The sequence below is a fragment of the Mytilus californianus genome, unplaced genomic scaffold (genome assembly GCF_021869535.1).
Source record: "Mytilus californianus isolate M0D057914Y unplaced genomic scaffold, xbMytCali1.0.p SCAF_18, whole genome shotgun sequence".
NCBI classification, from domain to species: Eukaryota; Metazoa; Mollusca; class Bivalvia; order Mytilida; family Mytilidae; genus Mytilus; species Mytilus californianus.
Window position 1 is genome coordinate 4,236,332 of NW_026262666.1, and position 72,089 is coordinate 4,308,420.

Genomic DNA, 72,089 nt, shown 5'->3' on the forward strand with positions numbered 1-72,089 from the left:
GATTTTTAGTATTCGTATTGTCATTTTAAAAAGTCATGCTGATTAAAATACTTCAATAGGAAACAATGTGACAATGATTGAATTTAGTAGTGTCAACCCTGTGATTATGACCCGTGTATATAGCAAATCCCAAATACACCGTTTGGTGGTGCACCTGACAGATGCGGAACGTACAGATAAGGTAATAGGTAACATGTGACATATAATGACATGACTTAAAGGAAATCGCATCGGATAGTTCCAGAACTTTTTAATTTGTCTAATTGTTTATTGTTTGAAACAGTAATCGATGTAAAAGGGTAAAATTTTCAGTATACCCTATCAAGTATATATACCCTTATATGAAGTTTGACTTGTTCTTATATAAATTTTCATAAAAAGATTTCACTTCTTTCAAAATATCTTTTTGTTTTGAAATTACATCTCCATTTTCTTTTTCTACTTTTGGTATTATCTTATTTGTAAAACTTTTTTATTCTAGCCCACAAAAATAGCTAGTAGGTTTTTCACCCTCTTCTACCCATTGTATTCTTGATCGAATTATTTTACCTTTAATTTTTTCTTTTCTTATATTTTCCAATTCATATTTTCTATTTTTTTAAATCTTTATTGAACCTTCGTCTACCTTATCTTCCAAAATTAGGATTTCATTTCTAAGATCTTTCTCTTGTTTTTCTTTTACTTTTTTCTTATAACTTGAATAAGATATAGTTTTGCCTTTAATTTCCATCAACATTGTCTCAAGAAATAAGTGACTGTTAATATTAAAATGGAGATCTTCATTATTTATGTCTTCAATTATTGGTAATATTAATTATTTAGAAAACAAAAGGGCCTGGAATGGAGTAATTTTTAATCAACAGCATTGTACTATATAAGTTATAAATAAAGTTGAATTCTTTGATTTGCCGTTTTTACGTCATGTCGGCTAACAAATTGGAAACAGTACCTACGCCTTATTCTAAGTCTAGATTTTTAGTATTCGTATTGTCATTTTAAAAAGTCATGCTGATTAAAATACTTCAATAGGAAACAATGTGACAATGATTGAATTTAGTAGTGTCAACCCTGTGATTATGACCCGTGTATATAGCAAATCCCAAATACACCGTTTGGTGGTGCACCTGACAGATGCGGAACGTACAGATAAGGTAATAGGTAACATGTGACATATAATGACATGACTTAAAGGAAATCGCATCGGATAGTTCCAGAACTTTTTAATTTGTCTAATTGTTTATTGTTTGAAACAGTAATCGATGTAAAAGGGTAAAATTTTCAGTATACCCTATCAAGTATATATACCCTTATATGAAGTTTGACTTGTAGCTTTCTTCAGTTATACGTTTATTAGGTGAACAAAAACGCTCTTTAGATTTAGTAGTATAGATACTTATAAAAATAGAACTTATTTAGGTGTGCGCAGCTTAACAATTAACATGAACATATAAATTTATACGGGTTCTAATTCTCTCCATTTAACGCCGACTTAAAATTATTCAAAGTCTTTGCCGTCACTGTTAAACTGTGTGTGAACTGGCCAATTGTTTTAGGCATCAACATTATTTTCAAAAACGCTCAAACTTTTGTCTTTTGACATCATGTTTACGGAAATAGAGCAAAATATAAAATAATTTCTTTTACAAAACAAGTTTTCATCAAATTATATAACCGGCTCTGCTGGGCTATCTGCTTTTACGAGATCGGCGCCCATTAAAATTTATTCATCAATGTTGTATCAAAATTTGAATTTGCTCTCTCCCGAGGTCTGCTTTGACACCCATTTTGACAAAAAGCATGTTTTTTTATCAACCTGCTGGGCGATCTGCTTTTACGAGATCAAATACTCCCATAACATTTTAATCAATTGAATCCGGCTGCTAAAATTGTTAACCACATGTTGACATAATTAAACCGTTGTTAATAAAATACGATCGTAGTCAGCATTCTTATCCAAATTTTAAAACATTTTGACGATGGGTACACAACAACTCGTACCTTCGGCAACTCGTACTCAACCAAATCGTACCCTATTTTTACCAACTCGTACCCAATATTTTTTAGCATGATTGTTTTTCATTTATTAGGTTATATTGAAAATCTAATTGTTATTTTTATTTTGTAATTTGATCCACTGATAAGTTTTTCTTAATGTTTTTTAAACATGTTTCTTAAATGCAGCATAAGTCTTTAATTGTGAAGTAATGAATTCCTTAGTTTTAAACATTGTTGGTAAATAAGAATATATAGAACATCATCCTGATCATCTCAACCAGAGACATATATAGACGTATATATGTCTCTGTTTCAAACTTGAACGATCCATAAAATATTGGAAAAGGATATTTTTTTACTGATTTTTGCGTTGGTCAAGTGAGTTTTTTCTTGTTTGTGTATATATAATGAATACCTTTCTAAACCTTTTGAAACCATAAAGCCACTGGCAGCACACGAATTAAACAAAGTCCAAATGTTTTACATATATATTTATTAGGAACTATTTATTTTTTTCTGTGAATAGAAATTAAAAAAAAAGATCGACGAAGTCAAATGTAATATTTACCTGCAATCCAAGAAACTGGACATGTCTAAACACAGACTGTTTGAAGTGAAAAAGACAACCATGCCTGGAATCACCTCCTTTAGGGCCTGCCACAAACCACCCTCAAAGTCGGCTACGAACCCACAGACTTTTCGGTGAGGATTGTACAAGTATAACTGAACTAACTTTGATGTTCAAAACGCCGAATTTATATGGATTTTTTTGTTTTTATATACTTCTCTATGTTTATTTATTGTATGATTATAATTATTTAATATGCATATCAAATAAATTGCCGCATGATATATGAGAGAAAATAACAACTATAATTTATATAAATGATAAGAACATATTGGGTAAGAGTTGGTAAAAGTACGAGTTGGTTGAGTACGAGTTGCCGAAGGTACGAGTTGACATGTATCCTTGACGACAAACTATGAAAAATTATAGTTGCCAAAATTGGTGACGGAAACTTTTCTGGAAATATCGATTTTTAGTTTATTTTCCTGAATGGGGAATTTATATTCACAAACATTTTTTTGGGTCCGCTGGCCGATTTTAGGGCCACTTAGCGGCCCTAAACTATATAGTGGAATCATCCCTGAATGGTGACCATACTTCTATTCCCCAGTCACCCTGGGGGGGGGGGGGTTAATTCTATTTTTTTTTTCTATATGCATGTACTCAAGAGTAAAGATAATTAATCACCTAATTCATTTATATGATTTCTAGTTTAAAGCAACTATATGCACAGGATTTATTTGTTTTTACATAGTTTGATTTAGAAAAAATAACCGACATGGTTAGAAAATACAATTAATTACACCATTACTAACACAATTCTATATTGATATTCTTGTAATTGTTAGAAAATACATCAAATAACACCTTTTTTACAAACTTAATCCTGAATTTATATTCAATTTCTAGAAATTTACCAGTGACATCACTTTTTGTGGCATTGATACATTGGTGTGACGCACAGTTCATAATTCTATTTGTGTACTGTCGTAAATTCATTTTTGGTATTTGTTATTATTCTGTGGTTTACATGTTGAAATGTACTATTATAATATTTATAATAATCTGACTAGCGGTTTTGGAGAACCGCTGCGGACAAGTTCATCTTTAAAGCGGCGGAAAAAGAAAAAGAAGAAGAATAATAAAAATAATAAGAACTGAACAAAAACAATTAATAATATATGAACCACAGGACCAATCATAAATGCTGTTCATTCATGCCAAAAGATGGCCTTCATTTCTGCAATTCTATGCAAATAAAACGCTTCGCTGAGCGCAGCCTGATACGACCGCAGAGGTCGAACCCTGAACAATTGGGGCAAATTTGGACACAATATTCAAGCTTGATACTGTCTGAATTTTGGTTGTGATCAAATTTTGACAATAGGGTTCTGACACAAATCAAATGTGGTCAAAGATCTTAAAAATCTATTGCGCAATACTGTGCAATTGAAGATTTCTTCTTGAAACTTTTCAAAAAATTTGAAATTTGAAAAATTTTGAAAAAAAAAATTATGAACACCTTAAAAAAAATTGGAAAAAAAATCCCCCCAAACTTTTTGAACCCCCTTGTAATTACCCACAAACTCAATTCCAGCCTTCCCTTTGTAGTATGGAAACTTGTAATACAATTTTAGAGAGATCCATACATTAAACAAGTTATTGTCTGGAAAGTAGCAAAAATGCTCGTTTTTGGCCCCTTTTTTGCCCTAATTCTTGCATGTTGAGGGCAATCCAGGCCTTCCCTTTGTGATATGGAACCTTGTGGTACAATGTCAGAGTGATCAATACACTTACACACAAGTTATTGTCCGGAAACTACAAAAATGCTTGTTTTTGGCCCCTGTATGGCCCCTAATTCCTAACCTGTTAGTACCATAACCCCTAAAATCAATCCCAACCTTCCTTTTGTGGTATTGAACCTTCTTGTAATATTTCAACGAGATCCATTCACTAAAACTCAAGTTATTGTCCGGAAACCAAATGTGTCTTCAGACGAGGACGACGACGACACAGACAACGATGCAGACGACAACGACGACGATGCAGACGATGACGACATTATACCAGACATCATACCATTAAACGTACCCCAAAATTTTTTTGTGGTCGTATAAAAATGACAACAAAACTCAAACATTGTGACATATTTCACAGATTTTTAACATGTCATGAAAGATGAATAAACTGTCAAGTTAAAAAAATGGGCAGAATACTGCAACCTTTAATGTCAGTTAGTTTTTGTACTTCTACGTTGTCACAATAACCATTATGTGTTTTATATTTTGACAAGGAAAATGACATGAATCAAATAGATGACCAATAATTGAATGCATGGGATGAACTGACTTCTTAATTCTCAAGATTAAATACCGTAGGTATTTCCTATACCGTGTATACCTCCCCAGATGGCAACATAGAATTGTAATCTGGGTTGTTCAGGACAATTTTTGATGGCTTTAAACATATCAACTAAAACAATATGACATTTTAGCTACAGTTTATATAAAACATTCTATTTTAACTCATTTGATAAACAAGTTAAAGATACTTACTAACACAGTTGGTACCATCATGGAAATGTGTGACTGGACATTTACATGACTTTGTGCCATCACCAGTACATTCAGCATTGTTAGCAATACATTGTGCAACATTTGTACAACTTTCTCCTATGGCTCTTCCTGACAAAAATGAAAAGAGAAAAATTAAATGACGACTACAAAACAGTGCAGATGATTAAAAATATAGATAAAAAATTCTTCAGCTGAAAAAATAATTAAAAACAACATTTGAGTAACAGACAAATATTTCGAATCTATATAAAGTATTTCTCCTATTGGTTCTGAACATCTTTATTATGTTTACTGCACAAAACTGAGTCTTCCTGTGCTATTTAATTGTTGATTGTTGAGTTCCAATGTACCGTTGTTGCACATTTTTTATCTATCCAAAGGCAATAACTTAAAAAACCTTTTTTTTTCGTTCTTTAAAACTATTAACAAATATCTTGGCTTGAGAAAAAATACAATGCAATTTTCAATATAATTAATATTTCCAAGGGATAAAACCCTTTTAAAAAAAATATTTGAACATCACTCAAAAATTGTACACATGAGAGTGCTTACAATGCAATTTTCAATATAATTAATATTTCCAAGGGGCGTAACTCTTTTTATAAACTACTTCGCTGAGTGCAGCTGGATACGCCCACAGAGGTCCAACCCTGAACAGTTGGGGCAAAAATGGACACAATATTCAAGCTTGATACAGGTCTGAATTTGGATTGTAATTGAATATTTGACATACTATAGGTTTCTGAATAAATGTAGTCAAAGAACTTGAAATTGGTTATATGAATTGAATTTATATTCAATTAAAGATTTCTTGCTGTTGTGCAATGCACTGTGCTGTTGCGCAATGCTTAGTAAATCTGTTGTCAGACTATAAACAAACTTGGAAACCTAAATTCAAAAATTTATAAAAATCAAAAGGGACCTTACAAAAATAGATATAAACAATTTACCAAAGTTTTCGTAAAAAATGGTGAAAGCATTTTTGAGTTATTGTCCGAAAACTGGAAAATCCCCCTTTTTATAATGAATAAAACCCCATAAATCGGAAATGTATAGTCTAAAATTTATAAAAATCAAAAGGGAGCTCATGTCGATAGAAATAAACAATTCATCAAAGTTTCTTGCAATTTGGTGAAATTGTTAATAAGTTATTGTCCGAAAACTGGAAAATGCCCCCTTTTTTAATGAATAAAACCCCAAAACTTGGAAACAGTAAAACCGAAATTTATAAAAAAACGAAAAGGAGCTCACGACAATAGATATAAACAATTCATAAAAGTTTCAAGCAAATTGATGAAATTTTTTTTGAATTATTGTCCGAAAACTGGAAAATCCCCCCTTTTTTAATGAATAAAACACAAAAACTCGGAAACGGTAAATCAGAAATTTATAAAAAACGAATGGGAGCTCACGTCAATAGATATAAACAATTCACAAAAGTTTCATGCAAATTATTGAAATTCTTTTTGAGTTATAGTCTGAAAACTGGAAAATCCCCCCTTTTTTAATGAATAAAACCCCAAAACTCGGAAACGGTATATCCGAAATTTATAAAAAACGAAAGGGAGCTCACGTCAATATATATAAACAATTCACTAAAGTTTCATGCATATTGGTTAAAGCCTAACCATAATACGTCCTGTAAACAGGTGTGTAAAAATGATTGATTGACACTGATTTTCTAACTTGTCAGAGACATTGCTAATATAAGATATGATATAATTTTCATAAAAATCTGGCAAGAATTGTACACATAAGAGCGCTAACAATGAAATTTCCAATATAATTGATATTTCCAAGAAGCATTACTCTTTTAATCAAAGCTTTGTTGGTGCTGTGTCCCAACCATCTTTTCATAGCTATAGGTAGTCTGTTATTTTTCTAATCTCATTTTTAAAATATTTTTCTTCATAAAAGATCCTGTAAGACCTTAAGACATAACCATCACAACTTTGGATAAGTGATCTTGGTCCATAATGTTAATAAGCTTGTCTCCCTAAATTTATTTGTATATGTTTGCCTTCTGGAGTAACACAGAACCTTGTGTCTCACCTGCCATTGCTGCTGTCAGTATAAAAGTGTAATATGACTTAACTAGAGGCTCTCAAGAGCCTGTGTTGCTCACCTAGGACTGTATCTACTGTGGTTTTGGAAATCATGTAAAATAAGATTAAAATCAACAAATAGTATTAGAAACCCTAATAATGATTGAGGCCAAGTTTGGTTTAATTTGGCACAGTAGTTAAATTAAAAGCCAGTCATCCCACTAGTAACTAGACTTACAATAGTTACTGAAGACCCCTTATCATTATTTAAATTAGTTTTCAAGTTGTGATCATTTGAAATTGTTTTTTGGCAATTTTCCAATAGACATCTATAGTAAACCCCTATGTTCTATTTTTGGCCATGGTGGCCATGTTTGTTGATTGGCAGAGTCATCGGATACATTATTCAATCAAGATACCCTATTGAAAATTGTGGCTAAGTTAAATTCTATTTGGCCCAGTAGATTAAGTGGAGAAGATTTTTGTAAAAGATTAATTACAAAAACTTAGGAAAAATTGTTAGAAATTGACTATAAAGGGCAATAACTCATTAAGGGGTCAATTGACAATTATGGTCATATTGTCTTATTTGAAAATCGTAATTTGCTGAACATAATTGCTGTTTACAGTTTATCTCTATCTATAATAATATTTAAGGTAATAAACACTAAACAGCTGCGCCATGAGTCGCTTTTTCAAAGAATAACATTCCATAACTCCTAAATGTCATATCAGAAAATCGAAATTTATAAAAGAACTAAAGGGAGCTCACGCTAATAGAAATATAGCAGTCACCAAAGTTTCATGAGAACTGCTCAAAGCACTTTCGAGTTATTGTCCGAAAACAGGAAATTCCCCATTTTTTAAAGAATAAAACCCCACAACACGGAAATGTCAAATGTAAAATTTATATAAATTGAAAGGTAGCTCATTTCAATAGATATAAATAATTCATCAAAGTTTCATGAAAACAGCATAAAGCATTTTTGAGTTAATGTCTGAAAACTGGAAAATCCCCCCTTTTTTAATGAATAAAACCCCATAACTCGGAAACGTTAAATCTAAAATTTATAAAAAAATTAAAGGGAGCTCAAGTCAATAGATATTAACAATCCACCAAAGTTTCTTGCAAATTGGTTAAAGCGTTTTTGATTTTTTGTACGACATGTGGACTGATGGACGGACAGACAGTACGACGAACGAATATGTCCCGTAAACTGCAAAATTTTCTTAAAAGAAGTTGCAGGCTCAACAAAAATGGTAAAAAAATTATTAAAAAATTTCCTCTTAGCCTAGATAACTATCTTTTGATTGTAAGAAGCTTCAGTCTAAGTTTGGTAAAAATCCAGGATGGTTTATGAATCTAATAAATGTTTTAAAAACTTTAACTGCAGACTGTATGTAATGTTAACTGGAAGAAAAACTAAGTCCATTTATAAGTAATATACAGAAAAACAGGAATTAAATTTTTACAAAATTTCCTTCTAGATACTAGCTTTTGATCATAAACAAGCATCTGTCCAAGTTTGGTACAAATCCAGGATATTTTAAGAAGGTTATTAAAATTTTTAAAACTTTAACCACAGAGTGAATGTAATGTTAACTGGCAGAAAAACTAAGTCCATTTATAAGTAAAATACGGTCCAACAGGATTTTTTTTTTACAAAATTTACTTCTGGATACTATCTTATGATCATAAAACAAGCTTCTGTCCAAGTTTGGTAGAAATCAAGGATAGTTTAAGAAAGTTATTAAAATTTCAAAAACTTTAACCACAGAGTGAATATTTGTGGACGCCGCAGACGAAGTCGGAATGTAGGATCGCTATGTCTCGCTTTTGCAACAAAAGTCGCAGGCTCGACAAAAATGATGCAGAGGAAGCCGTGTCTGTTGCTTCTTTAATTTTTAGTACTGGAGGATATATCAATGGAACCCAATCAGAAAAGTTTGGAGAACATCATCAATATATCTGAATGTGAAATTAAATGTTCTGACTTCTTTGATTTTCTTGCTTTTGATAAGTGTCTGAAGGAACTCTGACTCATATGAAAATAAGAAGAGGTCGGCAAAGAGAGGCGCACAGAGTGAGTTCATTCCCATATATAAAAATGCCGTCATTTGGTTGAAAATGTCTACCTCCAAATTCAACAAATATGTTGTCAATAAGAAACTCCAGCACACTGATCATTTGTTCCTCAGTGTAGCATGTTTTACTTTTTGTTCACTATTAACAAAATATGCCGTATGGTATCCCAAAGCAATAAATTTATAGCATATGCTACAATTTTTATATTGAAAAGCATTGTGGATTATTTTTTTTAAATGATTTTTCAATTTCACAATACAGTTTTTAAAAAGAATTTAAACTTTTTCATCAGATTCTATTTCTTCGTCTTGAAGTTAAGCTTCTATCCAAGTTTAATAACAGTCCATGAAGGTTTACAAATTTATCATTGTCAAAATGAATGAAGAATGTTTTCTTGGGAAACAGATTATGTCCCCACTTGCAAGTTACGCTATAACAGGACGATCTGATTCACAGATAGATCTTAACCTGATGAACATTTTTACCCCATATCAGATTTGCTCTAAATGCTTTAGTTTCAGAGCTATCGGACACATTTTTTTAAAGTAGATACACTCACAATGACTGTGGCGAAGTTTGGTTAAATTTGGCCTTGTAGTTTCAGAGAAGATTTTTTAAAAAGTTAACGCACGACCGACAACAGATGCCAAGTGATAAGAAAAGCTAGGTGAGCTAAAATTGAAAGGGAGCTCATGTCAATAGATATAAACAATTCACCAGAGTTTCATGAAAATTGGGTAAATTGTTTTGAGTTATTGTTGACGACAGACGGATGGCCAATGGACAGACAGACAGACGGACAGGCAGAGGGACCGACAGATGGAAAGGCGAAGGGACAGAAGAACAACAGTATACCATTATACGTCCCATTAACGAGCGTATAAAAATAAAAGAAGAATGTGTCTCCGCTCAAGCTTTGCAATTTTCAAAAGTTAAAAAGAGGTGTCAGTCTAGAACGGTAAATGTCTCACAACACAAATTTGAATTCTGTCTGTGTGTTGTAGTTTCTCAGCATTGTGTGAGTTTCATCAAATTTGCATGAGGTAAACTAAAGTTAAAAGAGTGCAGAAACAAAAATTGGACAGACAGAACAAATAAGTCCTTTCATCAATAAAATACAGAAAAATGAAAATAACATTTTTATTCATGAAGTATTTGATTCACAGGACTTTTATCTCTTCAAAGGGAAGACCGGAGGAAACAACTGAAAACAGGGTTATCTTACTCCTGACAGGATGTTCACATGTATAAATATAAGAGTTTATGTAATTGATTTCATATTAGAAATTAATGTTCTTTGAGCTTGCTTTCTGTACTGGCAAGTATTTTTTTTTATTTTTTCTTGTACTTCTGCATATTTGACATCAATTACCTTTAAACCAACATATTTTCCTGGAAACTTTATTTCACTTTTAGCTATTCTTGCAGCACTATTTCATAAGTGACACATGCAACATTCAAAATTTCATTTATCTAAGATACTTACTAACACAGTTGTTACCATCATAAAAATGTGTGGTTGGACACTGACATGTCTGTGTTTCAGTAAGAGCACATATAGAATCTGTAGTGATACACTGTGCAGTATTTGAACAAGTTTCTCCAAAAGCCCCAGAGGGCAACATAGAATTTTAATCTTGGTGGTACAGTACTATTTTCGATGGCTTTAAACATATCAAATAGTGAAAAATGAAAACAATAAATATGACATTTGATCTACAGTTTATATAAAACATTCTATTTTAACTCATTTGATAAACAAGTTAAAGATACTTACTAACACAGTTGGTACCATCATGGAAATGTGTGACTGGACATTTACATGACTTTGTACCATCACCAGTACATTCAGCATTGGTTGCAATACATTGTGAAACATTGGTACAACTTTCTCCTATGGCTCTTCCTGACAATAATGAAAAAAAGAAAAATTTAGTGAGAAGTACAAAACAGTGCAGATTATTAAAGATAAAGATAAACAATTCTTCAGCTGACAAAATAATAAAAAACAAAATTTGAGTAACAGTTTAATACTTTGAATCTATAAAAATTATTTCTCCCATTTTTTCTGAACATCTTTATTATTGTTACTGTACAAAACTGAGTCTTCCTGTGCTGTTTCATTGTTGATTGTTGGTAAATAAAGTACTAGTATGATTAAACCTTTCCTTTGAGTACAAAGAGAAAATAAAGAAAGGTTTTTTATTCATGCCTCCATCTTTTTTATTTGTATTCATTGTAATTGACGTAGATCATGGCATCAAAAACGGTCATATATTCCGGACATTTATACATTTACCAGACATTATCCGTCTGGGAAAAGCATGAAAAGGACATCTACTTTTAGTTCTCAAGACTTTCTTAAGAGATGGTCATTTTAATATAAATTAAAGTTTATGCGATCTTTTTGACCCGACCTTTTGCCTTAAACAGCCACACATTTCTGGTCATAAAAGTGACATGATGATTAATTACTATCAAAACAAACCCTACTTTAATACCTTCTCATTTTAATAAAGGTTAATTAGTTGTGGGACAGCTGAAATTTACCTGTTCATGTGACAAGTAAACTGTTTTGTACCGGACATTAATCAGTCTATTCCAAAGTTATTTTCTTACATTACAGCCGTTTGCATCTTATTAATTTAGTCAAAAAGATTGAAATTATCAGAAATACGTTTATAAATATGATTTGATGAAAAATTTAAAAGGTTTTTAAACGCAAAATCGTCAGAACCATTTTCTTTGAACTAGGTGGGAAATTTAATTATACATCCTAATTCTTCAAAAATGCTAAAATTATCATTGATACCTTTATCTTACTTCATTTCGAGTATTTTCTTGAAGAAATCATGTGGAAAGAGCTACTTAAACTCAATCATGCTTTGTAAACGTACACGGGTTTTACGTATCCGTCTCTGGTCCACGTTTTGTCAAGTCAACATCCGGTATTAGGAAAATGTGCTTTTTAAAAACAAAAGTAAAGTTTTTGACAAAGTTATTTTGCACAAATAAAGAGTCAAAGGCAGATATTAGTATGCTGATGTTGCACACTTCCAATGATGGACTGTAAATTTAACAGTTCACGTCAGAACATCGAATTTATATCAAAGTAAAGTTTAAAGTAAATCGAATTTATATCCAAGTAAAGTTTAAAGTAAATCGAATTTATATCCAAGTAAAGTTTGTTGTGTTTTTGTTGTGTCGTTGTTCTCCTCTTATATTTGATGCGTTTCCCTCAGTTTTAGTTTGTAACTCGGATTTGTTTTTATCTCTATCAATTTATGAGTTTCAAACAGCGGTATACTACTGTTGCCTTTATTTAATATCGCTTTTTTAATGTCAATTATTGGTTATAAGATGGCCGACCGATACCCATAATTGCCTTTTGTTACTAAGTCTTAAGGGATTAAAATCATGGTAAGACATAAAATGTGCGGCTGGCTCAAATATTTGTTTGAAGCCCTGACCTAGATATATAAGAAAATAAAAGAAAAATGATTCTGAGGACAAGAACACCCCCACTCAGGCTTTTAAACCTTGCTTGTAATATGTGAAAATACTTTTGGGACGGACGAAAAAATGAACGGATAGACAGACAGATGGATGGACAGAAGGATGGACACTTAATGCCCCCTTAGCCTAGCTGTGGGGGTATAAAGATATTCTAAAAATTTGTAAAATGATAAGTAGATGAAAATTTAACAAACAATAACAGTAGTGATGTATGGTTTTTTAAGCATTAATAAAGTCATTTTGCTAGAAAACTTAAGAGTGTCATTGTTTCGAACAATGTCAAAAATATATCAGCTATAGCCCTGTCTATATTACATGGACATTGTTATTTATTAACTAGGGTACTGGTCTTCTTACAAGAGGCCATGAAAGATGTACAAGCCAACATTGCTGCCCTGACTACACTTGGCTCTGCAAGTCAGTATAGACCTTCTTAAGCATGCTGAAGATCCTCTTAAAGGTAATATTGCAGTGTGAAGTAGTGAGCATAACTTTGCTGAGTTGAATGGCTATCAAATGTTTTTCAACATAAAAACTTTTTGATTGATGTTTTGACAACAGTTTACTTTTCTATAAATAAACAGTATTTACCTATAATCAATCTTGGCATATGCCATAAACAGGAGCCATATCCAGTTATTAATATCATATCACCTGTTGATTATTCTATCAAACTACATACTTGTTAATTAGTCTTGGGCCAGGGTCAAAATCTACTCAAGTTGTGTAATGTTACACTGGATTCATAAGATACATTCTGATTTTTATGTTTTCAATAACAAATATTTTGAAAAAAGTGTAGTAAAAATTGGTGTCTGAACATTTTCATTCATGAAGTATTTGATTCACAGGACTTTCCTCTTTTCAAAGGGAAGACGGGAGGAAACAACCGAAAACAGGATTATCTTACTCCTGACGGGATGTTCACATGTATAAATATAAGAGTTTATGTAATTGATTTCATATAAGAAATTAATGTTCTTTGAGCATGCTTTCTGACCTGGCAAGTAATTTCTTTTATTTTTGCTTATACTTCTGTATATTTGATATTAATTACCTTTCAACAACCATATTTTCCTGGAAACTTTATTTCACTTTTAGCTATTCTTGCAGAATTTGCAGAAACTATTTCATAGGTGACAAATGAAACATTCATAATTTCATTTAACAAAGATACTTACAAACACAGTTGTAACCATCATAAAAATGTGTGGTTGGACACTGACATGTCTGTGTATCAGTACGAGCATATATAGAATCTGTAGTGATACACTGTGCAGTATTTGTACAAGTTTCTCCAAAAGCCCCACAGGGCAACATAGAATTGTAATCTGGGTGGTACAGTACTTTTTTTGGATGGATTTAAACATATCAAATAGCGAAAAATGAAAACAATAAAATATGACATTTGATCTACAGTTTATATAAAACATTCTATTTTAACTCATTTGATAAACAAGTTAAAGATACTTACTAACACAGTTGGTACCATCATGGAAATGTGTGACTGGACATTTACATGACTTTGTGCCATCACCAGTACATTCAGCATTGGTTGCAATACATTGTGAAACATTGGTACAACTTTCTCCTATGGCTCTTCCTGACAATAATGAAAAAAAGAAAAATTTAGTGAGAAGTACAAAACAGTGCAGATTATTAAAGATAAAGATAAACAATTCTTCAGCTGACAAAATAATAAAAAACAAAATTTGAGTAACAGTTTAATACTTTGAATCTATAAAAATTATTTCTCCCATTTTTTCTGAACATCTTTATTATTGTTACTGTACAAAACTGAGTCTTCCTGTGCTGTTTCATTGTTGATTGTTGGTAAATAAAGTACTAGTATGATTAAACCTTTCCTTTGAGTACAAAGAGAAAATAAAGAAAGGTTTTTTATTCATGCCTCCATCTTTTTTATTTGTATTCATTGTAATTGACGTAGATCATGGCATCAAAAACGGTCATATATTCCGGACATTTATACATTTACCAGACATTATCCGTCTGGGAAAAGCATGAAAAGGACATCTACTTTTAGTTCTCAAGACTTTCTTAAGAGATGGTCATTTTAATATAAATTAAAGTTTATGCGATCTTTTTGACCCGACCTTTTGCCTTAAACAGCCACACATTTCTGGTCATAAAAGTGACATGATGATTAATTACTATCAAAACAAACCCTACTTTAATACCTTCTCATTTTAATAAAGGTTAATTAGTTGTGGGACAGCTGAAATTTACCTGTTCATGTGACAAGTAAACTGTTTTGTACCGGACATTAATCAGTCTATTCCAAAGTTATTTTCTTACATTACAGCCGTTTGCATCTAATTAATTTAGTCAAAAAGATTGAAATTATCAGAAATACGTTTATAAATATGATTTGATGAAAAATTTAAAAGGTTTTTAAACGCAAAATCGTCAGAACCATTTTCTTTGAACTAGGTGGGAAATTTAATTATACATCCTAATTCTTCAAAAATGCTAAAATTATCATTGATACCTTTATCTTACTTCATTTCGAGTATTTTCTTGAAGAAATCATGTGGAAAGAGCTACTTAAACTCAATCATGCTTTGTAAACGTACACGGGTTTTACGTATCCGTCTCTGGTCCACGTTTTGTCAAGTCAACATCCGGTATTAGGAAAATGTGCTTTTTAAAAACAAAAGTAAAGTTTTTGACAAAGTTATTTTGCACAAATAAAGAGTCAAAGGCAGATATTAGTATGCTGATGTTGCACACTTCCAATGATGGACTGTAAATTTAACAGTTCACGTCAGAACATCGAATTTATATCAAAGTAAAGTTTAAAGTAAATCGAATTTATATCCAAGTAAAGTTTAAAGTAAATCGAATTTATATCCAAGTAAAGTTTGTTGTGTTTTTGTTGTGTCGTTGTTCTCCTCTTATATTTGATGCGTTTCCCTCAGTTTTAGTTTGTAACTCGGATTTGTTTTTATCTCTATCAATTTATGAGTTTCAAACAGCGGTATACTACTGTTGCCTTTATTTAATATCGCTTTTTTAATGTCAATTATTGGTTATAAGATGGCCGACCGATACCCATAATTGCCTTTTGTTACTAAGTCTTAAGGGATTAAAATCATGGTAAGACATAAAATGTGCGGCTGGCTCAAATATTTGTTTGAAGCCCTGACCTAGATATATAAGAAAATAAAAGAAAAATGATTCTGAGGACAAGAACACCCCCACTCAGGCTTTTAAACCTTGCTTGTAATATGTGAAAATACTTTTGGGACGGACGAAAAAATGAACGGATAGACAGACAGATGGATGGACAGAAGGATGGACACTTAATGCCCCCTTAGCCTAGCTGTGGGGGTATAAAGATATTCTAAAAATTTGTAAAATGATAAGTAGATGAAAATTTAACAAACAATAACAGTAGTGATGTATGGTTTTTTAAGCATTAATAAAGTCATTTTGCTAGAAAACTTAAGAGTGTCATTGTTTCGAACAATGTCAAAAATATATCAGCTATAGCCCTGTCTATATTACATGGACATTGTTATTTATTAACTAGGGTACTGGTCTTCTTACAAGAGGCCATGAAAGATGTACAAGCCAACATTGCTGCCCTGACTACACTTGGCTCTGCAAGTCAGTATAGACCTTCTTAAGCATGCTGAAGATCCTCTTAAAGGTAATATTGCAGTGTGAAGTAGTGAGCATAACTTTGCTGAGTTGAATGGCTATCAAATGTTTTTCAACATAAAAACTTTTTGATTGATGTTTTGACAACAGTTTACTTTTCTATAAATAAACAGTATTTACCTATAATCAATCTTGGCATATGCCATAAACAGGAGCCATATCCAGTTATTAATATCATATCACCTGTTGATTATTCTATCAAACTACATACTTGTTAATTAGTCTTGGGCCAGGGTCAAAATCTACTCAAGTTGTGTAATGTTACACTGGATTCATAAGATACATTCTGATTTTTATGTTTTCAATAACAAATATTTTGAAAAAAGTGTAGTAAAAATTGGTGTCTGAACATTTTCATTCATGAAGTATTTGATTCACAGGACTTTCCTCTTTTCAAAGGGAAGACGGGAGGAAACAACCGAAAACAGGATTATCTTACTCCTGACGGGATGTTCACATGTATAAATATAAGAGTTTATGTAATTGATTTCATATAAGAAATTAATGTTCTTTGAGCATGCTTTCTGACCTGGCAAGTAATTTCTTTTATTTTTGCTTATACTTCTGTATATTTGATATTAATTACCTTTCAACAACCATATTTTCCTGGAAACTTTATTTCACTTTTAGCTATTCTTGCAGAATTTGCAGAAACTATTTCATAGGTGACAAATGAAACATTCATAATTTCATTTAACAAAGATACTTACAAACACAGTTGTAACCATCATAAAAATGTGTGGTTGGACACTGACATGTCTGTGTATCAGTACGAGCATATATAGAATCTGTAGTGATACACTGTGCAGTATTTGTACAAGTTTCTCCAAAAGCCCCACAGGGCAACATAGAATTGTAATCTGGGTGGTACAGTACTTTTTTTGGATGGATTTAAACATATCAAATAGCGAAAAATGAAAACAATAAAATATGACATTTGATCTACAGTTTATATAAAACATTCTATTTTAACTCATTTGATAAACAAGTTAAAGATACTTACTAACACAGTTGGTACCATCATGGAAATGTGTGACTGGACATTTACATGACTTTGTGCCATCACCAGTACATTCAGCATTGGTTGCAATACATTGTGAAACATTGGTACAACTTTCTCCTATGGCTCTTCCTGACAATAATGAAAAAAAGAAAAATTTAGTGAGAAGTACAAAACAGTGCAGATTATTAAAGATAAAGATAAACAATTCTTCAGCTGACAAAATAATAAAAAACAAAATTTGAGTAACAGTTTAATACTTTGAATCTATAAAAATTATTTCTCCCATTTTTTCTGAACATCTTTATTATTGTTACTGTACAAAACTGAGTCTTCCTGTGCTGTTTCATTGTTGATTGTTGGTAAATAAAGTACTAGTATGATTAAACCTTTCCTTTGAGTACAAAGAGAAAATAAAGAAAGGTTTTTTATTCATGCCTCCATCTTTTTTATTTGTATTCATTGTAATTGACGTAGATCATGGCATCAAAAACGGTCATATATTCCGGACATTTATACATTTACCAGACATTATCCGTCTGGGAAAAGCATGAAAAGGACATCTACTTTTAGTTCTCAAGACTTTCTTAAGAGATGGTCATTTTAATATAAATTAAAGTTTATGCGATCTTTTTGACCCGACCTTTTGCCTTAAACAGCCACACATTTCTGGTCATAAAAGTGACATGATGATTAATTACTATCAAAACAAACCCTACTTTAATACCTTCTCATTTTAATAAAGGTTAATTAGTTGTGGGACAGCTGAAATTTACCTGTTCATGTGACAAGTAAACTGTTTTGTACCGGACATTAATCAGTCTATTCCAAAGTTATTTTCTTACATTACAGCCGTTTGCATCTAATTAATTTAGTCAAAAAGATTGAAATTATCAGAAATACGTTTATAAATATGATTTGATGAAAAATTTAAAAGGTTTTTAAACGCAAAATCGTCAGAACCATTTTCTTTGAACTAGGTGGGAAATTTAATTATACATCCTAATTCTTCAAAAATGCTAAAATTATCATTGATACCTTTATCTTACTTCATTTCGAGTATTTTCTTGAAGAAATCATGTGGAAAGAGCTACTTAAACTCAATCATGCTTTGTAAACGTACACGGGTTTTACGTATCCGTCTCTGGTCCACGTTTTGTCAAGTCAACATCCGGTATTAGGAAAATGTGCTTTTTAAAAACAAAAGTAAAGTTTTTGACAAAGTTATTTTGCACAAATAAAGAGTCAAAGGCAGATATTAGTATGCTGATGTTGCACACTTCCAATGATGGACTGTAAATTTAACAGTTCACGTCAGAACATCGAATTTATATCAAAGTAAATTTTAAAGTAAATCGAATTTATATCCAAGTAAAGTTTAAAGTAAATCGAATTTATATCCAAGTAAAGTTTGTTGTGTTTTTGTTGTGTCGTTGTTCTCCTCTTATATTTGATGCGTTTCCCTCAGTTTTAGTTTGTAACTCGGATTTGTTTTTATCTCTATCAATTTATGAGTTTCGAACAGCGGTATACTACTGTTGCCTTTATTTAATATCGCTTTTTTAATGTCAATTATTGGTTATAAGATGGCCGACCGATACCCATAATTGCCTTTTGTTACTAAGTCTTAAGGGATTAAAATCATGGTAAGACATAAAATGTGCGGCTGGCTCAAATATTTGTTTGAAGCCCTGACCTAGATATATAAGAAAATAAAAGAAAAATGATTCTGAGGACAAGAACACCCCCACTCAGGCTTTTAAACCTTGCTTGTAATATGTGAAAATACTTTTGGGACGGACGAAAAAATGAACGGATAGACAGACAGATGGATGGACAGAAGGATGGACACTTAATGCCCCCTTAGCCTAGCTGTGGGGGTATAAAGATATTCTAAAAATTTGTAAAATGATAAGTAGATGAAAATTTAACAAACAATAACAGTAGTGATGTATGGTTTTTTAAGCATTAATAAAGTCATTTTGCTAGAAAACTTAAGAGTGTCATTGTTTTGAACAATGTCAAAAATATATCAGCTATAGCCCTGTCTATATTACATGGACATTGTTATTTATTAACTAGGGTACTGGTCTTCTTACAAGAGGCCATGAAAGATGTACAAGCCAACATTGCTGCCCTGACTACACTTGGCTCTGCAAGTCAGTATAGACCTTCTTAAGCATGCTGAAGATCCTCTTAAAGGTAATATTGCAGTGTGAAGTAGTGAGCATAACTTTGCTGAGTTGAATGGCTATCAAATGTTTTTCAACATAAAAACTTTTTGATTGATGTTTTGACAACAGTTTACTTTTCTATAAATAAACAGTATTTACCTATAATCAATCTTGGCATATGCCATAAACAGGAGCCATATCCAGTTATTAATATCATATCACCTGTTGATTATTCTATCAAACTACATACTTGTTAATTAGTCTTGGGCCAGGGTCAAAATCTACTCAAGTTGTGTAATGTTACACTGGATTCATAAGATACATTCTGATTTTTATGTTTTCAATAACAAATATTTTGAAAAAAGTGTAGTAAAAATTGGTGTCTGAACATTTTCATTCATGAAGTATTTGATTCACAGGACTTTCCTCTTTTCAAAGGGAAGACGGGAGGAAACAACCGAAAACAGGATTATCTTACTCCTGACGGGATGTTCACATGTATAAATATAAGAGTTTATGTAATTGATTTCATATAAGAAATTAATGTTCTTTGAGCATGCTTTCTGACCTGGCAAGTAATTTCTTTCATTTTTGCTTATACTTCTGTATATTTGATATTAATTACCTTTCAACAACCATATTTTCCTGGAAACTTTATTTCACTTTTAGCTATTCTTGCAGAATTTGCAGAAACTATTTCATAGGTGACAAATGAAACATTCATAATTTCATTTAACAAAGATACTTACAAACACAGTTGTAACCATCATAAAAATGTGTGGTTGGACACTGACATGTCTGTGTATCAGTACGAGCATATATAGAATCTGTAGTGATACACTGTGCAGTATTTGTACAAGTTTCTCCAAAAGCCCCACAGGGCAACATAGAATTGTAATCTGGGTGGTACAGTACTTTTTTTGGATGGATTTAAACATATCAAATAGCGAAAAATGAAAACAATAAAATATGACATCTGATCTACAGTTTATATAAAACATTCTATTTTAACTCATTTGATAAACAAGTTAAAGATACTTACTAACACAGTTGGTACCATCATGGAAATGTGTGACTGGACATTTACATGACTTTGTGCCATCACCAGTACATTCAGCATTGGTTGCAATACATTGTGAAACATTGGTACAACTTTCTCCTATGGCTCTTCCTGACAATAATGAAAAAAAGAAAAATTTAGTGAGAAGTACAAAACAGTGCAGATTATTAAAGATAAAGATAAACAATTCTTCAGCTGACAAAATTATAAAAAACAAAATTTGAGTAACAGTTTAATACTTTGAATCTATAAAAATTATTTCTCCCATTTTTTCTGAACATCTTTATTATTGTTACTGTACAAAACTGAGTCTTCCTGTGCTGTTTCATTGTTGATTGTTGGTAAATAAAGTACTAGTATGATTAAACCTTTCCTTTGAGTACAAAGAGAAAATAAAGAAAGGTTTTTTATTCATGCCTCCATCTTTTTTATTTGTATTCATTGTAATTGACGTAGATCATGGCATCAAAAACGGTCATATATTCCGGACATTTATACATTTACCAGACATTATCCGTCTGGGAAAAGCATGAAAAGGACATCTACTTTTAGTTCTCAAGACTTTCTTAAGAGATGGTCATTTTAATATAAATTAAAGTTTATGCGATCTTTTTGACCCGACCTTTTGCCTTAAACAGCCACACATTTCTGGTCATAAAAGTGACATGATGATTAATTACTATCAAAACAAACCCTACTTTAATACCTTCTCATTTTAATAAAGGTTAATTAGTTGTGGGACAGCTGAAATTTACCTGTTCATGTGACAAGTAAACTGTTTTGTACCGGACATTAATCAGTCTATTCCAAAGTTATTTTCTTACATTACAGCCGTTTGCATCTAATTAATTTAGTCAAAAAGATTGAAATTATCAGAAATACGTTTATAAATATGATTTGATGAAAAATTTAAAAGGTTTTTAAACGCAAAATCGTCAGAACCATTTTCTTTGAACTAGGTGGGAAATTTAATTATACATCATAATTCTTCAAAAATGCTAAAATTATCATTGATACCTTTATCTTACTTCATTTCAAGTATTTTCTTGAAGAAATCATGTGGAAAGAGCTACTTAAACTCAATCATGCTTTGAAAACGTACACGGGTTTTACGTATCCGTCTCTGGTCCACGTTTTGTCAAGTCAACATCCGGTATTAGGAAAATGTGCTTTTTAAAAACAAAAGTAAAGTTTTTGACAAAGTTATTTTGCACAAATAAAGAGTCAAAGGCAGATATTAGTATGCTGATGTTGCACACTTCCAATGATGGACTGTAAATTTAACAGTTCACGTCAGAACATCGAATTTATATCAAAGTAAAGTTTAAAGTAAATCGAATTTATATCCAAGTAAAGTTTAAAGTAAATCGAATTTATATCCAAGTAAAGTTTGTTGTGTTTTTGTTGTGTCGTTGTTCTCCTCTTATATTTGATGCGTTTCCCTCAGTTTTAGTTTGTAACTCGTATTTGTTTTTATCTCTATCAATTTATGAGTTTCGAACAGCGGTATACTACTGTTGCCTTTATTTAATATCGCTTTTTTAATGTCAATTATTGGTTATAAGATGGCCGACCGATACCCATAATTGCCTTTTGTTACTAAGTCTTAAGGGATTAAAATCATGGTAAGACATAAATGTGCGGCTGGCTCAAATATTTGTTTGAAGCCCTGACCTAGATATATAAGAAAATAAAAGAAAAATGATTCTGAGGACAAGAACACCCCCACTCAGGCTTTTAAACCTTGCTTGTAATATGTGAAAATACTTTTGGGACGGACGAAAAAATGAACGGATAGACAGACAGATGGATGGACAGAAGGATGGACACTTAATGCCCCCTTAGCCTAGCTGTGGGGGTATAAAGATATTCTAAAAATTTGTAAAATGATAAGTAGATGAAAATTTAACAAACAATAACAGTAGTGATGTATGGTTTTTTAAGCATTAATAAAGTCATTTTGCTAGAAAACTTAAGAGTGTCATTGTTTTGAACAATGTCAAAAATATATCAGCTATAGCCCTGTCTATATTACATGGACATTGTTATTTATTAACTAGGGTACTGGTCTTCTTACAAGAGGCCATGAAAGATGTACAAGCCAACATTGCTGCCCTGACTACACTTGGCTCTGCAAGTCAGTATAGACCTTCTTAAGCATGCTGAAGATCCTCTTAAAGGTAATATTGCAGTGTGAAGTAGTGAGCATAACTTTGCTGAGTTGAATGGCTATCAAATGTTTTTCAACATAAAAACTTTTTGATTGATGTTTTGACAACAGTTTACTTTTCTATAAATAAACAGTATTTACCTATAATCAATCTTGGCATATGCCATAAACAGGAGCCATATCCAGTTATTAATATCATATCACCTGTTGATTATTCTATCAAACTACATACTTGTTAATTAGTCTTGGGCCAGGGTCAAAATCTACTCAAGTTGTGTAATGTTACACTGGATTCATAAGATACATTCTGATTTTTATGTTTTCAATAACAAATATTTTGAAAAAAGTGTAGTAAAAATTGGTGTCTGAACATTTTCATTCATGAAGTATTTGATTCACAGGACTTTCCTCTTTTCAAAGGGAAGACGGGAGGAAACAACCGAAAACAGGATTATCTTACTCCTGACGGGATGTTCACATGTATAAATATAAGAGTTTATGTAATTGATTTCATATAAGAAATTAATGTTCTTTGAGCATGCTTTCTGACCTGGCAAGTAATTTCTTTCATTTTTGCTTATACTTCTGTATATTTGATATTAATTACCTTTCAACAACCATATTTTCCTGGAAACTTTATTTCACTTTTAGCTATTCTTGCAGAATTTGCAGAAACTATTTCATAGGTGACAAACGAAACATTCATAATTTCATTTAACAAAGATACTTACAAACACAGTTGTAACCATCATAAAAATGTGTGGTTGGACACTGACATGTCTGTGTATCAGTACGAGCATATATAGAATCTGTAGTGATACACTGTGCAGTATTTGTACAAGTTTCTCCAAAAGCCCCACAGGGCAACATAGAATTGTAATCTGGGTGGTACAGTACTTTTTTTGGATGGATTTAAACATATCAAATAGCGAAAAATGAAAACAATAAAATATGACATTTGATCTACAGTTTATATAAAACATTCTATTTTAACTCATTTGATAAACAAGTTAAAGATACTTACTAACACAGTTGGTACCATCATGGAAATGTGTGACTGGACATTTACATGACTTTGTGCCATCACCAGTACATTCAGCATTGGTTGCAATACATTGTGAAACATTGGTACAACTTTCTCCTATGGCTCTTCCTGACAATAATGAAAAAAAGAAAAATTTAGTGAGAAGTACAAAACAGTGCAGATTATTAAAGATAAAGATAAACAATTCTTCAGCTGACAAAATAATAAAAAACAAAATTTGAGTAACAGTTTAATACTTTGAATCTATAAAAATTATTTCTCCCATTTATTCTGAACATCTTAATTATTGTTACTGTACAAAACTGAGTCTTCCTGTGCTGTTTCATTGTTAATTGTTGGTAAATAAAGAACTAGTATGATTAAATCTTTCCTTTGAGTACAAAGAGAAAATAAAGAAGAGTTTTTTAATTCATGCCTCCATCTTTTTTATTTGTATTCATTGTACTTGACCTAGATATATCAGAAGATAAAAGAAAAATGTTTCTGAGGACAAGCACACCCCCACTCAAGCTTTTAAAGCTTGCTTGTAATATGTAAAAATACTTTTGGGAAGGACACAAAGAATGAACGGAAAGACAGACAGATGGATAGACAGAAGGATGGACGGCTAAGTGTAACACTTAATGCCCCTTTCCCTTAGCAGTGAGGGTATAAAAATATTCTAAAAATTTGTTAAATGGCAAGCAGATGGAAAATTAACAAACAATAACAGTAGTTATGAATGGTTTTTTAAGCATTAATAAAGTCATTTTGCTAGAAAACTTAAGACTGTCATTGTTTCGAACAATGTCAAAAATATATCAGCTATAGCCCTGTCTATATTACATGGACATTGTAATTTAATAACTAGGACACTGGTCTTCTAACAAGAGGCCATGAAAGAAGTACATGCAAACATTGCTGCCCTGACTACACTTGGCTCTGTAAGTCAGTATGGACCTTCTTGACCATGCTGAAGATCCTCTTAGATGTAGCATTGCAGTGTGAAGTAGTGAGCATAACTTTGCTGAGTTGAATGGCTATCAAATGTTTTTCAACATAAAAACTTTTTAATTGATGTTTTGACAACAGTTTACTTTTCTATAAATAAACAGTATTTACCTTTAATCAATCTTGGCATATGCCATAAACAGGAGCCATATCCAGTTATTAATATCATATCACCTGTTGATTATTCTATCAAACTACATACTTGTTAATTAGTCTTGGGCCAGGGTCAAAATCTACTCAAGTTGTGTAATGTTACACTGGATTCATAAGATACATTCTGATTTTTATGTTTTCAATAACAAATATTTTGAAAAAAGTGTAGTAAAAATTGGTGTCTGAACATTTTCATTCATGAAGTATTTGATTCACAGGAATTTCCTCTTTTCAAAGGGAAGACGGGAGGAAACAACAGAAAACAGGATTATCTTACTCCTGACAGGATGTTCACATGTATAAATATAAGAGTTTATATAATTGATTTCATATTAGAAATTAATGTTCTTTGAGCTTGCTTTCTGACCTGGCAAGTAATTTCTTTCATTTTTGCTTATACTTCTGTATATTTGATATCAATTACCTTTCAACAAACATATTTTCCTGGAAACTTTATTTCACTTTTAGCTATTCTTGCAGAATTTGCAGAAACTATTTCATAGGTGACAAATGAAACATTCATAATTTCATTTAACAAAGATACTTACAAACACAGTTGTTACCATCATAAAAATGTGTGGTTGGACACTGACATGTCTGTGTATCAGTACGAGCACATATAGAATCTGTAGTGATACACTGTGCAGTATTTGTACAAGTTTCTCCAAAAGCCCCAGAGGGCAACATAGAATTGTAATCTGGGTGGTACAGTACTATTTTTGGATGGATTTAACAGTCAGGGATATAACTGTATAGGGTTATTACAGAAAAATAACATACATTTGTTATTGTGGACTAAAAAATCAAAGAACTGTGATAACATATGTATGTTACATGTTTCAAAGGGACAATATACATCACTAGTTTAGTTAAAATGCATGCAAGTTCTATTAATATTACTATTGTCTTTATGTATACTTAACTTTAGAAAGATATAACAGTTCATAGTTTGCCAATTTTGCATAGTACACCTATATGTTATTACAGAAAAAATATGCCTGTAATAACTAAAGGGTGTTATCACAGCTTCTCTATATCATTCCAAAGCATTTTCTCAGACATACATCATGCTTAATTACAATGTATTTTGATTTATTGTAAGAAATAATGACCAGAGCATGTAATGAGGTTCTGCGCAAGTTTCCCAGTAATTCCCAAGTGTCTCATATAATAAGTTACATTCCTTTAATAACTAAGCTATGTTATCACAGCTAAGTTTATCCCTTAAATTAGCCTCGTCTCATTGATTTACCATGGTTAATCAAAAATGTATTAATTCAATTAAAAAATTAATTATCAAGGCTATGCATTTAGTTTCTGCGCAAAGTCTCAAGAGTTCCCTAGAGCCCATTATAAATTAAAATATTTTTGACTAATTTTACAAATAACAAACATATGTTATTGCAGATTTAGAAAGTTTAAGGAATAAAGAGTAGACAACTCATGAAAGTATCTGTAATAACACACGCAAGTTATTTTCTGTAATAACCCTATAGAGTTATATCTCTGACTGTTAAACATATCAAATAGTGAAAAATGAAAACAATAAAATATGACATTTGATCTACAGTTTATATAAAACATTCTATTTTAACTCATTTGATAAACAAGTTAAAGATACTTACTAACACAGTTGGTACCATCATGGAAATGTGTGACTGGACATTTACATGACTTTGTGCCATCACCAGTACATTCAGCATTGGTTGCAATACATTGTGAAACATTGGTACAACTTTCTCCTATGGCTCTTCCTGACAATAATGAAAAAAAGAAAAATTTAGTGAGAAGTACAAAACAGTGCAGATTATTAAAGATAAAGATAATTAAATGTGGATAGTGTCCACATGTGGACACAGATGATGCCCCCGCTTGCATATCATATAGTTATAAAGGGACATAACTGAAGAATGGTAAAAGTGACGCTACCCAAATTTGAACTTGATCTAAGTTTTGTGGTAAAAAGCATTGTGTGCAGTCTCATAACATTTGGTTGTGGCTAACTTAAGAAGAGAACAGAAACTAAAAATTCAGCAATTTTTCTATTTGTAAACACGCATAACTCTAGAACAGTTGTGTATAAGTTTTATAACATTTGGTTGAGATAAACTAAAGTTAGAGAACGGAAACGAAAAATTCAGCAATTTTTATGTTTATAAAGGGACATAACTAAAGAATGGTAAAAGTGTCGCCACCAAATTTCGTACTTAATCTGTATTATGTAGTAATAAGCATTGTGTATAAGTTTCATAACATTTAGTTGAGGCAAACTAAAGTTAGAAAACGGAAACAAAAAATTTGTACTTGATCTTAGTTTTGTGGTAATGAATATTGTGTATAGGTTTCATAATGTTTGGTTGGGGCAAACTTAAGTTACAGAATGGAAACTAAAAATTTAGCAATCTTTTGATTTATAAAGGGGCATAACTCAATAATGGTTAAAATGACACTACCCAACTTCAACTTGATGATGATCTGTGTTTTATCAGTGGGAGTCAAAATTAAACATTGCATTGTATAAAGCATTGATTGTAGTTGATTTAACTATAGTCATGGACAAAGGTAGAAAACTCCAATTTAAAAAAAAACTTGATAATTAGAAGAAAAGAAAATTTTTGCAATTTTTCCATTTGTAAAGGGGCATAACTCTAGAACGGTTAAAGTGACGGCACCAAAATTCAAGCTTGATCTGTTTTTTGTGGTAATAAGCATTGTGTATAAGTTTCATATTATTTGGTTGAGGCAAACTTAAGTTAGAGAACGGAAAACTAAATATTTTGCAATTTTTCCATTTATAAAGGGACATAACTCTAGAATGGTTAAAGTGACGCCACCAAAATTCAAACTTGATCTGTGTGTTGTAGTAATAAGCATTGTGTATAACTGTCTTAACATTTGGTTGAGGCAAACTTAAGTTAGAGAACGGAAAACTAAATATTTTGCAATTTTTCCGTTTATAAAGGGGCATAACTCTAGAACGGTTTAAGTGACGCCACCAAAATTCAAACTTGATCTGTGTTTTGTGGTAATAAGCATTGTGTTCAAGTTTCATAATATTTGGTTGAGGCAAACTCACGTTAGAGAACTGAAACCAATTTTGGGACGTACGGACGAACGTACAGACGGACAAGGGTAAAACTTACGCTACGGCGGGGGCATAAAAATTCTTCAGCTGACAAAATAATAAAAAGCAAAATTTGAGTTACAGTTTAGTACTTTGATTCTATAAAAATTACTTCTCCCATTTATTCTGAACATCTTTATTATTGTTACTGTACAAAACTGAGTCTTCCTGTGCTGTTTCATTGTTAATTGTTGGTAAATAAAGTACTAGTATGATTAAACCTTTCCTTTGAGTACAAAGAGAAAATAAAGAAGAGTTTTTTAATTCATGCCTCCATCTTTTTTATTTGTATTCATTGTACTTGACCTAGATATATAAGAAAATAAAAGAAAAATGTTTCTGAGGACAAGCACGCCCCCACTCAAGCTTTTAAAGCTTGCTTGTAATATGTAAAAATACTTTTGGGAAGGACAAAAGAATGAACGGAAAGACAGACAGATGGATGGACAGAAGGATGGATGGCTAAGTGTAACACTTAATGCCCCTTTCGCTTAGCAGTGAGAGTATAAAAATATTCTAAAAATTTGTAAAATGACAAGCAGATGGAAAATTAACAAACAATAACAGTAGTTATGTATGGTTTTTTAAGCATTAATAAAGTCATTTTGCTAGAAAACTTAAGACTGTCATTGTTTCGAACAATGTCAAAAATATAACTCAAGAATGGTAAAAGTGTCGCCACCAAATTTCGTACTTAATCAGTATTATGTTGTAATAAGCATTGTGTATAAGTTTCTTAACATTTGGTTGAGGCAAACTAAAGTTAGAAAACGGAAACAAAAAATTTGTATTTGATCTTAGTTTTGTGGTAATGAATATTGTGTATAGGTTTCATAATGTTTGGTTGGGGCAAACTTAAGTTACAGAAAGGAAACTAAAAATATTGCAATCTTTCGATTTATAAAGGGGCATAACTCAATAATGGTTAAAGTGACACTACCCAAATTCAACTTGATCTGTGTTTTATCAGTGGAAGTCAAAATTAAACATTGCATTGTATATAGCATTGATTGTAGTTGATTCAAAATCGGACGAAAGAATGAATGGAAAGACAGACAGAAGGATGGACGGCTAAGTGTAACACTTAATGCTCCTTTCGCTTAGCAGTGAGGGTATAAAAATATTCTAAAAATTTGTAAAATGATAAGCAGATGGAAAATTAACAAACAATAACAGTAGTTATGTATGGTTTTGAAAGCATTAATACAGTCATTTTGCTATAAAAACTTAAGACTGTCATTGTTTCGAACAATGTCAAAAATATATCAGCTATAGCCCTGTCTATATTACATGGACAGTGTTATTTAAAGGGGCACTAGCTACGAGATATATAAAAAATCTAATATATGATTTTTTTTATTCAATCATTAATGCAAGTGAAATAGTGAAATAATTATTCGCTTCTATCCACCAGTATTGTTCAATTTTGTCAAAATAAGCTAAGAAACATTGATAATGAATTATTCAATTGCAAGTGAATAATTCAACCTCATTGAATCCGTATTCATGTGAACTTCAATTTAACCCCTTAGCTAGAGATGGATAACACGTGAATTGTATGTGTAAAGTTATTTAAAGGAAAAGAATGTCAACATTGAAAGTGAAACAAAGGTAAATCATTTGATTGACTGATCCAATCCACAAAAAAATCATTCTTATACAGGTAAAAACGATGATAAACATATATTTTTAATCTATAATATGAAATTAAACAGACCTAGAAAAATCCAATAGCACGAGTTCGCTTAATCTATTTATATCTTTATTTATGTTTACATCGCTTATATGGTCATCGGATGACTAAGGAGGTCAACTCGAAAGTTAATAAGATGGCGTCTAGACTAAAATACACACGAAACCAAGCTATGTGTTATCATGCCCATGTCCTGTTAACTGTTTATTTTCGACTTTTTATAGTTTGGATAAATGTTTTACATTGTTATAAATCAAATATGAGAATTTGAGTCAAATCGGTGAACATGAATTTGACAGCTAGTGCCCCTTTAATAATTAGGACACTGGTCTTCTAACAAGAGGCCATGAAAGAAGTACAAGCCAGCATTGCTGTCCTGACTACACTTGGCTCTGCAAGTCAGTATGGATTTTCTTAAGCATGCTGAATGTCCTCTTAAAGGCAGCATTGCAGTGTGAAGTAGTGAACATAACTTTGCTGAGTTGAATGGCTATCAAATATTTTTCAACATAAAAACTTTTTAATTGATGTTTTGAGAACAATTCACTTTTCTATAAATAACAGTATTTACCTTTAATCAATCTTGGCATATGCCATAAACAGGAGCCATATCCAGTTATTAATATCATATCACCTGTTGATTATTCTATCAAACTGCAATTACTTGTTAATTAGTCTTGGGCCAGGGTCAAAATCTACTCAAGCTGTGTAATGTTACACTGGATTCGTTAGATACACTCTGATTTTTATGTTTTCAATAACAAATATTTTGAAAAAAGTGTAGTAAAAATTGGTGTCTGAACATTTTCATTCATGAAGTATTTGATTCACAGGACTTTCCTCTTTTCAAAGGGAAGACGGGAGGAAACAACCGAAAACAGGATTATCTTACTCCTGACAGGATGTTCACATGTATTAATATAAGAGTTTATGTAATTGATTTCATATTAGAAATTAATGTTCTTTGAGCTTGCTTTCTGACCTGGCAAGTAATTTCTTTCATTTTTGCTTATACTTCTGTATATTTCAACTACCTTTCAACAAACATATTTTCCTGGAAACTTTATTTCACTTTTAGCTATTCTTGCAGAATTTGCAGAAACTATTTCATAGGTGACAAATGAAACATTCAAAATTTCATTTATCAAAGATACTTACAAACACAGTTGTTACCATCATAGAAATGTGTGGTTGGACACTGACATGTCTGTGTATCAGTACGAGCACATATAGAATCTGTAGTGATACACAGTGCAGTATTTGTACAAGTTTCTCCAAAAGCCCCAGAGACCAACATAGAATTGTAATCTGGGTGGTTCAGTACTATTTTGGGATGGTTTTAAACATATCAAATAGTGAAAAGTGAAAACAATAAAATATGACATTTGATCTACAGTTTATCTAAAACATTCTATTTTAACTCATTTGATAAACAAGTAAGAGATACTTACTAAGACAGTTGGTACCATCATGGAAATGTGTGACTGGACATTTACATGTCTTTGTACCATCACCAGTACATTCAGCATTGGTTGCAATACATTGTGAAACATTGGTACAACTTTCTCCTATGGCTCTTCCTGACAAAAAAGAAAAAAAGAACAATTTAGTGAGAAGTATAAAACAGTGCAGATTATTAAAGATAAAGATAAAAAATTCTTCAGCTGACAAAATGATAAAAAGCAAAATTTGAGTAACAGTTTAATACTTTGATTCTACAAAAATTCTTTCTCCCATTTATTCTGAACATCTTTATTATTGTTACTGTACAAAACTGAGTCTTCCTGAACTGTTTCATTGTTGACTGTTGGTAAATAAAGTACTAGTATGATTAAACCTTTCCTTTGAGTACAAAGATAAAATAAAGAAGAGTTGTTTTATTCATGCCTCCATCTTTTTTATTTGTATTCATTGTACTTGACCTAGAGATATAAGAAAATAAAAAAAATGTTTCTGCGGACAAGAACACCCCCATTCAAGCTTTTAAAGCTTGCTTGTAATATGTGAAAATACTTTTGGGATGGGAGAAAGAATGAAAGGAAAGACAGACAGATGGATGGATGATGGATGGACAGCTAAGTGTAACACTTAATGCCCCTTTCGCCTAGCAGTGAGGGTAAAAAAATATTCAAAAAATTCGTAAAATGATAAGTATATCGAAAATAAACAAACAATAATAGTAGTTATGTATGTTTTTTTAAACATTAATAAAGTCATTTTGATGAAAACTTAAGACTGTCATATATTGTATCGAATAATGTCAAAAATATATCAGCTATAGCCCTGTCTATATTACATGGACAGCGTTATTTAATAACTAGGGCACTGGTCTTCTAACAAGAGGCCATGAAAGAAGTACAAGCCAACATTGCTGCCCTGACTACACTTGGCTCTGCAAGTCAGTATGGATCTTCTTAAGCATGATGAAGATCCTCTTAAAGGCAGCATTGCAGTGTGAAGTAGTGAACATAACTTTGCTGAGTTGAATGGCTATCAAATGTTTTTCAACATAAAAAGTTTTTAATTGATGTTTTGACAACAAATCACTTTCTATAAATAACAGTATTTACCTTTAATCAATCTTGGCATATGCCATAAACAGGAGCCATATCCAGTTATTAATATCATATCACCTGTTGATTATTCTATCAAACTACAATTACTTGTTAATTAGTCTTGGGCCAGGGTCAAAATCTACTCAAGTTGTGTAATGTTACACTGGATTCGTTAGATACACTGATTTTTATGTTTTAAATAACAAATATTTTGAAAAAAGTGTAGTAAAAATTGGTGTCTAAACATTTTCATTCATGAAGTATTTGATTCACAGGTCTTACTTTCCTCTGTTCAAAGGAAAGACGGGAGGAAACAACCAAAAACAGGATTACCTTACTCCTGACAGGATGTTCACATGTATAATTATAAGAGTTTGTGTAATTGATTTCATATTAGAAATTAATGTTCTTTGAGCATGCTTTCTGACCTGGCAAGTAATTTCTTTCATTTTCGCTTATACTTCTGTATATTTGATATCAATTACCTTTCAACAAACATATTTTCCTGGAAACTTTATTTCACTTTTAGCTATTCTTGCAGAATTTGCAGAAACTATTTCATAGGTGACAAATGAAACATTCAAAATTTCATTTATCAAAGATACTTACAAACACAGTTGTTACCATCATAAAAATGTGTGGTTGGACACTGACATGTCTGTGTATCAGTATGAGCACATATAGAATCTGTAGTGATACACTGTGCAGTCAGGGATGATTCCAGGTGTTTTCAAATGGGTCCCTTGAACATCAAATTGGGAATTTTTATCCCAATAGGGAATTTTTTATGCATAAAATCTAAGACGAAATAATAATATTTTCCTGTAAAAACAGAAAATGTATATTAAGTTTCACCTGTACACTGATTTAAGAAGTTGTAACATTTTGAATAATTCTGGATGGGCTACTGATTATGATATATATGATTCTCAGAGATATGATTACTAGATCACTTGACAGTTATTGGATTGAGACCAGGGAAGTTGTAATACATGGATATCATTGCACATGATGCACCATCGACTTAGCTATGGCAACCTAGGCCTATTACAAAAACATATATAACAAACATGTAAACCACTAAAAAAATCATCCATTGGGTATTTTTTCAACAGGTCATCTTTATAAATTCACCTTGATTCAAATGGATTTCATATTATACCTTTATCTTCGGGTCGTTAAATAAGCCAAAGGCTTCTACTGACCCCTCATCTTGGATTGTCGTAATGCAATTTCTCCTCTCATAATAATCGCATAATAATATATTTATATGTATATTACTAGAACACATCCGCAATATCGCGGGTCCGTGACTGAATTTAAGTATCTAATAATGTGGAAGCCTTATTTTAGCCTGGATTTTTAGTATTGGTATAGTCATCTGATAAAGTCATGCTGATTATAAGATGCACAGTTTTCTCTGCTTTCAAAATCTTTCTGTTTGAACCTGTTGACCTCAAACTTATCAATTATTGGTAATATTAATTATTTAGAAAACAAAAGGGCCTGGAATGGAGTAATTTTTAATCAACAGCATTGTACTATATAAGTTATAAATAAAGTTGAATTCTTTGATTCGCCGTTTTTAAGTCATGTCGGCTAACAAATTGAAAACAGTACCTACGCCTTATTCTAAGTCTAGATATTTAGTATTCGTATTGTCATTTTAAAAAGTCATGCTGATTAAAATACTTCACTAGGAAACAATGTGACAATGATTGAATTTAGTAGTGTCAACCCTGTGATTATGACCCGTGTATATAGCAAATCCCAAATACACCGTTTGGTGGTGCGCCTGACAGATGCGGAACGTACAGATAAGGTAATAGTTAACATGTGACATATAATGACATGACTTAAAGGAAATCGCATCTGATAGTTCCGGAACTTTTTAATTTGTCTAATTGTTTATTGTTTGAAACAGTAATCGATGATAAAGGGTAAAATTTTCAGTATACCCTATCAAGTATATATACCCTTATATGAAGTTTGACTTGTAGCTTTCTTCGGTTATATGTTTATTAGGTAAACAAAAATGGTCTTTAGATTTAGTAGTATAGATACTTATAAAAATAGAACTTATTTAGGGGTGCGCAGCCTAACAATTAACATGAACATATAAATTTATACGGGTTCCAATTCTCGCCATTTAACCCTGACTTAAAATTATTCAAAGTCTTTGCCATCACTGTTAAACTGTGTGTGAACTGGCCAATTGTTTTAGGCATCAACATTATTTTCAAAAAGCTCAAACTTTTGTCTTTTGACATCATGTTTGAGGAAATTGTTTACCACATGTTGACATAATTAAATCGTTGTTAATAAAATACGATCGTAATCAGCATTCTTATCCAAATTTTAAAACGTTTTGATGACGGGTACACGACAACTAGTACCTTTGCCAACTTGTACTCAACCAACTTGTACCCTATTTTTACCAACTCGTACCCAATATTTTTTAGCATGATTGTTTTTCATTTATTAGGTTATATTGAAAATTTAATTTTTATTTTTATTTTGTAATCGATCCACTGATAAGATTTTTCTTAATGTTTTTTAAACATGTTTCTTAAATGCAGCATAAGTCTTTAATTGTGAAGTAATGAATTCATTAGTTTTAAACATTGTTGGTAAATAAGAATATATAGAACATCATCCTGATCATCTCAACCAGAGACATATATATATATGTCTCTGTCTCAACCTTGAACGATCAATAAAATATTGGAAAAGGATATTTTTTTACTGATTTTTGCGTTGGTCAAGGGAGTTTTTTTGTGTTTGTGTATATATAATTAATACCTTTCCAATCCTTTTGAAACTATAAAGCCACTGGCAGCACACGAATTAAACAAAGTCCAAATGTTTTACATATATATTTATTAGGAATTATTTTTTTTTTTTCTGTGAATAGAAATTAAAAAAAAAGATCGCCGAAGTTAAATGTAATATTAACCTGCAATCCAAGAAACTGGACATGTCTTAGCACAGACTGTTTGAAGTGAAAAAGACAACCATGCCTGGAATCACCTCCTTTAGGGCCTGCCACAAACCACCCTCAAAGTCGGCTATGAACCCACGGACTTTTCAGTGAGGATTGTATAAGTATACCTCAACGGACTTTGATGTTCAAAATGCCGAATTCATATGGATTTTTTTGTTTTTATATACTTCTCTATGTTTATTTATTGTATGATTATAATTATTTAATATGCATATCAAATAAATTGCCGCATGATATATGAGAGAAAATAACAACTATAATTTATATAAATGATAATAACATATTGGGTACGAGTTGGTAAAAGTACGAGTTGGTTGAGTACAAGTTGCCGAAGGTGCGAGTTGACATGTATCCTTGACGACAAACTATGAAAACTTATAGTTGCTGAAATCGGTGACGGAAACTTTTCCGGAAATATAGATTTTTATTTTATTTTCCTGAATTGGTAATTTATATTCGCAAACATTTTTTTGGGGCTGCTGGTCGATTTTAGGGCCGCTAAGCGGCGTCTAAACTATATAGTGGAATCATCCCTGGCAGTATTTGTACAAGTTTCTCCAAAAGCCCCAGAGGGCAACATAGAATTGTAATCTGTGTGGTACAGTACTATTTTTGGATGGCTTTTAACATATCAAAAAGTGAAAAATGAAAACAATAAAATATGACATTTGATCTACAGTTTATATACAACATTTTCTTTTAACTCAATTTATAAACAAGTTAAAGATACATACTTAGACAATTGGTACCATCATGGAAATATGTGACTGGACATTTACAAGTCTTTGTACCATCACCAGTACATTCAGAATTGTTAGCAATACATTGTGTAACATGTGTACAACTTTCTCCTATGGCTCTTCCTGTTTAAAATAAAATAAGAAAAATTTAATGACAAGTACAAAACAATGCAAATAATTAAAAATAAAGAACAAAAATTGATTAGCTGGAAGAATAGTTAAAAACAACATTTGAGTAACAGTTTAATACTTTGAATCTACAGAAAATATTTCTTCAATTTATTATGAACATCTTTATTATTGTTACTGCACAAAATTGAGTCTTCCTGTGCTGTTTCATTCTTTATTATAGTTAATGCACACAACTGAGTCTACCTGTTCTCCCTCATAGTTTGTAAATAAAGTATTAGTATGATTAAACCTTTCTTTTGAGTACTAAGACAAAATAAAGAAGAGTTTTTTTATTCATGCCTCAATCTTTTTTATTTGTATTGATTGTAATTGACCTAGATATATAAGAAATTAAAAGAAAAACGTTTCTGAGGACAAGAATACCCCCACTCAAGCTTTTAAAGCTTGCTTGTAATATGTGAAAATACTTTTGGGATGGACGAAAGAATGAACAGAAAGACAGACAGATGGATGGATGATGGATGGACGACTAGCTGTGGGGGCATAAAAATATTCTATAAATTTGTAAAATGATACATAGATGAAAAATTAACAAACAATAACAGTAGTTATGTATGGTTTTTTAAGCATTAATAAAGTCATTTTGCTAAAAAACTTAAGACTGTCATTGTTTCAAACAATGTCTAAAATATATCAGCTAGAGCCCTGTCTATATTCACTACAAACTGCTCAGAGTCTGAAAAGCCCATATTTTGAGCTCGACCAGTAAAGTTGAGCACAGACTTTACTTGATAAGTTTCGACATTATCTTTGCCATCACTGTTAAACTGTGTGTGAACTGGCCAATTGTTTTAGGCATCAACATTATTTTCAAAAAGCTCAAACTTTTGTCTTTTGACATCATGTTTGAGGAAATTGTTTACCACATGTTGACATAATTAAATCGTTGTTAATAAAATACGATCGTAATCAGCATTCTTATCCAAATTTTAAAACGTTTTGATGACGGGTACACGACAACTAGTACCTTTGCCAACTTGTACTCAACCAACTTGTACCCTATTTTTACCAACTCGTACCCAATATTTTTTAGCATGATTGTTTTTCATTTATTAGGTTATATTGAAAATTTAATTTTTATTTTTATTTTGTAATTGATCCACTGATAAGATTTTTCTTAATGTTTTTTAAACATGTTTCTTAAATGCAGCATAAGTCTTTAATTGTGAAGTAATGAATTCATTAGTTTTAAACATTGTTGGTAAATAAGAATATATAGAACATCATCCTGATCATCTCAACCAGAGACATATATATATATGTCTCTGTCTCAACCTTGAACGATCAATAAAATATTGGAAAAGGATATTTTTTTACTGATTTTTGCGTTGGTCAAGGGAGTTTTTTTGTGTTTGTGTATATATAATTAATACCTTTCCAATCCTTTTGAAACTATAAAGCCACTGGCAGCACACGAATTAAACAAAGTCCAAATGTTTTACATATATATTTATTAGGAATTATTTTTTTTTTTTCTGTGAATAGAAATTAAAAAAAAAGATCGCCGAAGTTAAATGTAATATTAACCTGCAATCCAAGAAACTGGACATGTCTTAGCACAGACTGTTTGAAGTGAAAAAGACAACCATGCCTGGAATCACCTCCTTTAGGGCCTGCCACAAACCACCCTCAAAGTCGGCTATGAACCCACGGACTTTTCAGTGAGGATTGTATAAGTATACCTCAACGGACTTTGATGTTCAAAATGCCGAATTCATATGGATTTTTTTGTTTTTATATACTTCTCTATGTTTATTTATTGTATGATTATAATTATTTAATATGCATATCAAATAAATTGCCGCATGATATATGAGAGAAAATAACAACTATAATTTATATAAATGATAATAACATATTGGGTACGAGTTGGTAAAAGTACGAGTTGGTTGAGTACAAGTTGCCGAAGGTGCGAGTTGACATGTATCCTTGACGACAAACTATGAAAACTTATAGTTGCTGAAATCGGTGACGGAAACTTTTCCGGAAATATAGATTTTTATTTTATTTTCCTGAATTGGTAATTTATATTCGCAAACATTTTTTTGGGGCTGCTGGTCGATTTTAGGGCCGCTAAGCGGCGTCTAAACTATATAGTGGAATCATCCCTGGCAGTATTTGTACAAGTTTCTCCAAAAGCCCCAGAGGGCAACATAGAATTGTAATCTGTGTGGTACAGTACTATTTTTGGATGGCTTTTAACATATCAAAAAGTGAAAAATGAAAACAATAAAATATGACATTTGATCTACAGTTTATATACAACATTTTCTTTTAACTCAATTTATAAACAAGTTAAAGATACATACTTAGACAATTGGTACCATCATGGAAATATGTGACTGGACATTTACAAGTCTTTGTACCATCACCAGTACATTCAGAATTGTTAGCAATACATTGTGTAACATGTGTACAACTTTCTCCTATGGCTCTTCCTGTTTAAAATAAAATAAGAAAAATTTAATGACAAGTACAAAACAATGCAAATAATTAAAAATAAAGAACAAAAATTGATTAGCTGGAAGAATAGTTAAAAACAACATTTGAGTAACAGTTTAATACTTTGAATCTACAGAAAATATTTCTTCAATTTATTATGAACATCTTTATTATTGTTACTGCACAAAATTGAGTCTTCCTGTGCTGTTTCATTCTTTATTATAGTTAATGCACACAACTGAGTCTACCTGTTCTCCCTCATAGTTTGTAAATAAAGTATTAGTATGATTAAACCTTTCTTTTGAGTACTAAGACAAAATAAAGAAGAGTTTTTTTATTCATGCCTCAATCTTTTTTATTTGTATTGATTGTAATTGACCTAGATATATAAGAAATTAAAAGAAAAACGTTTCTGAGGACAAGAATACCCCCACTCAAGCTTTTAAAGCTTGCTTGTAATATGTGAAAATACTTTTGGGATGGACGAAAGAATGAACAGAAAGACAGACAGATGGATGGATGATGGATGGACGACTAGCTGTGGGGGCATAAAAATATTCTATAAATTTGTAAAATGATAAATAGATGAAAAATTAACAAACAATAACAGTAGTTATGTATGGTTTTTTAAGCATTAATAAAGTCATTTTGCTAAAAAACTTAAGACTGTCATTGTTTCAAACAATGTCTAAAATATATCAGCTAGAGCCCTGTCTATATTCACTACAAACTGCTCAGAGTCTGAAAAGCCCATATTTTGAGCTCGACCAGTAAAGTTGAGCACAGACTTTACTTGATAAGTTTCGACATTATCTTAACAGTACTTAACTTTCTCCTATGGCTCTTCCTGACAAAATGAAAAAAGAAAAATTTAGAGGAAACAAACCGAAAACAGGATTATCTTACTCTTGACAGGATGTTCACATGTATTAATATAAGAGTTTATGTAATTGATTTCATATTAGAAATTAATGTTCTTTGAGCTTGCTTTCTGACCTGGCAAGTAATTTCTTTCATTTTTGCTTATACTTCTGTATATTTCAACTACCTTTCAACAAACATATTTTCCTGGAAACTTTATTTCACTTTAAGCTATTCTTGCAGAATTTGCAGAAACTATTTCATAGGTGACAAATGAAACATTCATAACTTTGCTGAGTTGAATGGCTATCAAATGTTTTTCAACATAAAAACTTTTTAATTGATGTTTTGACAACAAATCACTTTTCTATAAATAACAGTATTTACCTTTAATCAGTCTTGGCATATGCCATAAACAGGAGCCATATCCAGTTATTAATATCATATCACCTGTTGATTATTCTATCAAACTACAATTACTTGTTAATTAGTCTTGGGCCAGGGTCAAAATCTACTCAAGTTGTGTAATGTTACACTGGATTCGTTAGATACACTCTGATTTTTATGTTTTCAATAACAAATATTTTGAAAAAAGTGTAGTAAAAATTTGGTGTATGAACATTTTCATTCATGAAGTATTTGATTCACAGGACTTTCCTCTTTTCAAAGGGAAGATGGGAGGAAACAACCGAAAACAGGATTACCTTACTCCTGACAGGATATTCACATGTATAAATATAAGAGTTTATGTAATTGATTTCATATAAGAAATTAATGTTCTTTGAGCTTGCTTTCTGACCTGGCAAGTAATTTCTTTCATTTTTGCTTATACTTCTGTATATTTGATATCAATTACCTTTCAACAAACATATTTTCCTGGAAATTTTATTTCACTTTTAGCTATTCTTGCAGAATTTGCAGAAACTATTTCATAGGTGACAAATGAAACATTCAAAATTTCATTTATCATAAATACTTACAAACACAGTTGTTGCCATCATAAAAATGTGTCGTTGGACACTGACATGTCTGTGTATCAGTACGAGCATATATAGAATCTGTAGTGCTACACCATGTACACTGTGCAGTATTTGTACAAGTTTCTCCAAAAGCCCAAGAGGGCAACATAGAATTGTAATCTGGGTGGTACAGTACTATTTTTGGATGGATTTAAACATATCAAATAGTGAAAAATGAAAACAATAAATTATGACATTTGATCTACAGTTTATATACAACATTCTCTTTGAACTCATTTGATAAACAAGTTAAAGATACTTACTAAGACAGTTGGTACCATCATGGAAATGTGTGACTGGACATTTACATGTCTTTGTACCATCACCAGTACATTCAGAATTGTTAGCAATACATTGTGCAACATGTGTACAACTTTCTCCTATGGCTCTTCCTGTTTAAAATAAAAGAAGAAAAATTAAATGACAAGTACAAAACAATGCAAATAATTAAAAATAAAGAACAAAAATTGATTAGCTGGAAGAATAGTTAAAAACAACATTTGAGTAACAGTTTAATACTTTGAATCTACATAAAATATTTCTTCAATTTATTATGAACATCTTTATTATTGTTACTGCACAAAATTGAGTCTTCCTGTGCTGTTTCATTCTTTATTATAGTTAATGCACACAACTGAGTCTACCTGTTCTCCCTCATAGTTTGTAAATAAAGTATTAGTATGATTAAACCTTTCTTTTGAGTACTAAGAGAAAATAAAGAAGAGTTTTTTTATTCATGCCTCAATCTTTTTTATTTGTATTGATTGTAATTGACCTAGATATATAAGGAATTAAAAGAAAAATGTTTCTGAGGACAAGAATACCCCCACTCAAGCTTTTAAAGCTTGCTTGTAATATGTGAAAATACTTTTGGGATGGACGAAAGAATTAACGGAAAGACAGACTGGATGATGGATGGACGGCTAGCTGTGGGGGCATAAAAATATTCTATAAATTTGTAAAATGATAAATAGATGAAAAATTAACAAACAATAACAGTAGTTATGTATGGTTTTTTAAGCATTAATAAAGTCATTTTGCTAGAAAACCTAAGACTGTCATTGTTTCAAACAATGTCTAAAATATATCAGCTACAGCCCTGTCTATATTCACTACAAACTGCTCAGAGTCTGAAAAGACCATATTTTGTGCTCGACCAGTAAAGTCGAGCACAGATTTTACTTGATAAGTCTCGACATTATCTTAACAGTACTTTACTGTACTCGACTTTGGTCTCGACTTCACTTAATAAGTCTGATTCAGTATTTGATAATCTTGGTGTAGTCTGAAATGGTCTCGCCACAGGCTCGACTAATCTCAACTTGTCTCGACCAGTCTCGAATCAGTCTTGACTCAGTCTCAACTAGTCTCGACCTGTCTTGACCAGTCTTGACCTTCAAATTTAGTCTTGACTGGTCTGAATCAGCCCATCTAACTCAATAATATATTGATCTTACAAAGTTCTCAGTTACTTGGTAGTTTGGTTCATTGCTGTCAAATTAAAGGATATAACTTATACGTAAAAAAAGCAAAAAAATTCAGTTTTGATTAAACTCAGATAGTCATCTTTAATTATTTCTATAACTTTTTCAAATCAACTTGGATTTTCATAAAACTCTACAGCTATCTCAATTATGTAAGAATGCCAAATTGTTTGGTAGTTTGGTTTATTGCTGTCAAATTTAAGGATTTAATTAAAAGGTAAAAAAAACTAGAATTTTCAGTTAGAACTGAATTAAGATAGTCACCTTTAAATTTGTTTATTACTTTTTCAAATCAACTTGGATTTTCATAAAACTATACAGCTATCTCAGTTGTATATTGGTCTTACTGAATCCCAGGTTGTTATATAGTTTGGGGTATTGCTGTCAAATTTAAGGATTCATTTAATCTAGGTAAAAACAGCGAGAATTTTCAGTTCGGACTAAATTCAGATAGTCATCTTTAAATTTTTTTACAACTTTTTCAAATCAACTTAGATCTTCATAAAACTCTACAGCTATCTCAATTATACATTGATCTTACAGAAAGCCAAATTGTTTGGTAGTTTGGTTTATTGCTGTCAAATTTAAGGATTTAATTGATAGGTAATTTTAAACAAGCTAGAGTTTTCAGTTCGGACTGAATTCTGATAGTCACCTTTAAATTTGTTTATTACTTTTTCAAATTAACTTGGATTTTCATAAAACTATACAGCTATCTCAGTTATATATTGATCTTACTGAATCCCAGGTTGTTATGTTGTTTGGCGTATTGCTGTCAAAATTAAGGACTTAATTAATCTAGCTAAAACAAATGTGGATAGTGTCCACATGTGGACACAGATGATGCCCCCACTTGCATATCATATACACTACAAACCAGTAAAAGTCTAAAATGGCCTATATCTGTACTCGACTGTACTGATTTTACTCGACCAGTCTGAATTGGTCTGAAATTTACTTGATAATACTTGACTGTAGTCTGAACCATACTTAACAGTCTGAACTTGTACTCAACCCTTACTCGACCAGTACTTAACCATTTTATACACGTCTGAACCATGCTCGACCTAGTCTGAACCATGCTCGACCTAGTCTGAACCATACTCGACCTACTCTGAACCATACTCGACCAAGTCTTAACCAACCTAGACCTATTTTTTGTATCTATCTATTGTATTTCATCAATTTAGGAACTGTTTAAATTTTTAACAACAGCTATTTCCCCTGGCTAGAAATTTGAACAACAATTTGAAATTTAAAATGTATTCAATATAGCATTGAAACCAAAATTTCACAATAAACATAATATAACTTCACCACCATATTCATCAACACTTATATACATACATATATATCACCTTTAAAATAAAAATAAAACAAGCTGATCAAATAATCTCAAAACTGAATTGTGACTAATATTTTCAATGTTATTAAAATTTTTTTGAATGTTTCAGATATATTTTATGGTTACTGGATAATTTTCACCATTAACTTAAGCCTCGTATAGATTAATGGTGTCAGTTGAGTTTAGTTAATAATGCAGTGAACATTTTTTTTATTAAAATATATATGAAATAGCCTAAAAAGCACCTTAATAAATTTAAAAAATGACACCTTAGTTTTGTTAAACCAAGAATTCAATATAATCATGATAATAGAACTTCCATAGTAATCCTGTGATAAACTTTTAAAAAAGGAAATGTGTTCCAAAGTTACAGTAAAAATTTATTTCAATTAAATTTAAATAATTTTTGTCAAAATTAAAGACATGGCATACAAGAAGCACTTTAATAAGATTTAATTACCTCAATACATGTGTGTTTGATAAACAGACAGAAAGTCACAGGACAAAAAGTCACAAATAATATGTATACACTTGTTTGAATATTTAAGAGAAAGATCTTTTAATATTTACTTTTTATTACATATTTTTATTTTACAGTTGAGGAAATTGTTCATTAGACTTGATAAATGAAGATTTATTAAATTTTAATCATGCAAAAGATATATTTCTTGGCACCATGAAGGCGTTAAAGTACCTACCCACCTTGACATTTTGTTTCCATAACAATTATTTGATCATTATAAATACTTTTTTATATAAATTTGGTTTACAAAGTTGCTTTATATACTTAAGTTCAAGAAAAGTACAAAAATGTTTTTTTTTTTTAAATAAGTGTTTTCTTGTTAAAGAAAAATAATCTCAAAACTGAATTGTGACTTTTTGTCCTGTGACTTTCTGTCATTTTCAGGTAAAAAGAAAGCCCTATTTTTCTTAAACTTGTGCATTACTTATCTAGTGAATTCAAAAGGCCTTGCGATTTAAGTTTCACAGGATGTTGCAATTTGGAATGAATGTTATTTAGAATTTAATACTCTCTGACCAGGTGTGATCTTTTTCATGAGTTTGCCCCAAGCAGGAGGTATTACTTTATACTTCACCACTAATCCATGTAATCAGAAGAAAAATTTTATTAACTTTTTTAATTTATATCCCTTTTTGATATATATTGTATATAATATATCCCAAATTATAATAATAGATATATTTCTAAAATAAGGTTAAACAATTTCAGTGATTTTGTTGGCTGTTGTTACCTCATTAAGAAGATGATTAATAAATTATATAACTATTGTACATTTTTTGTATGTAACCATGAAACCTATGTAGTTTTTATTTAGGAATTTCGGTAAATTAATTTTAAAAAAAAACACATGCCAAACAAGAAGCACCATAACAAGGTTTTATTACCCTCAGTATAGGTGTGGTTTTTAGGTAAAAGAAAATCTTTTTTTAACAAAACTCTAAAACTTTAAAATTAATATAATTAAATTATTATATAAGATAATTTGATTTAACTATCTCTATTCGATAAATCTGAGAATCATGTAAGAATGTAATAAACTGTTATCACAGAGATATGTCTCGCCTTTTTGGATAATGCAAATGTTGAAATTAAAATAGCAATACTTTGACATGTAAGTTATGCAAATATTCAAAGTCGATGAACCATGACTGAAGGTACATGGCTAAACAATCTCCATGGAATGAGATGTGCCAATGTTAATACAACTGCATACCAAATACCATTGACTTATTATAAGTTGTTCCCTTTAAACAAACCTAAACAAAAACATTAACTTGTAAACTATGTAAAAGTTTCAAAGTCAATGAACCATGATCAGGGATGGGGCTATATAATCTCCATGGAAACAATACTTGCAAATGCCAATAAATTTGCATACCAAATATTATTGACTTAACATTAGCAGTTCATCTTAAACTGATCTAATCACAAACTAATACATGTAAACTATGAAAAGTTTCAAATTCAATAGACCTTGACTGAGGAGGCGGGGCCAAATAATCCCCATGGTAATGAGATGTGCCAATGTTAATACAACTGCATACCAAATATCATTGACCTACCACTAGTGGTTCACCATGAACTAGACCTAATCACAAACTAATACATTGTTGACGCCGCTGACGCCGGAAGCAGCATACCTATGTCTCGCTTTTTGACTTTGTCAAGGCGAGACAAAAATCTGTTTTTATAATATATCTTTATTTAATAGTGGCTGTTGTCATGTCAGTTAAAAAGAAATTTATTTTAACAGTTAAAATTTTGAAAAAGTAGAGGTTATTTGGTTCAGTATGGTTCAGACTGGTCGAGTATTGTTCAGACCTTTGGTCGAGTATGGTTTAGACTGAAAAAAATACGTTGAGTACAGGTCGGGGAATGGGTTAAGACTGTTTCAGACTGGTCAAGTAATAGTTCAGACTATTTTAAATGGCAAAGATAAGGGTCAAGTACAAATCAGTACAGGCGAGTATGGTTAAGACTGGGGTCGAGTAATGTCGAGTAAAATTCAGACCAATTCAGACTGGTCGAGTAAAAATCAGTACAGTCGAGTACAGATATAGGCCATTTCAGACTTTTACTGGCTTGTAGTGATAGTTATAAAGGGACATAACTGAAAAACGGTAAAAGTTACGCTACCCAAATTTGAACTTGATCTGAGTTTTGTGGTAATAAGCATTGTGTGTAAGTCTTATAACATTTGGTTGAGGCTTACTTAAGAAGAGAACAGAAACTAAAAATTCAGCAATTTTTCTATTTGTTAACACGCATATCTCTAGAACGGTTGTGTATAAGTTTTATAACATTTGGTTGAGACAAACAAAAGTTAGAGAACGGAAACGAAAAATTCAGCAATTTTTATGTTTATAAAGGGACATAACTCAAGAATGGTAAAAGTATCGCCACCAAATTTCGAATTTAATCTGTATTATGTAGTCAAATAAGCATTGTGTATAAGTTTCATAACATTTGGTTGAGGCAAACTAAGTTAGAAAACGGAAACAAAAAATTTGTACTTGATCTTAGTTTTGTGGTAATGAATATTGTGTATAGGTTTCATAATGTTTGGTTGGAGCAAACTTAAGTTACAGAATGGAAACTAAAAATTTTGCAATCTTTCGATTTATAAAGGGGCATAACTCAAAAATGGTCAAAGTGACACTACCCAAATTCAACTTGATCTGTGTTTTATCAGTGGAAGTCAAAATTAAACATTGCATTGTATAAAGCATTGATTGTAGTTGATTCAACTATAATCATGGACAAAGGAAGATAACTCCAATTTTAATAAATTGTTATCACAGAGATATGTCTTGCCTTTTTGTTATTTTGATAATGCAAATGTTGAAATTAAAATAGCAATACTTTAACATGTAAGTTATGCAAATATTCAAAGTCGATGAACCATGATTGAAGGAACATGGCTAAACAATCTCCATGGAATGAGATGTGCCAATGCTAATATAACTGCATACCAAATACCATTGACTTATTATAAGTCGTTCCCTTTAAACAAACCTAAACACAAACATTAACTTGTAAACTATGTAAAAGTTTCAAAGTCAATGAACCATGATCAGGGGTGGGGCTATATAATCTCCATGGAAACGATACTTGCAAATGCCAATAAATTTGCATACCAAATATCATTGACTTAACATAAGCAGTTCATCTTAAACTGATCTAATCACAAACTAATACATGTAAACTAAGCAAAAGTTTCAAAGTAAATAGACCATGACTGAGGGGGCGTGGCCAAATATTCTCCATGGAAATGAGATGTGCTAATGCTTATATAACTGAACACCAATTAACATTGGCCTACCACTAATGGTTCCCGTTGAACTGACCCAATCACAAACTAATACATGTTAACTTAGCAAAATTTTCAAAGTCTATAGACCATGACTAAGGGGGAGGAGCCAAATAATCTCCATGGAAATGAGATATGCCAATGCTTATACAACTGCATACCAAATATCATTGACCTTCCACTAGTGGTTCCCCATAAATTGACCTAATCACAAACTAATACATGTAAACTATGAAAAGTTTCAAAGTCAATAGACCTTGACTGAGGGGGCAGGGCCAAATAATCTCCATGGTAATGAGATGTGCCAATGCTAATACAACTGCATACCAAATATCATTGACCTACCACTAGTGGTTCACCATGAACTAGACCTTATCACAAACTAATACATTGTTGACGCCGCTTCTGCCGCCGCCGGAAACACCATACCTATGTCTCGCTTTTTGACTCCGTCAAGGCGAGACAAAAATTACTTGATATTTAGAAGAAACTAAAAATTTTGCAATTTTTCCATTTATAAAGGGGCATAACTCTAGAACGGTATAAGTGACGCCACCAAAATTCAAACTTGATCTGTGTTTTGTGGTAATAAGCATTGTGTATAAGTTTCATAACATTTGGTTGAGTCAAACTTAAGTTAGAGAATAAAAACTAAAAATTTTGCAATTTTTCCATTTATAAAGGGGCATAACTCTAGAACGGTTAAAGTGACACCACCAAAATTCAAACTTGATCTGTGTTTTGTGGTAATAAGCATTGTGAATAAGTTTCATAACATCTGGTTGAGGCAATTTCAAGTTAGAGAACAGAAACCAATTTTGGGACGTACATACGTACAGACGGACAAGGGTAAAACTTAATGCCCCCACCGCTACGGCGGGGGCATACAAAGCTAGAATTTTCAGTTTGGACTTAATTCAGATAGCCCTGTCTATATTACATGGACACTGTTATTTAACTAGCATTCTGTGAGTATTGCATGGCAATACATAGTCCCCTACCGGTTAAAAATTCATTGTATTGGAACAAAATTCTAACTTGATCTATAACTTGTCATGGTGTAAACTATATAACAAATATCAAATCAATATCTTGAAGCATGACGAAAAACAGTGTTGAAAACTGATTATTTAAGTTAATTTTCTAAGTCCAAGGACCATAACTCTGCACAAAATAATCAGACCGGAACTAAATTCGAACTGGAACTGTTACTTGTCATGATAAAACTCTATATTAATTATCAAATCAATATCTTCAAGAATGACAAAAAAAAGTGATGAAAACTAATTATTTTAGTGAATTTTCTAATTCAAAGGCCCATAACTCTGCACTGTCATCAGACAGGAACAAAATTTGAACTTGATCTGTAACTTGTCATGATAAACCAATACACCAAATATCAAATCAATATCTTCAAGCACGAAGAAAAAAAGTGTGGAAAACTGATTTGCCGGACTGACGGATGGACAGACAGACAGACAGACAGAGTGCAAACCTGAAGTCCCCTTCGATTTCGTTGGTAGGGGACTAATAACAAGCCAACATTGCTGCTCTGACTACACTTGGCTCTGCAAGTCAGTATGGACCTTCTTAAGCATGCTGAATACCCAAGTCAAACTGAACTGCTATCATTAGCAGTTTATTAGCTGTTATTTACCAGTTCTTCATATTTTTAGCAGTCTTTCAGCTGTTCATAGCATTCCATCTAACAGCAGTTTGAGAAACTGCCTTATTTCACCATTTCTTAGCATTCCTCTTAGCATTCATCTTAGCAGTCTGGATCTACCTTCTAAACTGTTTGTCAATTTGTCAATAGGACAACAGTTATGACAGCAGTTCAATAGCAGTTTGATAGCAGTTTTGGTTTTAATCTCTGTTATAAAAATGCTTGGATCTGGCTGTGTTTTCAGCTTGATAGTAAACCTTTATTTGAAGGTTATTTGATCATTTTCAAATGTGCATTTTGGCTCCAAGCTGTGTGTAAATACTTGCTAGTGAAAAACTGTACTTTTGTCAATTATAAAGTTTAATTTGGGCTAAATGGAATAATTTCTCACACCTGCAGTACAGTAAGTTGAAGTTACAGATAATGCATGTGTATTTTCTGACATAACTTTGTAGGGAAAAACAGAAATAATACAGAAAGCCCAAAAAGGGGGGATAGTTGTTTATTCAAATAGAATATCTGATGATGATAGGATTGTAATAAAATACCATTATATATTAACAGTGCAAGATGTTATTTGAAAATAAAAATATGAATATTTTAATATAATTTTGTAAAAAAACCAAAAATAAATCATATTCAAGAGTTGAAAAAGGGGGAGGGAATATTAGGGAAACCTAGGTCACATATAGCTGATTGTTTAATATTGACCAAACAATCCATTTAATGAAGTTAATATATGTTACTTAAGTTTGTTTCAGAAAGTGGAAACATAATATATTACATGTATTAAGAATTATTTTGTTTAATTCCAAAAGAGAAAGAGGAGATAACTGTTTTCTTTTGGTCCACACAAAATATATATAGTAGAAGAGAAATTAGTAGTACATTTGGTAATTAAATAATAGTAAAAATAAAATAACTTTTAATCTGAAAATCACTTAGTCAAGGTAATAAATTGTCTCTTAAGTAACCACTCTTATTGAATAAGTTGCTTTTAAAAAGCACTGATCTCTAAAGTGCATTATAATTCTTAACTGTTCCTATTATTCTGCCACTGACATAATTAATAAGGGGTATTAGGCCAGGTAGAGTACTCACAAAGCATCTTTACACCCCTTAACAAGTCTGTTATTGGATTAAAATAGAGTCATTTGATTGCAGTTACTGCTCAAATTACAAATATAAGTTGGTACAACTTTTTGAAATTTCAACAAGACTTGCAGTAAAATATTAGAATTTTATTTTTGCATTCATATCTTGTACACTGTATATTCATGTGTACCTTTGTATTCCAACTTTTGACAGATCTGATAGCATTCCGTAGCAGTTATTAGCAGTTTAGAAAACCATATTAGGATGTACAACTTAGCAGTTTCTATGAATATTCATTATTGATAGCTGTTATTATAGCAGTTCTCATGAATATTCAGAGAAGATAGCAGTTTTTGAGTATCTCATTTAAATTTTTCGTCAAAAATAACTGTTAAATAACTGTGAAGGCTAAATAAACTGTTAAGAAACTGCTATGGAATGCTATTGGAATGCTTATATGCAAATTAACTATTGCCTTGAATTTGGCAACTGTGAATGCTAATAAACTGCTAAAGAACAGCTGTCGAGTAAGAACTGTGAATGCTAATAAACTGCTAAAGAACTGCTGTCCACTTTGACTTGGGAAATTGTCCTCTTAAAGGCAGCATTGCAGTGTGAAGTAGTGAGCATAACTTTGCTGAGTTGAATGGCTATCAAATGTTTTTCAACATAAAAACTTTTTAATTGATGTTTTGACAACAATTCACTTTTCTATAAATAAAAGTATTTTCCTTTAATCAACAAATCATCAATCTTGGCATATGCCATAAACAGGAGCCATATCCAGTTATTAATATCATATCACCTGTTGATTATTCTATCAAACTACAATTACTTGTTAATTAGTCTTGGGCCAGGGTCAAAATCTACTCAAGTTGTGTAATGTTACACTGGATTCGTTAGATACACTCTGATGTTTACGTTTTCAATAACAAATATTTTAAAAAAAGTGTAGTAAAAATTGGTGTCTGAACATTTTCATTCATGATTTTTATCTCTTCAAAGGGAAGACAGGAGGACACAACTGAAATCAGGATTATCTTAATCCCGACAGGATATTCACATGTATAAATATAAGAGTTTATGTAATTGATTTCATATTAGAAATTAATGATCTTTGAGCTTGCTTTCTGACCTGGCAAGTAATTTCTTTCATTTTTGCTTATACTTCTGTATATTTGATATCAATTAACCAACCAACATATTTTCCTGGAAACTTTATTTTCCTTTTAGCTATTCATGCAGAATTTGAAGAAACTATTTCATAAGTGACAAATGAAACATTCAAAATTTCATTTATCAAAGATACTTACTTACATAGTTGTTACCATCATAAAAATGTGTGGTTGGACACTGACATGTCTGTGTATCAGTACGAGCACATAAAGAATCTGTAGCAATACACTGTGCAGTATTTGTACAAGTTTCTCCAAAAGCCCCCGAGGGCAACATAGAATTGTAATCTGGGTGGTACAGTACTATTTTCGATGGCTTTAAACATATCAAATAGTGAAAAATGAAAACAATAAAATATGACATTTGATCTACAGTTTATATAAAACATTCTATTTTAACTCATTTGATAAACAAGTTAAAGATACTTACTAAGACAGTTGGTACCATCATGGAAATGTGTGACTGGACATTCACATGTCATTGTACCATCCCCAGTACATTCAGAATTGGCAGCAATACATTGTGCAACATTTGTACAACTTTCTCCTATGGCTCTTTCTGAAAAAAATTAAATAAGAAAAGTTTAATGACAAGTACAAAACAGTGCAGATAATTAATTAGAGGCTCCAAGGAGCCTGTGTCGCTCAACTGATATTTTGTTTACAATTGATGCATGAAATAGTACAATCATTATACTTTTGCTTTAGTTTCAGAGATATAAGCCAAAAACTGCATTTTACCACTATGGTCTATTGATGGTCTATTAGCCATGTCGGCCATGTTCGTTGGCAAGCGGGGTCATCTGACACATTTTTGAAAATAGATAACCTAATGATGATTGTGGCCAAGTTTGGTTAAATTTGTCTCAGTAGTTTCAGAGGAGAAGATTTTTGTAAAAGATTATAAAAATTTACGAAAAATTGTTAAAAATTGACTATAAAGGGCAATAACTCCTTAAGGGGTCAATTGACCATTTTGGTCATGTTGACCTATTGATAGATCTTACTTTGCTGTACATTATTGTTGTTTACAGTTTATCTCTATCTATAATAATATTGAAGATAATAACCAAAAACTGCAAAATTTCCTTAAAATTACCAATTCAGTGGCAGCAACCCAACAACTGGTTGTCTGATTTGTCTGAAAATTTCAGGGCAGATAGATCTTACTTAACCTGATGAACAATTTTACCCCATGTCAGGTTTTCTCTAAATGCTTTGGTTTCAGAGATATGACAAAATCTACATTTTACCCCTATGTTCTATTTTTAGCCATGGGGGCTATCTTGGTTGGCGGGCTGGGTCATCGGACACATTTTCTAAACTAGATACCCCAATGATGATTGTGGCCAAGTTTGGTTAAATTTGGTCTAGTAGTTTCACAGAAAAAAATCTTTGTAAAAGTTAACGATGGCGATGACAGACGACGACGACAGATGACGGACGCCAAAATGATGAGAAAAGCTCACTTGGCCTTTTAGGCTAGGTGAGCTAAAAAAAAGGAACAATAAATTACTTCGCCAAGCGCAGCTGGATACGACCGCAGAGGTCCAACCCTGAACAGTTGGGGCAAGTATGGACACAATATTTTGCGCTTGATACAGGTCTGAATTTTCTCAGTTTTTATGGACTTCCCCTTTTTGAATTTGCCTTGGAGTTTGGTATTTTTGTTATACTTTTAAACATACACGACTGAAACTCAGAGGAGGAGATTGAGAAATTTTTGTCAGGAGTTTAGACATCAATATCAGATCAGGAAGTTTGTTATTAACATTTTTTGGTCATTAAAGTAATCTTCTGATGTAAAAATTGTCTTTTCTGCATGTTTTTTCTTTAATCTTCCATCTGAATGTAATATATCATTTTGTTTACAGTACCCTTCTTGTCTTTTTCAATGATTGTAACAACAATTGAGAAGATTCTAATTCTGTTTCTGGTTTTGTTTTTCATTGTTGATTGTTGGTAAATAAAGTACTAGCTATAAAGTATGACTTAACCTTTCCTTTGAGTACAAAGAGAAAATTAAAGCATATTGTTATATTCATGCCTCCATCTTCTTTTATTTGTATTCATTGTAATTGGCCTAGATATATAACAAAACTAGATATGGACAATGCCCACCCCCCCCCCTTTTCTGCTCTGCCATATGCATGAGTACAGTTCCATATATTTTAGATTTGACAAACAGTGATATTGGCATACAATTTGAAATTATGTTATAATCAATAGTTCCAATCCAAATATTTTTCTTTCATTTGTCACCAACTAATATAGATCTGCAACTTATCTATCAACTTTTTCTACACAATGTAATGTAATGAAATATATCCTTTAATAAAAATTGATTATTATCTAATTACAGGAGTTCACTTCATAAAAAAAAATTATATATATAGCATTCAGAAAATTAGTTTATACAGAATAACAAACAAACCTACCACAAAATTCTTCAAACAATTTACCAAAGAAAAGAAAAATATAATGCTTGAACCATGAACAGTTGGGGCAAGTATGAACACAACATTCAAGCTTGAAACAGCTCTGAATTTGTATTGTGATTAAATATTTGACACAGCATAGGTTTCTGACACAGAATGAATGTGGTCTAAGAACTTAAAAAATTTTAATTTACTTATTCAAACCATATCATTATTATTTGCTTTTATATATAAATCAGAAATAACCAACTTAATATGGAAAATTTTAAAGAAAAAAAAAGGAAAAAAAGGAAAGAAAAATTCCCCAAACTCAATCCCAGCCTTCCCTTTGTGGTATAGTATCTTGCAGAACAATTTCAGAGAGATCCATACACTTGAACACAAGTTATTGTCTGGAAACTAGAAAAATGCTTGTTTTTTGGCCCCTTTTTGGCCCCAAATTCCTAAACGTTTTGGGCAATTACCCCCAAACTCAAACCCAGCTTTCCTTTTGTGATATGGAACCTTGTAGTACAATTTCATAAAGATCCATACACTTACACACAAGTTAGAGTCCTGAAACTAGAAAAATGCTTGTATTTTGCCCCTTTTTGGCCCCTAATTCCTAAAATTTTGAGACAATAACCCCCAAAATCAATCCCAGCCTTCCCTTTGTGGTATGGTACCTTGCAGTACAATTTCAGAGAGATCATTGTTAACTATTGTGTTTTCTATTATTTTGTTTATATTATTTTCAGGTACATGTTACTTGGTGGGTTTTGTTTATAGATTAGTAAAGACATTAAATTAGACAATAGATTTTATATTGAAGCCATAATTAATCAACTAACAGTGGTAGCAGAGCTAATAAAGATGGCAACAGCACCTAGTTACAAGAACCCACCAGGTTTGACCAAAGATAAGAGTTATCAACAATGGAAAAATGAGGTAAAAATGTGGCAACTTGTGACTGATCTGGACAAGAAGAAGAGAGGTTTGGCTTTAGCTTTATCGTTACAAGGAAAACCAAGGGAAGTAGCCCTAGAAGTAGATCCCAGTGATTTAAATGTTGATGAAGGAGTAGGTAATAACTGAGTTGGACAAGCTTTTTGAGAAGGATAAAATAGATCAGGCTTATGCTGCTTATACTGTATTTGTTCAGTTCCACAGAGGAGAGGATGTAAGCATGTCTGATTATATCATTGAATTTGAGCAGAGATATAATAAATGTAAGAAATATGATATGGGACTTCCAGACGCAATTCTAGCTTTTAAACTTCTGGACAATGCTGGATTAAGTCAAAGTTATCGTCAGCTGGCACTAACTGCATGTTCTGACCTTAAATTTGACACAATGAAATCTGCTTTGAATAGGATATTTGCATCAAAATCTCAAAATGTTCCTGGAGAACGAGACTCTGTTGTAACTGTTAAAGAAGAATCAGCTTTTGTCAGTGATGGCTATTATCAGAGAGGTCGAAGTTCAAGAAGAAATTTTCCTCGTAATAGAGCTGATAGATCTACCAACTTTAGTAGACTTAAGACTAAAATGAATCCAGTCTTTAATGGTAATGTCTCAAGATGTAAAATATGTGATTCCAAATTTCATTGGGTCAAGGATTGTCCTCACAAGCAGCTTGATGTAAATTTAACAGAACATGAGAGTGATGAATTAAATGAAACTGTAAATATAACATTATTTACCTCAGCACAGGAATTTAAGCCTCTAACGGTGTTTGTCGCAGAAGCCTACAATGCCGCAGTTATTGATACTGCATGTTCTAAGACAGTGTGTGGTTCTAAATGGTTGTATGAATTTGTAGAATCACTTGATCCAGGGCTTGATCAAATTACTTGTTTTGAAAGTCATGTACCATTCAAGTTTGGTGATGGACAAACAGTATACTCATATCAGAAAGTGAAAATCCCAGCACTTATTGGGTCAATTAAGTGCTCAATTGAAACAGAAGTAGTGGATTGTGAAATACCGTTATTGTTAAGTAAAACCTCTCTGAAGGGAGCAAGCACTATCCTTGATCTCAGCAATGACAAGGTTATCATGTTTGGACAGTTAGTGGATGTGAACCTAACTTCAAGTGGTCATTTCTGTATCAACATTAAAGACAAGCAATATACAAACAGAAACAAAAATGAGAGTGAGGAGGTTTTGTGCATTGATACACAATTATCTTTAAAGAAGAAAAGGGAGATTCTATTGAAGTTGCACAAGCAGTTTGGACATGCATCATCAGATAAACTTTTATCCCTTTTGCAAAGTGCTGGTCCTGTTGATTCTGAAACAAAGACAATTCTTAAAGATATCTGCTCAAAGTGTTTAATTTGCCACAAGTTCAAACATTCAAAAGCCAAACCAGTGGTTGCCTTTTCACATGCAAATGATTTCAATCAAATTGTGGCAATGGACCTTCATGAAATTGACCATAACTTTTATTATCTACATATTATTGACTTATTCAGCAGATTGAGTGCAGCTGCTATCATCAGAAGAAAGGATTCTAAAGTTATTGTAGACAAGTTCATGCAGATATGGGTTGGTGTTTATGGTGCACCTGAAGTTGGTGTTTATACAGATAATGGAGGAGAATTTAATTCACAGATATTTAGAGACATGGCAGAAAATTTGAATATGTCAGTAAAAACAACAGCAGGATACAGTCCATGGTCCAATGGAGTAGTTGAAAGACACAATGCAACTCTAACAGAAACCATCAATAAAATGAGAGAGAGCTCTAACCTTTCATGGGAGACTGCCGTCAGTTGGGCAGTTCATGCTAAGAACAGTTTGTTGAACGTGTATGGCTACAGTCCATATCAAATAGTTTTTGGAAGGAACCCAAACATGCCATCATCTTTAGTTAACAAGCCTCCTGCATTAGAAGGTACAACCATTAGTAACGTTATGGGAAGACATCTAGTTGGCTTACACGAAGCTGGAAAAGCATTTATTGCGGCAGAATCCTCTGAGAAAGTTAGAAGGGCACTACGTAAGCAAATCCGGCCTTCAGGAGAAAAATTCAATAATGGTGACAAAGTTTTCTTCCTTCAAGACAATCAGTGGAAAGGACCTGGCTGGGTAATAGGTCAAGATAATGTAGTTGTTTTTGTAAGATATGGAGGTACATATGTGCGCGTACATGAAAGTAGAATAAAAAGAGACATTGATGTTGAATGAAAACAAAAGATTACTCATAAGCATACAGCAAAGTCAACTCATGTGCGTAAGTCGCAAGCTGCAACCTATAACAACAACAACACTGAACCAGGTCATGACCTAGTATACTATGAGAGTGATGATGAAGAGCCTCTTCACAATGATACTGACAATGATGAAAACCAAGAAAATGTTGAAGGATCTGCAGACGAGAGTGCTGCTGATAGTGCTGATCAAGATGATAGTCATGCTGGTAGCCAGAATGGTAGTTTGAATGGTGAAGATAGTCCTGAATCTGATGAGAGAGACAGCCTTGATTTGGATCAGGCAGAGAATGATATACATGAGGAAAGTATGGAACATAATGCTGAGTCACGGGCAAATGATTGTATGAAATTAAAGAAGGATCAGATGGTGAATTTTAAAATTACTGGTGAAAATGACACAAGAGAAGCAATAATTTTAGGCAGGGCAGGAAAGGCTACAACTGATAAGAAGATCTGGTACAATATAGAATACAATCAGCCAGAAAATATTAGGGGTGAACAGATTTCAATTGATCTAAGAACAGTCAATGATTTAAAAGTTGTAAACCAGTCAGATGACGAGAATGAAGATGTACTTTTAAGTGATATTGATTTTATTGAGGCTAAAGAGGATAACTGGAGAAAGCACAATGTGTATGAAGAAGTTAAAGACAATGGTCAAAACTGTATCTCCACAAGGTGGGTTTATACTATGAAAGAATTGGAAAACGAATTTCAAAGAAAAGCTATTGGTAGCAAAAGGTTTTGAAGAAGACAGCCTAGATGAGATACCAAAGAATTTTCCAACATGTGAAAAGCAGTCTCTACGACTGATTTTATCAATTATTGCTAATAAAAGATATTCAATTAATTCAGTGGATATTAAAACTGCTTTCCTGCAAGGAGAGAAAATGCAAAGAGAAGTCTACTTGAGACCTCCTAAAGAAGCTAAAGCAAATGGTAAAGTCTGGCGCCTAAACAAATGTGTATATGGTCTTGCTGGTGCATCCTTAAAGTGGTACGAAAAAGTTAAAACAACATTGCTAGATTGTGGAGGAACAGTGTCAAAGATTAATTCAGAGGTATTTTATTGGTATAATGAAAAAGGTTTGACTGGTGTCCTAGCAGTTCATGTAGATGACTTTCTTTGGGCAAGATCCAGTTCCTTTGAGGAAAGTGTTGTATCCAGAATTAGGGATATGTTCAAGGTAGGGAAAGAATCCTGTGAGTCTTTAAAATATTCGGGTCTTGATCTCAGCCAAGAAAATGAAACTATTGTTCTCAGCCAGAAATACTATGTCAAAATGTTGAATTGAAGACTGTTTTAATAGATAAAGACAGAGTTAAAACGTCTCCTCTTTCATCATCAGAGCAGACTCTATTGAGGTCAAAAATAGGACAATTATTATGGTTAGTAGGACAAACACGTCCAGACATTGCATTTGATGTTGCTGCCATTTCATCAAAAATTAAGACTAGCACTATTGAAGATCTAAAGAAAGTCAATAAGATAATAAGGAAGGTGCAAAATGATCCTGTTTCACTGCAATTCCAGAATCTTGGACATAATGTGAAATTTATGTTGTTCAGTGATGCTTCATTTGGAAATCTTCCAGATGGTGGAAGCCAAGGCGGTTATGTTGTCTTTTTGGTGGGCGATGATGGTAAAGTGAACCCCATCACTTGGCAGTCTAAGAAATTGAGAAGGGTTGTTCGTAGTACTTTGGCAAGTGAAGCCTTGGCCTTAGCTGATGGTGTGGATTGTGTAATATCTTTAGCAGCTCTGTTTAAGGAATTAATGCATAATGAGCACGAATTGAAGCATACTCCAGTAACTTGTTTTGTTGATAACAAAGACCTTTATCATGCAATATACTCTGATAAACCTGTTGGAGAGAAGAGATTGAGGGTGGAGATCAATGCAATAAAGCAATTGCTTCAAGATGGAGAGCTTAAAGAAATTAAATGGATTCAGACTAATGAACAAATCGCCAATATTCTTACAAAGCATGGTGCTTCTGGACAAGACATCTTACATTGTTTTGAAAAAGGACTTTTGAATTCAAGCCTTTTGTAATTGGTGTAACTGACAATAAAAAAAGGAGAAGAAAGATCAGATAAATACTACTTGATATTATCACATTTTAATTGCCTTTATTTTCGTTATTATTTGGACATTAACATTTCTAATGAAAAGAGAAAAGGATTAGATTGTTAACTATTGTGTTTTCTATTATTTTGTTTATATTATTTTCAGGTACATGTTACTTGGTGGGTTTTGTTTATAGATTAGTAAAGACATTAGATTAGACAATAAATTTTATATTGAAGCCATAATTAATCAACTAACATCCATACACTTGAACACAAGTTATTGTCTGGAAACTAGAATAAACTGCTTCGCTGAGCGCAGCTGGATACGCCCGCAGAGGTCCAACCCTGAACAGTTGGGGCAAAAATGGACACAATATTCAAGCTTGATACAGGTCTGAATTTGGATTGTATTAAATATTTGACATATTATAGGTTTCTGAATAAATGTAGTCAAAGAACTTGAAATTGGTTATATGAATTGAATTTATATTCAATTAAAGATTTCAAGCTGTTGTGCAATACACTGTGCTGTTGCCCAATACTTAGTAAATCTGTTGTCAGACTATAAACAATTAAAGTTCAATTAATTCTGAATGTCATATTAGAAATTTATGAAAATGTAAAGGGAGCTTACATCAATAGATATAAACAATTCACCAAAGTTTCATAAGAACTGCTGAAAGTATTTTTGATTTTTTTGTCCGAAAACTGGAAAATCCCCTTTTTTTTATGAATAAAACCCTGTAACTCGGAAACGTAAAATCTAAAATATATAAAAATCAAAAGGGAGCTCATGTCAATAGATATAAACAATTCTCCACAATTTCTTGCATGTTGGTGAAAGCATTCTTGAGTTATTGTCAGAAAACTGGAAAATCCCCCTTTTTTTAATGAATAAAACCCCATAACTCGGAAACGTAAAATCTAAAATTTATAAAAAACGAAAGGGAGCTCACATCAATAGATATAAACAATTCACTAAAGTTTTATGCAAATTGATTAAAGCGTTTTTGAGTTAATGTCCGACATGTTGACGACGGACGGACAGACGGACGGACAGACGGACAACGGTATACCATAATACGTCCCGTAAACGGGCGTATAAAAATGCTTATTTTTGGCCCCTTTTTGGCCCCTTTTTCCTAAACGTTTTGGGCAATTACCCCCAAATTCAATCCCAGCTTTCCCTTTGTGATATGGAACCTTGTAGTACAATTTCAGAAAGATCCATACACTTACACACAAGTTATTGTCATGAAACTAGAAAAATGCTTGTTTTTTGCCCCTTTTTTGGCCCCTTATTCCTAAAATTTTGAGGCAATTACCCCCAAAATCAATCCAAGCATTCCCTTTGTGATATGGAACTTTGTGGTACAATGTCAGAGAGATTCATACATTAACACACAAGTTATTGTCTGGAAGTTACAAAAATGCTTATTTTTGGCCCCTTTTTGGCCCCTAATTCCTTAACTGTTGGTACCATAACCCCCAAAATTAATCCCAACCTTCCTTTTGTGGTATTGAACCTTATGGTAAAATTTCAGAGAGATCCATTCACTTAAACTTAAGTTATTGTGCGAAAACCAATGTGTCTTCGGACGAAGACGACGCCGCCAACATCATACCAATAGACGACCGCAACAATTTTTTGCAGTCGTATAAAAATCTAAAATGTCATTTATCATTAAAACAATGTCTTTTAAAAATCTTTAAAATAAAATGCTTCGCTGAGTGCAGCCTGATACAACCGCAGAGGTGGAACCCTGAACAGCTGTTGCAAGTTTGGACACAATATTCAAGCTTGATACTGTCTGAATTTGGATTGTGATCAAATTTTTGACAAAATATAGGTTTCTGACACAAAATAAATGTGGTGAAAGATCTTAAAAAATTGAAATGGGTTGAAATATTTGTATTAATTTTCAATTGAAGATTTCTTGCTATTGAGCAATACTGTGATATTGTGCAATACTGTGATATTGCACAATACTGTGCTATTGCACAATACTGTGATATTGTGCAATATTGTGCTACTGCCCAATACTGTGCTATTGCACAATACTGTGCAATGGAAGATTTCTTTCTATTGCGCAATCCTGTGCAATTGGATATTTCTTGCTATTGCACAATACTATGCAATTGAAGATTTCTCGCTATTATTGCACAGTATTGTGCTATTGCCCAATACTGTGCAATTGGATATTTCTTGCTATTGCGTAATACTGTGCAATTGAAGATTTCTTGATATTGCGCAATATTGTGCAATTGAAGATTTCTTGCTATTGCGCAATAGAAGATTTCTTGCTATTGCGCAATACTGTGATATAGTCCAATTCTATGCAATTGAAGATTTCCTGCTATTGCACAATTATTCATATAATAATTTACACATCATGTTTGGTGTGTATCTCCTGCCATATCAGTATTTTTTGCTTTTATATATAAATCAGAAAAAATCAATGTAAAAGAGAAAATTTGAAAAAAAAAAATAAATTATGAAAAATAAATGGGGAATGTGTCCATGGGACACAGATGATGCTACTGCTTGCATATCATATAAAGTTATAAAGGGACATAACTGCAGAAAGGTAAAAGTGACACTAACCAAATTTGTACTTGATCTGAGTTTTGTGGTAATAAGATTAGAGGGGCATAACTCAAGAACAGTAAAAGTGATGCCACCAAAATTCAAACTTGATCTGTGTTTTGTAGTAATAAGCATTGTGCATAAGTTTCATAACATTTTGTTGAGGCAAACTAAAGTTAGAGAACAGAAACAAAAAATTCAGCAATTTTTCCATTTGTAAAGGGCATAACTCTAGAACGGTTAAAGTGATGTCACCAAAATTCAAACTTGATCTGTGTTTTGTGGTAATATGCATTGTGTATAAGTTTCATAACATTTGGTTGAAGAAAATTAAAGTTAGAGAACAAAACGAAAAATTCAGCAATTTTTCCATTTGTAAAGGGGCATAACTCTAGAACGGTTAAAGTGACACCACCAAAATTCAAACATGATCTGTTTTGTGTCGTAATAAGCATTGTGTATAAGTTTCATAACATTTGGTTGAGGCAAACTAAAGTTAGAGAACGGAAACCAACTTTGGGACGTACGTACGTACGGACAGTACGGACAAGTGTAAAACTTAATGCCCCCTCCGCTATGGCAGTGACATAAAAAATGCTCCACCCAAATTTTTTTTAACCCCCCTTTTAGTAATTACCCCCAAACTCAATCCCAGCATTACCTTTGTGGTATTGTACCTTGCAGTACAATTTCGAAAGATCCATACACTTAAACACAAGTTATTGTCTGGAGACTAGAAAAATGCTTGTTTTTGGCCTCTTTTTGGCCCCTAATTCCTGAACATTTAGAGCAATTACCCCCAAACTCAATCCCAGCCTTTGTGATATGGAACCTTGTGGTACAATTTCAGAAAGATCCATACACTTACACACAAGTTATTGTCCGGAAACAACAAAAATGCTTGTTTTTGGCCCCTTTTGTGGTATTGAACCTTCGGGTAAAATTTCATAGAGATCCATTCACTTAAACTAAAGTTATTGTCTGGAAACCAAATGTGTCTTTGGATGACACAGACGACGACATCATACCATTACAAGACGCAAAATAATGTTTGCGGTCATATAAAAATGAGTTATTTCCCTTTGTACAGAAATGGATGAATTCATCAAAAATTGAATTCTTGGGAAAGGGCTATCACTGAACAACAAGACAAGCTAAAATCGTGAAAATTGAACTTGACCTTCATTTAATCACAGGAAACAACATATCTAAATTTGAAAAAATTTCTTCAAAGCGTTTTCATTTAAATGAACGGACACTGTTTGGCAGTCGCCCGCCGTACATCCCCAAATCAATGACCGATTTTTAAAAATCACCTAATATTGTCGATTCAAATTAAATTTTCTATGATTCCATACATTGGATCTCAGCATGTTTAACATGAGGGAAGCAAATATACCAGGAGTTGATTAGGATTCACTTGAAAGTTTTTCTGTCGAAGGTGGTTATTCACTTTAGGTATTCCGGCTTCCTTTGTCAACAAAAACTGGCCACCATGATTTTAGTAAAGTGTGCTGAAAGTCTGCTTAACAACAACATCAATCAATCAATCATGAATTGGTATAGTTGTTCACAGTTTGTTTCATTATAAACATATTTTGAAAAGTTCTAAATATATCCAATGTAGATTTTGAAAGTTGAAGACTAAATACCTGGGCTCTATTTGTTTCATTTCTTTAAAAAAAAGACATAATAATGACAGACCTTTACAATTTATTAGGTTTTTCCACTTTTCTGTGAAAAGACCTATTGTAGTTTTTCTGATTATTATTATTTTTTTCTTCTGCCAAATTTTGTTCTCACGTAAAATTTTTGTTTCGCAATATGTCGCTAAGATATTTCTTATATAGTATCATACAGTTTATGCACTTTTTATTTTCACACATTCTAAATTGAACAATTTTCTTTGTAAGAGTTATCTCCCTATTCACTGTTTATTAAGTGTGTGCATCTCCTTTGTAACAAAAAAAGAATATCGACATGATTCTTTTTCTAAATTGTTCGTTACATCCTCAGGAATTTTTGGCTAATTTGGATCGAAGCAATTCGATGAAATTTTATAGGAGTTATCTACCTTTACCAAATAAATTTGTCATTATGTTTTTTTTAACTCATAAACCATTAACCGTATAATCATGGAATCTTTTTATTTGAGGTCCCTAGGTCCTAACAGAAAATGTGGTCAAGGTCAAAGGTCAAGGTCAAGTTCTCAATTTTGACTTTTCCTTGTTTTTGCATTTTCTCCAACACTTTTAAAGATATATATGAAAGAACAAGTGCAAAATGTTTGCTTTATTGTAATGAAGATATGTTACATTTGGTTTGAAACAATCTAATGGCATCTTATAGGAGTAAGTGCCCCTGAAATGTCTAATTCTAAGGTTAATTGATTATTACTTCAACTTGGTTCATTATAAAGCCATATGACCTTTTACAAAAGGTTGGGTGACATATGAACTTGAGAAATGACAACAGGTAGAGTGACCTTCAGAAAACCGGAAGTATCCATTTTTGCACTTTCTTCATAGAAAAGTACTCGGAATCCATATATTTTGTAATTTTAATACATAAACTTATCACTAAAGACTAGAAATGACTTTCGATAAACCGGAAGTGGCCAATTATCTCCTGGTTTACAGGCAAAAGTATATAGAAACTATATTTTTGGAATCAGTGTGAAAGAAACTATCATATGAGACCGGAAGTGACATTTACTTCACCAGAAGTAGCTAATTATCTCCCTTATTTCACTCAGAAATATATAGAAACCACTTATTTATCGCATCAGTATGAAGAAACTGATAAGATGCCAATTTTAACTTTGAGTAAACAAGAACTAGCTTCTTTTCAATAAATTTGAAAATTGCTGTGGAAAGACCTTCAATTGTTCTCTAAACAATTGGTTTTTAATTCTGATTGAGACAGGTTGGAATCAGTCGTAGGATATTAGCTAAAATCTAATTAACTTTTAAAGGCTATAATACTTAGCTATTAAAGAGGTCACAATAATGAATATCTTTCCAGTCTGGTATATACATGTATCAGATTTTGAAACATACTCAGTAATTGATTTTGATTAAACAGAGGTTAAACAAGAGGCTCTCAAGAGCCTGAATCGCTCACCTGTAATTTTTTGCTTAAATCTTTCATCAATGATTATTTTTGCTTTTCAATATATATTAATGAACGGCTTAAAACTTCCATTGAAATGTTCTTTGTATCTGTTATATTTTCTTCAAAATCAAAGAAATGCATTTTACCCCTATGTTTCATTTTAGCCATAGTGGCTATGTTTCTTGACGTACAAGAAAACAAAATACAAAATTTATACTAGATACTCTGAAACTCATTCAGCCCAACTTTGGCTAAAATTGATTCAGCAGCTTCAAAGGAGATTTTTTAAAGTAAGCAAACTAAATGAACAAATTGTGAAAAATTGATTTTAAATGGCAATAACTCCTTAAGGGGACAATTGACAATTTTAGTCATACGAACTTATTTGTAGATCTTACTTTGCTGAACATTTTTGCTGTTTACAGTTTATCTTTATCATTAATAATATTCAAGATAATAACCAAAATCTGCAAAATTTCAATAAAATTACCAATTAAGTGGCAACAATTGGTTGTTAGAATCATCTGAAAATTTCAGGGCTGACAGAGCTTGGCCTAATAAACTTTTTCACCTCCATCAGATTAGCTCTAAATGCTTTGTTTTTTGAGATACAAGCCAAAAATTGCATTTTACCCCGACGTTCTATTTTTAGCCATGGCGGCCATGTTTTTTTACGAAACAGAAAATAAAACACAAACTTTATTCTAGATACCCTTAGAATCATTCAGCTTAAGTTTGGTTGGAATTGGTTCAGCAGTTTCAGAGGAGAAGATTTTTTAAAGTTAGAAAACATGATAAACAAATTGTGTAAAATTGTCCTTAAAGGGCAATAACTCCTTAAGGGGTCAATTGACAATTTTGATCATTGAACTTATTTGTAGATCTTACCTTGCTGAACATTTTTGCTGTTCACAGTTTATCTTTATCGTTAATAATATTCAAGATAATAACCAAAAAATGCAAAAATTTCCTTAAAATTACCAATTTAGTGGCAGCAACCCAACAATGGGTTATCAGCTTCAACTGAAAATTTCAGGGCTGATAGAACTTCACCTAATGAACACTTTAACCCCCATGTCAGATTTGCTCTAAATGCTTTGGTTTTTGAGATATAAGCCAAAAACTGCATTTTACCCCTATGTTCTATTTTTAGCCATGGCGGCCATGTTATTTGACGAAACAGAAAATAAAACACAAACTTTATTCTAGATACCCTAAGCATCATTCAGCTTAAGTTTGGTTGGAATTGGTTCAGTATTTTCAGAGGAGAAGATGTTTCAAATTGTTTACACCAGACGGACGACCATGGACGACGACAGACGCCAAGTGATGGCAAAAGCTCACAGTTCCTTCAGTTCCTTCGGAACAGTGAGCTAAAAATCCACTAGACCGACGCCCGGGACAGCATTTAGGCCTCAGGCAATCAAACTTGTAACCAAATATGCCCAACGGACTAGTAACTAAAATTCTTGGCGTTTCCAAAATAGAAAGTGGAAAAACCCCTCATCAGTATTCTATCTTAGCCAATCAGATTCAACTACGTCATCCGGGATTCCCAGAATTTGAACTGATTTTGTACATGTTTTAAAAATAGAACAAAGAACTCTGGGTGGATCCCGTACTTTCAATATCGATTTGTCAGTATAGGCCTGAGGGGGTATTGTACATTGCTTATGCAACCAGAGAAATATAATGTAAACTGATTGTACCGTACCTCCTTCTGAATAATTCATTGCAATATAAATGTACATGTGAATCCCTTTTGACATGAGAAATCTGACTTTTGTCAGATATACATTTGTAACATGTGTTATGGATGCCATTTTGTTTTTGTTTACATACTGTCAAGAAGCCTCCAAACATTACCAGTCTTCAGAAAACTTTAACTTGATGTAATAATATTTCATCAATCATGATAATCTTCATTGATATTCAAATAAATTTGATTTTTAAAGAAATAAAATAAATAACAAATACAATTTCAGTTTAGAGACTGTACTCAGTTTGTAATCTATTTATAGGCCAATTAGCCGAATTCTAGACAGTTCGAATTCTTGACAGTTGGGTACCCAGACACAGTTGGGTACCCAGACAAATCCCAAATCAGCACAGAGAAAGACACTTCGGCACCCAGACAAATTGGCACCTAGACAAATCGGCTTCTAACATAGACAAATCGGCACCTTATAAAGATAAAATCAATTATTTTATCCTTGATAAAAATATAGTGAACCAAACATTAAAGTTACCTGGCACTGATATATGTATGTGGGTATGAACTCAATTTACAAGTTTAGTGTTAATATAGCGATTATGTTCGACTGTTTTTACAAATTACCAATTTAATTCCCAGTGATCTGGAAGGATTTTTTCTCTATGGGCCCAGGGCCCCCCAAAAATAAATTCAATGGGCCATTTTTAGAATTAATGGGCCATGTTGTCAAATGAGTGGGCCATTCGTTTACATTAAAAAAAAATAAAAAAAGTGTATATTTAAGCAAAGAGGTAGTGGTACTTACCTGTATGATTCTAATTGATATCATGGATATTGTTCCTGTGATTTTGTAATTTCAATTTCAATGAATATACATTAACTTCTTCCAAACCGGGCAATATTTACGATAACCTTTATTTACAATGTTAAAACTGGTACTGTTGCCTTGTTCATGTTCATGTTTTTTTTACATTAAATTTGGGTCTTCGTCGATACCATACTTATTCCAGACGTTCCGTATTAGAGGACGTTTCTGGCATTTCCTCTGCACTTCTTGTATTATTATTACTTCATCACGATGACAAGAATAACAGTAGAGAGTAACGTTAATTGATAAGACACAACAACAATTCGCTGAAGGCATGTTTACAAAATGTTCAAACGAGCCAAAGACCAAAAAAATTGACAAGGACAGTTAAGCGCCTTTTATGGAGACAATTACTATATTCATAAAAAAGCTTTTGGGTTTTTCAATCAAAATAATAGCAAGCTTACTTAAAAGATTATAATTAGAGAAAAATTCTCCTCTGTACTAGCAAAATTTCACAAATTTAAAGTTGTTTATAAAAATTTATATCATGAATGATGGTTAATTACGTTTTTGGGGTGATCAGTTATATCGCATGTTGCTATTATTACCATAGGAAAACACCTGAGACGTCCCGAAAATATATAGGTGCTCCTATCATTGGAGGGAACACTACACAGTTGTGTACACACACATGGCAACACGAAACACGATCGGATATCCATTTGACGATATCTAAACGTTTCAAAACGAAGTAAAATATATCGTGCACCACGTTGGCGCTTACATTTGTCACTGTATGCACCATTTCTGGTCGATAAACGCAATTGGCACATGGCGCACGTCCTTCCCAATCACTGAATTCCTGCACTATTTATGACATTATTGTCAATATTGTATATGGTATCTTCGAAGAAGTATCTTATGAAGTGGTTTATTCATTTTGTTGTTTATTTGTGAAGACTGTATTGCAGCTTAGTCATTTGGATAGCTGTCTTATTTCATGTATTTGTGTACATGTATTCTTTTTCCTGATACATGAACATTTATTTTATAGATTTCACCATTCATGTACTAGTTTTAATGTAATGCAAAGTTCTATTCCGATAGTATTCTAAATCAATAAAATACATATAGCATATTAATAATATTTATTTGTTATATTTATTATAATTATATTCAACAGTTTATAGATAATAAAAATGTGATAATAAATAAGCTTTATTAGGAGTCGGCAAAGTATACAAACAAAGACAACATAAGCTCTAATGAGCTTTTAACTGACATACAAGACATTTATAAAAAGCATTCTGAGAGTATTGCATGGCAATACATAGTCCCCTACCCGGTAAAGATTCATTTTACTGGAACAAAATGCTAACTTGTTCTATAACTTGTCATGGTGTAAACAAAGAGTAAATATCATGTTAATATCTTCAATCATGACTGAAAACAGTGTGGAAAACTGATTATATGAGTGAAAAAAATATTAGATATGATTAATAGTTCTCTAAAATTAGATATGATGTAATACAGTGTATATCTATTTTCAAATTATAATCAAATATAATTAATAGTTCCAAATATTTTTTCTTTCATTTGTCACAAACTAATATAGATTTGTAACTTATCTATAAAATGTCAACAACTTTTATCTACACAATGTAATGTATTGAAATATAAACATTAATAAAAATAGATTATTATCCAATTAAAGGATTTCTCTTCATAATTTTTTTTTTATATCTATAGCATTCAGAAAATTAGTTTATACAAAATAACAAACAAACCTGCCAAAAAATTCTTCAAATAATTTAACAAAGAATGTCTTTTAAAAAATGAGTTATCTCCCTTTGTACAAAAATATGGTTTAACATAGTACTCTAACATTAGATATGGTCCAGAGTTATGGTCCATAACTCTAGACTAAATCATCAGACCGGAACAAAATTCGAACTTGATCTATAATTTGTCATGATAAAACTATATACCAAATATCAAATCAATATCTTCAAGAACGAAGAAAACTAGAGGCTCTCAAGAGCCTGTGTCGCTCACCTGTATTTACTGATGCTTTGGAAATCATGTAAAATAAGGTTAAAATCATATTTAATAATATTAGATATTAGATATTATAATGACATCTAAGATAATAACAAAAAACTGCAAAATTTTTGTAAAATTACTAACTCAGGGGCAGCAACCCAACAACGGGTCGTCGGATTCGTCTGAAAATTTCAGGGCAGATAAATCTAAATCTGATGAACATGTTTGCCACCTGTCAGATTTGCTCTAAATGCTTTAGTTTCAGAGATATAAACCAAAAACTGCATTTTACCCCTATGTTCTATTTTTAACCAAGTCGGCCATGATGGTTGGAAGGCAGGGTCATCGGACAAATTTTTTAAACTAGATACTCTAATCATGATTATGGCCAAGTATGGTTAAATTTGTCTCAGTAGTTTCAGAGAAGAAGATTTTTGTAAAAGATTACAAAAATTTACAAAAAATTGTTAAAAATTGACTATTAAGGGCATTAACTCCTAAAGGGGTCAACTGACAATTTTGGTCATCGCAACTTATTTGTAGATCTTACTTTGCTGAACATTATTGCTGTTTACAGTTTATCTCTATCTATAATAATATTCAAGATAATAACCAAAAACTGCAAAATTTCCTTAAAACTACCAAATCAGGGGCAGCAACCCAACAACAGAATGTCAGATTTGTCTGAAAATTTCAGGGCAGATAGATCTTGACCTGATAATCAGTTTTACCCTTGTCAGATTTACTCTATATGCTTTGGTTTCAGAGATATAAGCCAAAATCTACATTTTACCCCAATGTTCTTTTTTTAGCCATGGCGGCCATCTTGGTTGGTTGGCGGGGTCAACGGACACATTTTTTAAACTAGATACCCTAATGATTATTGTGGCCAAGTTTGGTCAAATTTGGACCAGTGGTTTCAGAGGAGAAGATTTTTGTAAAAAGCTAACGACGACGGACGCTGACGACGGACGACGGATGACGGACGATGGACGCCAAGTGATGAGAAAAGCTCACTTGGCCCTTCGGGCCAGGTGAGCTAAAAAGTGTGGAAAGCTGATTTGCAGGACTGACGCATGGACAGATGGACAGACGGACAGATGGACAGACGGACGGAGTGCAAACCTAAATTCCCCTTCGACTTCGTCGGTAGAGGACTAACAATACAACACATAATTTAATTGCATTTATAAGGGGATTTCTAATATTCTGGTTAATTTGGCAATGATGAAAAAATTCACCTTTACTCCCTTATATACAAATGCTACTAGCTCTATAGGAATTGGCTCCTGTAGGGAAATAAAAAGTATGAAAGGAGAATTGGGGCTACCTATTTTATAACAATTTATATAATAATTAAAAATATCTAAAAGCCACTTACCAGTGATGCATGTTCTATGTTGCCACTTTTGACAGCCATTATGGCTTGCACGCACTTTTATGTTTATCCCAAGAGAAAATGAAAACGGGATCTATCGGGATCCCAGTCAAATCCCGGTAAAATTAGCGGGATAAGCCGGGATGGGCCTCAGAAGTCGGGATTCCATTCGGGATAAATATCTGAAACTGGGATCCCATTCGGGATATATGTCTGAAACTGGGATCCCATTGGGATATCTGTCTCAAGCTGGGATCCAATCCCAGTTGAAGCAAGATAAATATACGAAACTGGGATCCCATTGGGATAACTGTCTGAAACCGGGATCCCATCTTACTTTAAACAGGGAAACATAAACCAGAATTTTGTGTGGAATTTAAAAAAAATTATCCTGGAAATGTAAAATATATCCTGGTTATAGATTTCTGTGAAAAACCTAAATTTTGTAAATTTTCCTTTTAAAATCAATATATTTTGAATGACCCCACTTAAAACTGGTGCTTTGAAAAATTGGATGCCCTTTTTTAAATGCCTCTCCCCCACTTATTGCTTCTAAAAATAAAAGTTGTCCACTTTCAATGAAAATTTGAATTATTATTTGAATGCACTTGATAGATCAATTAATGGAAGTAAAGATGAAAAAAATAATTTTCAAAATATTTATATTTGAAGTGTTTTCAGGTTAAAAATAATTAAAAGTAATATTCTGATATGCATTTGCATTTTTAGAAAAAAAAACAATAAATTTAAGGAATATATTGTGAAAAGGTGATAAAAAAGGGGAAGTAACTGAAACATTTTTGAAATACACAAATTATTTATGACATAAAGCAAAGGTTATTTGTGTTAATTAACAATGTGTTTGACACCAAAGCTGTCAGGTGAAGCCCTGCACTTAATGGGTCACTTAATTTGACAGTTTACACAGCTAGCTGAACTTCTGTTGATGGAAGAATTACAAATTTTAGTTTGACCATGGAAGTAATATTTAAAAGGAATAACAACGACTAATTAGCATGTATTAACAGCCTGCAGAGCTCTGTACTAAAGTCATATGATTTTATCCAATTATAGTCTCAGCGGCAAGACCCCTTTGGTTACTATCTGTGATACCGCGGTTGTAAAATGGCATCTGGAATTTTTTATCAGTCACATGATTTTATCGAGTCCGGTAATTATAAAGCACCTGTGTGAAATCCGAGGTTTATTAATAAGAAGGTGGCGCTGTATCATATAAAACCTCTACCTTCAGAAAGAAGTCGTATGATGTAAAAAACTTGAAAAACGGACGAGAATTGTTCAACCTACAACAGTTTAGCTTGGAAAATTGTATTTAATTTAGCATATTTTTGCTTTTTACCGTTTGTTTTAAACTGTTCTAAAAGTATTTTCCGGTTAAAAGCGGATCCCGAGTAAAACAGTTAAATACCGATGAATCGATCA

At 32.1% G+C, this 72,089-nt stretch overlaps 1 protein-coding gene across 1 annotated transcript; it reads right to left on the minus strand.

Annotated features, from left to right (window-relative positions):
• Positions 1–5,104: 5,104 nt before the first annotated feature.
• Positions 5,105–51,772, minus strand: LOC127726779 (stabilin-1-like). Its single transcript, XM_052234233.1, has 10 exons — positions 51,721–51,772; positions 36,173–36,301; positions 31,331–31,459; positions 26,688–26,816; positions 23,899–24,027; positions 20,687–20,815; positions 17,474–17,602; positions 14,261–14,389; positions 11,048–11,176; positions 5,105–5,247 (listed from the first exon to the last, which is right to left on the minus strand). The coding sequence occupies exons 1-10, from the start codon at positions 51,770–51,772 to the stop codon at positions 5,105–5,107; spliced, it is 1,227 nt and encodes a 408-aa protein (XP_052090193.1).
• Positions 51,773–72,089: the final 20,317 nt, after the last annotated feature.

What these genes read in the sequence shown, in the direction of transcription:
- LOC127726779 (XM_052234233.1), bottom strand. Translation starts at nt 51,772, where the DNA reads ATGACATGTGAATGTCCAGTCACACATTTCCATGATGGTACCAACTGT. An exon ending in TGATGGTACCAATTGTCTAA is followed by an intron (nt 31,460 to 36,172) that starts GTATGTATCTTT and finishes CTTTTTTGTCAG; the next exon opens with GAAGAGCCATAGGAGAAAGT. An exon ending in TGATGGTACCAACTGTGTTA is followed by an intron (nt 11,177 to 14,260) that starts GTAAGTATCTTT and finishes CATTATTGTCAG; the next exon opens with GAAGAGCCATAGGAGAAAGT.